This window comes from Bemisia tabaci, chromosome 8 (assembly GCF_918797505.1).
Source record: "Bemisia tabaci chromosome 8, PGI_BMITA_v3".
NCBI classification, from domain to species: Eukaryota; Metazoa; Arthropoda; class Insecta; order Hemiptera; family Aleyrodidae; genus Bemisia; species Bemisia tabaci.
Genome location: NC_092800.1, coordinates 33,640,355 through 33,712,443, shown reverse-complemented (window position 1 = coordinate 33,712,443; position 72,089 = coordinate 33,640,355). Strand labels below are relative to the sequence as shown.

Sequence of the window (72,089 nt, the reverse complement as noted above, 5' to 3'; positions counted from 1 at the left end):
CCCTCTCCCCCTAGTCATCATCCCCTTCTGACGCGACTCGCTCAGGTCTGCTTTCATTTCTTTCTGAAAGGGTGCAACCCGAAACCTCTCGCAACCCGTTCTGCCATGCTAAGGAAAAACGCCGTATGAACCTTCTTGTGTTGCCAAATTTATTTCGGTAAAATACGAATTTTCAGGAAAACTTGAAAAAGTTTTCCGTCGAATTTTTCAGACAATTTTCCTCGTGATGTAATCTAAACGAACAGATTTCAAGCAGAAATATTCATTAATCGTCTCAAAAATGAAAATTTTAGGAGAGGAAATTTGGCAACTCTCGGATGTTCATACGGCGTTTTTCCTTAGCACGGCAGCGTTCGAGTCGTCGTCAAAGTCGGGAAGAGATTCGAGCTTTTCAATTTTCATTGAAAAGCTCGCAATTTACGTGGAATCGTCTACTACTCGGGAATTTAATCTCGATTTCAAGCCAAAGGTGTTCTTAATAGAATTGCTCGCTTATTGGCCAGGAGATAAAATTACGCCTTCTCAGAATGATGAGTTTAATTCTTGAAAACATTAACCTGTATAATAAGAGATTAAACTTAAACTCAAATTTTGAATCTATCTAGAATGATTTTAAATCTCGTTATATTGGATTTTCGAGTTAAAAACTATGGGAATCTTTTTCAATTCATTTAATTGAAAAATGAGTCAAGAAAATGAACTCCTTCAATTGGTAAATAGCCAACTTACACAAAACTTTGCGTCCCTCAGAATGATGCGCCCTCAGGCTTTATACAATTGGACTGCATTTTGCAATTTGGACCTATAAATTCTGGCTCATCTGAAAAAACACTTATGTACATAGGGAAACTATTGGCGCATACGTTGTTTTTAAACCGGGCCGGAATTTACAGGTCCAAATTGCAAAATCCAGTCCAATTGATGGCTAAAAAGCGAGACCACGTATCTCCGTTTGAGACGTTGCGCAGACTTCCGGTCGTACTTTATTTTTTTCCTAAAAAAGTAGTTAAGGTAATTTCTTGGAAAGTTCCCTGATTTTTCTTCTCTGTTAGCAGAATATTCTGTATAAAGTTCAAGCTATAAAGTTGACTTATTTCTCTTCGAAAAAATAAACTAGGAGCGGATATTTTGAAACACCACAATGGGGCCAAGCCCATCAGAGAGGAACCAACCCACATCAAGTTGAAACTGAGAAAAAGAAGTTTGTTAAGTTGTTCTCCTGTATGAGGCTCAATGTAGAAAAAAAAAACTGTGATCCCTTTCTTCACAAAACTAATTTCTTTTTTGCGACTTTCAGTTTTTGGCAGGAGAAATTATACGGATAGTGGAACTCAAAACCTTTCTTAACTCAATTTTTATTCGAAAATAAGAGTTGGAAAAAAATTGTGATACTGTGCAACACCTCCGATGCGAAATAGTTGCTTGAGGCGCCGCCGCGCCGAGCGAGAAGCGCCTTGGTGCCTTCAAACCTAACAGGGATACTTCACGCATTGCGCAATGCGTGAAGTATCCCTGTTAGGTTTGCAGGCGCCACTACGCGCGTAGCGCTGGTCGTCCGGCGCGGCGCGGCGTGCCACGGCGATTCAAGAACTATTTCGCATCAGAGGTGTTGCACAGTAGCACACGAAATTGGAAGGGGAAGAATTTTTATTTTTCTTTTGCAAAAGTAAAACATTTCCCGAGATTTTTAAACTTTGTAATTGAGATACGTTTCTATCTACTAGAACCATCAAATATCCTCCCTTATTCTTTTGGTTCCTTTCTGATGAACTCGGTCCAATGGATGTAAGTGGTTTTGCACTTCACTGAAAAAAAATTCTCGACGTTTTTACCAAGGTCCGTTGATACCTTTACCATCTCACTTTTTTACCGATTATTGGTAATTTTACCAAGACAGACCGGTAAGCTTATCTAAAAACCGGTATTTTTACTGTTTTTTCCAGGTAAGAATACCACTTTTATTGGTAATCAATTCCCGGTAACTTTGCCATTTTATCCCGGTAATTCTACCACAGTCGATAAAAAATATTGACCTTTTTACCAAGGTCCTGTAAAATTACCGAGAAAGTTCAATAATTTTACGGAGATTTCTCGGTAAAATTAATAATTCCATAAATGGTAATTTTACCAAGAAAAAACTGGGATCAAATAGAACCCTGAATTCTTGGTAATTTTACCCTTTTCTTAGTAAATACACCGAGATTTTTTTTTCAGTGAATGGATTTGCGTGGTTTTGCACTTCAGTCATAGATATAGCCTATATAACCTAACTTTAAATCCGGCCCTGCACCTTCCCGCGGATCCTCATCGCTGCAGTTCCGTCACCGGTCAAATCCCGTTCGGCGATCATCACTCACTCCGGGCAACTCCGGACTCAGTGGCGCGAGACAAGTGCTAGACCAGCGATTAGCCCAGATTCAAGCTCGGCTCGTCTGCCGATTCGCGGGGGAATCCTCGACTTCCGATAATTTTTCCGAAGCTCCCGAGGCGAGGAAATCACGGCCTTGCAGCCTGCAACTTCGCTACAGGTCCTAGACTATCTTTCACCCGCCTCCGCAGCCGAGGTCCGAGCTTATCGACTGTCGAACCGCAGCCGCTTGAGTGATTGATTTCGCCCCTTTCAAAACGGCAACAACACTGTTTAATCCGCGGCGGCGATGGGATGATGCTCTCCACGCACAGTGGATCGGGATAGAGTCCCTTCATACTGAGAGTAAAGACGATGCCAATCCATTTCTGATTGGTTCCTGTATTTTAGGTCTTCACCGTGTCACAAACGGGAATATAGATCACAGTTTCACAAATTGCAAATATTATAAACTGGAATGGACCGGGGAATCGGGGGCACGGCAAGGAACAAACGGAATGAGAGAGGGAACGGGGAGAGGAATTCGGGAATGGGTTGATCAAAGATTACAAAAAACGTCCAATTTGTGTAATCTTTGTTCCCGTTTGTGACATCCATGAGACGCGTTGTCTTAACTCCCTCTATAAGAGGATTCTAGATCGGGTCAATAGGAGAGGTTGGACAAAATTTGAAGGGCTTGGAGGAGAAATCGCATAAGTGCAGTTTTTGCTCTTTGGAGAAAAACGTGTTTGAAGTTTCAAAATAACATGGATCCTTTTGGCGAAAAGAAAGTTCAAACTGACTTTTGGATGCTTAAAAACTGGAATTTGTGATGCCGCAATCACACGCTGAATATGGGAGCTGAATATGGCTTGAATGTGGAAGTCATCGGCCCGATGCCTGAATTTTGCGCAACAATTCTCAGCAACCATCGGACCAATTTTGAATTTGTTTGAACTATTCGAGTAGATTTGATACACATCTGGATGAAAATGACTCGAATTTGCTAAAGAGCCTCCCAAAAAAGAGGCTGATTTTGGCCCCTTTTTAGGTATTCGATTCGACCATCGGACCAAGGTTTAAATGGAAGCTTATAGTAACAGAAAACTCAGGAAAAAATTTCAAGATGAGTATAGGAACCGTTTTCGAGTTACGGGGGGGGGGGGGGGGGGCAAAGGAGTCGCAATCTGGCCTAATTTTTTGATGTTTTCTTGTAGAATTGATGTATCGGCGGGGTTCTCATCGTTGTTTACGCATGTGTAGCACATGGATTCCTACGTGTTTTTACACGTAGAATCTATTTTTAACGTTGCCGAATCGATATATTGATCAGTTAAATCGATTTTGAACGATTTTTTAAGGAAAATCGATGCTATTTCAGGATCGAAATTGTTTATTTTCGATTCATGAATGAATAAATGCACCTGAAATGACTGAAGCACATGTAACCCTGTGTATTTTGACACGGAAAATTGATTTTTAACATTGATGAGTCGATTTATCTACAGTTTGTATCGAATTTTTGCGACTTTTTACGAAAAATCGATGACTTAGCGGAATTAAAATCGGGTTTGCTCCATCCGAGATCGGAGATATGTACCCAACATGATTGGAGCACATCGACTCTTACGAATTTTTATACGTGGAATCGATATATATCCTCGATAAGTCGATATATCGATCAATTGTATTGAATTGATGCGATTTTTTACGGATATTCGATGGTTCTTTTGGATTGGCATTGGAAAAATCTAACAGACATGACTGGAGCACATCGATTCGTTTGTGATTATTCTCGCAAAATCAATTTTTGAAGTCCACGAGTCGATTTATTGACTGGTCATATTGACTTCATGTGATTGGAACCAAATCAATTGACACCGGAGTGAATGAGTGAATGAATGACTTCACTTAAAATGATTTAAGGAGATACGTACACGCATCTACCTTTTTATGGAACAGTATGAGAATTCCGGATCAGCATATTTGAAGGAAGATAAACTGTCCCTCGAGTTGGCCGAGTATGACCGCAATCGATAAATCGACTCGTCAACCTTAAAAATGATTCTACGTGTAAAAGTACGTGGACATGGCGTGCTCCGACCATGTTAGGTGCATATCTCCACCCTCGGACTGTAATTAACCAATTTCATTCCTGATCAAAAAATCGATTTTTCATAAAAATCACAAGAAGCAGTCAATACGTCCAGTCAATAAATCGACTCGTGGACTTCAAAAATTGATTTTGCGAGAATAATCACAAACAAATCGATGTGCTCCAGTCATGTCTGTTAGATTTTTCCAATGCCAATCCAAAAGAACCATCGAATATCCGTAAAAAATCGCAAGAGTTGTGTATGTCAGATCGATATATCGACGCGTCGACGTTTAAAATTGATTCTACGTGCAGAATTACGTAAGAATTTATGTGCTCCAATCATGAAGGGTACATTTCTCCGATCTTGGACGGAGAGACACCGATCTCAATCCCGATAAACCATCGATTTTCCGCAAAAAATCGCATCAATTCGGTTAATTGGTTAATTACAGTCCGAGGGTGGAGATATGCACCTAACATGGTCGGAGCACGCCATGTCCACGTACTTTTACACGTAGAATCATTTTTAAGGTTGACGAGTCGATTTATCGATTGCGGTCATACTCGGCCAACTCGAGGGACAGTTTATCTTCCTTCAAATATGCTGATCCGGAATTCTCATACTGTTCCATAAAAAGGTAGATGCGTGTACGTATCTCCTTAAATCATTTTAAGTGAAGTCATTCATTCACTCATTCACTCCGGTGTCAATGGATTTGGTTCCAATCACATGAAGTCAATATGACCAGTCAATAAATCGACTCGTGGACTTCAAAAATTGATTTTGCGAGAATAATCACAAACGAATCGATGTGCTCCAGTCATGTCTGTTAGATTTTTCCAATGCCAATCCAAAAGAACCATCGAATATCCGTAAAAAATCGCATCAATTCAATACAATTGATCGATATATCGACTTATCGAGGATATATATCGATTCCACGTATAAAAATTCGTAAGAGTCGATGTGCTCCAATCATGTTGGGTACATATCTCCGATCTCGGATGGAGCAAACCCGATTTTAATTTCGCTAAGTCATCGATTTTTCGTAAAAAGTCGCAAAAATTCGATACAAACTGTAGATAAATCGACTCATCAATGTTAAAAATCAATTTTCCGTGTCAAAATACACAGGGTTACATGTGCTTCAGTCATTTCAGGTGCATTTATTCATTCATGAATCGAAAATAAACAATTTCGATCCTGAAATAGCATCGATTTTCCTTAAAAAATCGTTCAAAATCGATTTAACTGATCAATATATCGATTCGGCAACGTTAAAAATAGATTCTACGTGTAAAAACACGTAGGAATCCATGTGCTACACATGCGTAAACAACGATGAGAACCCCGCCGATACATCAATTCTACAAGAAAACAGCAAAAAATTAGGCCAGATTGCGACTCCTTTGCCCCCCCCCCCCCCCCCCCCCCCCGTAACTCGAAAACGGTTCCTATACTCATCTTGAAATTTTTTCCTGAGTTTTCTGTTACTATAAGCTTCCATTTAAACCTTGGTCCGATGGTCGAATCGAATACCTAAAAAGGGGCCAAATTTTGGGAGGCTCTTTCAGCCGTTGGGCGATGACTGTTGACTTCCATATTCAGCTGCTAAATTCAGCGTGTGATTGCGGCATGAGCACATTTTTTACAGAATATGCATTCTGACTAGTTTTGCTTGAAATCATTACTGTTTCAAAATCATCAAGAACTGCACTTATGTGCCTTGCACCTTGTCCTCCGCGCTCCTCTTTGGAGACTTTAAAGGCTTTAATCGACGGTGAAACTGCAAAATTGCATATCTTGGTTGCGGCGTTTGGAAATCTCCACTACTATTTTGTTTTTTAAAAAGGCACCAAAGTAACGGCTCGGTTCAGAATTTCATCAGAATATTCTTCACGTAGAGAAGAAAAATCACCGAAATTTTCAAGAGATGATGATCAGCAGTCCTTCATGTAGAAAATAAGATATGACAGGAAGTCCACAACGTCGCAAACCGAGATACGCATTTCTGCAGTTTCATCATCGTTATAACTCCGTCTATGCACATTTTGAGGTTCTAAAAGTGGTTCCATTGGTTTCCTCGTGAAATTTTCTTCTAAAAGCAGTCCTTGCAATTTAAAATGTGACGAAATAAATATCAACATTTGCAGTTTTAGTCAGAGATTTCATATCCGACCTCTCTAATTGACTCGATCCACTGTGCGACGGAGAGGTTTATTTAACATCCGAAACGTTGACTTGAATGGGAGATCGCTTGCAGCCCCGGACCATGCAGAATGAAGTAAGCGCCTTAGTGTCGGGTCGATAGACCTGTTACTTACGGTAGATCACCCCCAACTCGACCAGCGATTTGTATTCTTAAAAAGTCTCAAGCGCCGAAAAATCGAAAATAATTGAGGACTTGAGTGCGAAAAGAGCTCTTCTCTGTCGAGCACAGTGTTTCAGAACCGCCACCAACGATTTCTTTTTCGTGAGGAAAATACTGGATCTGAGCTTGAGATTTGTGCTGAGGATATCGTTAAATTATAAAGGATATGTATTTCCGTAGTGTACTTAAGATATGTATTAAATTCCCATCTCTCTACTTTCCTTGGCCAAACCTAAGTCTTCAATTGAGCTATCGGAGATTTTCCACTTCTCAGGTATAGATGCAACTCCCTAGAAAGTAACGAGGAGAAAAACGAGTTTTTATAATAAAGAAATTACTTCCAATAAGAAGCTCAGATTAATTTTTTGTATTTTTTTCAGTTTAAATTTTAAGAATATTTCTAATTTAACTAAAATCCGATTTCAAATGCCTTCTTCTTATAAATTAATTAATTATAGCTCACTAAGATTTAACAGAAATCGATTAAAATAGTTTTTCTCAGTTCAGTTTACTTCTAATGCGAATCTCCGATTAATTTTCTCCTTCTATTTCACTTTAAATTTTAAGACAATTTCCAAAATAACAAAATCCTATTTTAATTGTCTTCTTTCTATAAATTGAATAATTTTACCTCTCTAGGTTTTAAAAGAAATCGATTAAAACAGTCCCTCTCGTATGTTCATTTCTAGCACTTGCCTTTTTTTGAGAATGACCAATTCAAACTTGATCGTCCATAAAAAAAGGATATTTCTCACAATCAGTCCCTACAGGAAAAATTTTCTGCAAAAACGATTTTTTTTAGTTGAATCGAACAATCGTTAGTTGAAATTTCCACACCAAACTTCTATTGAGTATTGTCTCGATGAATCAATTTCAAGCGGTTTCGTCCACAAACCGGTTCGCCTTCAATTTTTTCGCATAGGCAATAAACCTATCGGGAAGCGCGAGTAGTTACCTTCTCGGAAAACACCCATTGGCATAGCTCTATAAACTTAGATAGAACCAAATCGGCAATGCGTAAATCTATCGGCAAACATCGTCAATGTTTCGTCCTTGTTTCACTTCCACGTGAGGCTAATAGTTAATTAATACACAGACACAGAGAGCGAAGTTTGGAGCGACGCACTGCGCCCCTCTTTTGAACACAAAATCGCTACTATTTCGCCTTCAAATTTAGCGATGCAACCCAACGTCACACCGAAGTTCATTAAGTTGCATCCACCGATTGGCCATATTTTGAATGTTCCTAACTACGTGTCCTAAGGACCAGTTTCTTGTGAATTGATAGGAACCCACCGTTTGCGGTTTGTCATTGCACTTTTGCTCAAAAAAATTTACATCACATTTTCAAAAACTTTAAGAAGCAAGCTCTTCCAAATTTTTTCCACATTTTTCTTGTGTAGTTAAAAATAAGAAGAAGGTAATAACGACCAAACACAATTTTCCTGCGTAAAATGCCTGCTCTTCTTGCAAGTAGGAATACATGGGGCGAAAGACTTACAACCCACACGTTAGGGTTTCAGGATGTTTGTACATTCAAAACTTCTACAGCGACGCGCACTTGCAGTCTTCCAAGAATTTTGAAAGTAATGTCTAGATTTATTTTGTAGAGGATTCGAGGGACAGAGGGACACGTTCCTCAAATTCGCACTGCGCGCGTGCAAAATTTTGTGAGTAACTAGTATGTTCATTATAATATCAGAAAAATCACAGACATTTTTAAACTGTGACAGTGTGAAGTCTTTGGTTGTAAGACATAAAATCTAACTGTTTAAAATTCAAATCTGAGTTAATCAAGACGCAAAATGAACTATACTGGATCTGGTATGGCTTACAGTATCTGCTGAATGGAACCTTCTAAGGTCCAATAATGGCGGGCGCAGTAAGTAAAGTCGTGTTTTGTTCAAAACAACAAAATATTTCCGTTTATTTCTTATTTTTTACTACGCGATTCTGAACAACTAATGAGAGAGCGACTTCCAATTTCTGGTTAAAAAACAGCGTTGCTTTTTTGAACAACATCAAAACGACTTGCGTTGAGCACGATGCAGTTGTTGTACAACAATGTTGCTGTAGGGGTTCCCAAATTTTGCGCGCGAAAATAAGCCGGGCCCCCACAACACAAAACAACTTCGAACAAAATGCTTGTTGTTGCTTGTTTTTACAACATGTTGCGAATGTTGTTTTCGATAAAAATACAACTTAAATGTATGTACACATTGACTAAAATTAAAGCACCAGGTCACACTTTTTTCAGTCACAATCATGTCATCTCCAAAGAAAATAAACCCATCTGTAACTTCTGCAATTTATCACCTCTAACCGTTAAACACGTAATTATGGACTGCTCTGCCCTCAGATATCTCCGATCACAGATCTACTCCCCTACAATCAACAGAAATACAAACCCACTTACATGCAATGAACCCAATGTTACTACCAAAATTTTGAAACTCTTCACCTCTCTTAATTTAAAAATCTAAATTTTCGTAAATACTCCCATTTTCAAAATTCTCTGTAAATACGTTAATGGCTTGTGACGCTGAACGTCTTAAAATATATTAACTAACTAACTTTTCCTAGGAGCGGTCAAAAGCCGGCATTTCAAACGAAAATTCTCATTATTGACCACAACTCTGGCAACCTACTAACGGCGTGCTCGTAAAAAAAAAGACGGAAGGAGCATGATGATTTATTGTGATTGTGTGCTGTTGAAGTGGAAATCGAATAAATCAAATGCTTGTCTCTATTTTTCAAACGTAGCTCACATTATTATGCTCTCGGAGCATGGGAAGCAAGGCGTAACCACCGATTCAAACTTGCATTTTGACGAGACTTTTGATTCGTGCCATTTATCTGGACAGCGTTTTCGGCGGAAAAACACTCTTGCCGCTGGCTTACCTACCGGTACGCAGGCGGAAGGTCTAAAGGGTGGTTTCAGCATAACTGGAATAGTTTTTTCGCCGTAACAGACAACACATTTTTCGATCATATTTTTAGTAGAAATGATAATCACTCGAATTTTTTCGCATTAATCTTCTAAGGGTTACGTATTATAACGCTTTCTAGTGATGTATTGCTCTACTTCTCAATTAATATTATGTAAATTCCAAAAATGCGCACTGGAAAAAAAAACACATTGGATTTAGAGTTCAGACTCTTAAAAACATTGACAAGGAAAAATACTCTTGATTCAATCAGATTTAAGCTTAAATCAAGAACCAAGCCTCTTAATTTGAGCGGATTTCCTTTTGATTTAAGCTTAAGTCTGATTGAATCAAGAGTCTTTCTTCTTGTCAATGTTTTCAAGAGTCTGGACTTTAGATCCAATGTGTTTTTTTCCAGTGTGCTGTCTGTTACGCGGTAAAAAGTCAGCGTAACAGGCAACACATTTTCGGTCATTTATACATTAAAATTGAAAAGTAGAGCGCTAAATCTTTGAAAAGCGTTATAACATGTAACCTAGTATTACCTAGTATGTAACCTAGTAGTAGATTAATATTCATGTGAGGGGCTCGGAGGACAAGGCGCTTAAGTGCAGTTTTTGAAAAAAAAATGTGATACAGTGCAACACCTCTGATGCGAAATAGTTGTTTGAGGCGCCGCGCCGCGCCGGGCGATAAGCGCTTTAGTGCCTTCAAACCTAACAAGGATACTTCACGCATTGCGCAATGCGTGAAGTATCCCTGTTAGGTTTGCAGGCGCCACTACGCGCGTAGCGCTGGTCGCCCGGCGAGGCGAGGCGTGCCACGGCGCTTCAAGCAACTATTTCACATCAGAGGTGTTGCACAGTAGCACACGAAAATGGAAGGGCAAAACTTATTATTTTTCTTTTGCAAAAATAAAACATTTCCCGAGATTTCTAAACGTTGTAATTGAGATAAGTTTCTTTCTACTTGAACCACCAAATATCCTCCCTTAAGGACAGGGCGCATAAATGAAATTCTTGAAAAATTGAGATATTCATGAACTCAACTAAAACTAGTTTGAAAGTATATTCTGAGACAAATTCACAATTAAAATCCAACTTTAAAGCATCAAAAAGTGGATTCAAACTTCCTTTCTGCCATAAGGTTCTATGTAATTTTGAAACTTTAAACATGTATTTCTTAAATTAGCAAAAACTGCACTCATGCGCCTTGTCTTTCAAGCCCCTCATGTAACCTACATCTACACGTTGCCAAATTCTCTCGAAGAATTTTCGTACCACTTGGAAAATCAACGTTTTTTGTAAACATTACAGAAAATTATATTCACAATTTGATCTGGATAAACCATAGAAAAATAAATCAATTAATTACAGCTGATAAATATTTCAACTGCCAGAAACATCGACCAAACTGCCGAGCTGAGGATATAAGTATTAATATAATAAACAAATAAACATTCAAGAGTTGCTAAATTTCTTCCGATAAGATGTTCACTTTTGAGGAAAGTCATGCGTATTTTTCCTTAGACTTTTTAGCTATTCCAAATTAAATTGAAACCAAAACTATCAGAAAAATTAGAAGAAAAATATTATTTTTTTTCCGAGTAAATTCATTTTTTATCGAAGAAAATATGGCAAAGTCTCACAGCTCTTACGGCGTTTTTCCTTCTCGGCAGTTATTTTGATTTAACTTTACGATTAATGAGACCAAATTTTATTACTATGCAGGGGGGAGTGATACCACTATTCGACCTTCTGCAAGCTCGGTGTGCCTATTCGATTCATTGAAGGCGCTTTTGTTATCCATCGCTGGATGCTAAATTCCTACGAATTACTGTAATAACAATTTTCATTCTGTTTCTTTGTGAATGGCCTTTTTGAATAGGATGTCTAGTAAGATGAGACTTAGTGTGCATTAACCCCGGGGGCTTTTTCTCGATTTTGAACTTGAAAGAAAATTTCGAGATAATCAAATATTCCCACGTAGTTTAATGCGTGGAATCAACTAAGCGGAGTCTGGAAGCTCACCGCGGCTTTCTAAGCGGAGAAACGGGCCCTGTCTATATTCCTCAATTTTGGAAGGTGAAAAAAAATTCGAGATTAGTTTAAAAGCCTACGTACCTAGTGTTGAGGCGTGGAATTGACTGTACATCCGCATGGGCCCGCATCTCCTCACGGCTTCCTAAGCCGTGAAACAGATATTTTTAACAGATCACCCGCTTGCGTTTTTCGCTGATCGCGTGGTCCAGCGAACTCGTGGAGCTTTCCCGATCGGAAAATCGGACTCCCCGGGTCATTTCCATGGGGGTTACCTAAGTTTTAGCCCGACCGAAGAACTTTTTATTTCGACCCTAAAATTTTAAGTACTTTTTGTAAGTACCTGAGCCCTGTCGATTTTTCTCGATTTTTGATGAGAGGAAAAATTTCGAGATAATCGATCAATCCCACGTAGTTTGAGGCGTGGAGTGTGTGTATGGTCCTTAATCTCCCGAGGCTTCCTGAGCCAAGAAACGACTGTTTTTTATAATTTTCTGAGATGCATAAATCTTCCTGTCAGCACTTACCAAGTGTGGTGAGACAATTCAAAAGTTAAACCAGAAAACAAGTGTATCCATTACAAAGTGTCAAGAATCTTATACTTTTTTTAAGTCTGAAGATCATTTTCATTTCTTGGACCTTTTCCACCCTAACTTGAATTTCAAAACATTCCCAAAATTCCAAAAATTAAAGTTTACATTATTACATCTGTGCTGCATATCACCTTGATATTAAGCATAGAACTTGAAAGGTAACTTGATCAACAAGACAGAGAGAGCTAGTCTTTTTCATCCAATGATGTCCCTTGTTACATTTAATCAACTCTATCTGATATTACCTCTAACATTATCTTTATTTAATGCGGTCACTTGTAAAATGCTCCAATAATTTTATCTCTTGGTTCGTCTTGATATCTTTGACATATGTAGATGTGCAACACCATTCTTTACAGTAGGTGCTTGCATTAAAATTTTTAATATACACTTCAATTTCAGTGATGTTCAAACTACAAACCTCAAACTCTATATTCCGTTCAGTACAATCTTGCATTCTCTTTTTCTTTGAATTTTATATTCGCTTCAATATTCATATTAATTATGAAACTACGAAAATGCATACCTTCGTTACAGTAGACTGTAGACTTCCTGTCATGATTTAATTTAAAAAGTGGAAAATACCCAAAGTTATTTTTCAAAAACTTTCCCGATGTTTCCTTTCAGCAGGTGGAATATTATTTAAAATTACAAGCAATAATGTTCATTCATCCTCTTTTGGTCAAATAAAATGTCAGGAGTGACTCTGTAACACCATGAAACAGGTAGGTAGGTACTCAATCCTGCTGTCCTACTATTGATGTGTTTTAATATGCTTTCTCAACTTTTAGATAGCAAACGGTAGTTTACAATTCATTTCCCTGCACGAAGTTTTCATCATCGTTAAATTTACTCATCAGCCTCGAATTGTGTTCCAATAAGTACACTTCAGTCTCTTTAATTTAAAATTTAAGGAACATTAAAAATGCTTAATAACTCACATGTGACAACTTTCACAACTTTATATAGCAAAAAACGTTTTCTACAGGCAGTCGGTCAATGGTGCTTCCAATCACTTAAAACCTTTCTCAACTTTTAAATGAAATTGCAATACTTATGCAGAAATTTCACTCCCAATCCAAATAAAAACTCAGGGCTTAGAAGGAAAATAAAAAGACTAATTTTTAATGAAAAAATATATTCTTAAAATTTATGATCAACTCAAGGCAACAATGATCGTATCTTTTTGGATACATTAATGCATCAAATTATAAGGTAACAAAGTACTTTAGTGGATAAATGATTTTGTAAAGGCTAATTATCAAAACACTTCTTTGCAAAGGAGTAAAAAATACTGATTGATAACAGTGACATGAACTCTTCAATTCAGGCAATAACAAAGTGCAAAAGCTGTAATACATACCTCAAACAAGAAATTAGGAAACAAACTTATCTTTTTGGGGTAGTGCAATAAGTTCTAAGGACCTTTGTGCGATGATATATGCTGAAAAAGTGCACTGAATCACAGTGTGGACTGCATGAAGAGGAATCAACGACGGATGACTTCCAGCAGGTGAAGTAAATGCATGAACAAATTAATAATGTCAAGGTAGAGGTTGATTGTTGCAAGGATGTACTCTTCAGGAGACACTTTAGTCATCATCATCTGAAAGAAAAATAGAGAACAACATGAGTGAAGAGCAAAGCTGTGAAAATATAAAAAAGTTATACTTTTAGTTATGCACTTAAATGTTCACTACTCGATGTTATGGTCCATGTCAGTCTCTGAGCTTGCAGTTCTGTCTTGTGCAGTACCCAGCCTTAGGACTACTGTCATTCTACTTTTAGTGAATATAATTTATTCAACTAGTATTCCTAGCTTTGTTTCATTCTCCTTGAGATGTAGTGATTTTTCCCACCGTGTTAGTTTTCCGTAAGAATTTCCACCATTATTTTTTTTCTCTTCATTTTTTATTTGTTTACTTGTTTTCCTTACTTCCATTTCACTTCTTCTCTGAGAAAATCAAAAGGATGGCATTTAGTGAGAAAGAACTAGCGCGATTACAGAGTTTTCAAAATTGTTCGACTTCTTCTTTACTTTTAAAAATACTCAATGTACGTACAGTATTAAAATTTACTGAATTATTTTCCTTTAATATTAATAATTTTTTGGTGAGAAGCAAAAACTGTTTGCAATTTTGGGAGATTTTTTAGATAGTGATGAAGAAACAACATTATTACAAATTCGTAAGTGTGCTGGTTCCTTTTTGCTAAATGCGATCCAAATAAACTTTGTTTTACCAAATTTTCGCAGTATGATGGGAGAAAGAGACTTCACTTTGAGACAGAAAATCACTTATTATTTTCGAACATGAGATTGAACAAAAATAAACGATAGATATTCTAATTTAATGTTTTGCTAGATTTTAGGGGAGAAAAGATATGATCCAGAAGCACATTTCAGGGGTCTTTTCCACGATGTCTCTGTTGAAAAACCTAGATAAAAGCAAACATCATCCAGTTTATAAAATTGGAGCTTGCATGCTTTTTTTTCCTAGATGCGGTAAGAGCTTATTTAAACAAGCTCAATGGCTTAAGGTAAATGGGACTTATTTAGAAAAAGAAGTTAAAAATAACAAAACTCCGGGTCTGGCAAAAAAGAATAGAATTTGACGATCAGGACCGGCCTCCATGGGGCCTTTTAAAAAGAGTTTATATATTCAGTAGATTATTTTCGCTTAAATAGCAACAAAGGGTGGTGACAACAGGTTGAACAAGAAATAAAAGAGGTACGCAGGGAGAGCTTCTGCCTGATGTTGGTCGTAGAGAGGCTAGTTTTGCGGCTATTCTATGCTTAAGTCCTTGGACTTTGAAGACAAGCGGTAAAATTGCTGGGATGGTGGCCTTACATGGACAGGGCATCTTTCTTCCGCATTTTTAGAGAGGACTGTTTTACTAAGTGGTGTAGTAGCAGTAACTGCACTAAAGAAACTGGACTGACCCCCAAGAGGATTGAAGAACCTGGTTATTAAGTTGAAGATATTCACTGCCAAAACTATCATAATGACTATTTTTTCTTTAGTTGCTCCAGGTTGGAAAAGTCCTAGTGACTGGTCTATTCGCTTCAGACTGTCCACAGTTCATTTACACCACAAAGAAAAATCTTAATTTAGTGTGTTCAATCTATCCACGTTCAGGGACTCCACGAACACAAATTTTATGTTAAATAACTGAATAAATTTGGCATCATGCATATGTTTGCACAAGTTCCAAGTTTTTAAATGTTCAAGTTTGGAAGTTTAAAGTCTTGCTCAATAGTTGCAAATCATCATCAAAAGTCATGCGTAAGCACAGCTTTGAATAATTTTGTGTAAACTTGGTTCACAGGCTCCAGAAACTCCTTAAATCAATATTAGGTGTTCGTGGAGTCTATGAACCACGTTATCACAAATTATTCAAAGCTGTGCTTACGCATAACTTTTGATGAGGATTTGCAACTATTGAGCAAGACTTTAAACTTCCAAACTTGAACTTTTAAAAACTTGGAACTTGTGCAAACATATGCATGATGCCAAATTTATTCAGTTATTTAAAATAAAATTTGTGTTCGTGGAGTCCCTGAACATGGATAGATTGAACACACTAAATTAAGATTTTTGTTCGTGGTATCCATGAGCTGTGGACAGAATGAAGCATTACCATCTATTCAACAGCGCATTTTTAGCTTTTTGCTGTACAATGGAGAATATGTCTGCTAGTCTTTCAAGGAACTGACTATTGAGTACTAGTTACATACAAAACCAATTGAAAGAACTAAATTTGAATCATTGCGTTAATCTGGCATCAAAGCATTCAAATCTCACCGTTATTTGTCTGTTATTCTGCTTGTTAAGAACGATTTCACAAGAAGAGGTTGGCAGTGGATGCGTGAATGAATTCCTAAATGGCTTTTGCTGATTCTCCTTATTTTTGGCTCTTGTCTTTCTTGTTCTCAAATTTCGAATGTATCTCTACTGAATGAATGTTAAAAGACCTAAACTATTACACATGGGTCTTTCTTCAAACCACCTGATTTGGACAGGTCCTAGATGCTTAAATCACTGCAAATATGAGGACTTATCTGTAACAATAGTGGATGTGAAAAATTACCTTTTCAAAACACGCTTAAAAAACTGTTTTGTTCACACAAAACTTTAATATGTTTGGCTCTGGCATAATGTACAGAACTTGAAGATCACATCTCAAGTATTTTCTCAAAATTTTCTTGATGCCAAAACAGTTTTTTGAATGTGTTTCGAGAAGATAATTTTTCACATCCGCAATTGTTACAGATAAGTCCTCATATATAACTGGCTGATGTATAATACCTGAGTGTCATAAATGATGAATAGAGAAAATAGTAAAGCTCCTCCAGCAGCAATGAGGAATTCTAGGAACGTGCTGCCAAAAATTAGTTGTAGAAAGGAGGCGATAACCAGGATCAATAAAGCAGCAAATAATCTGAAAGACACAAAACATGATCAATAGAGCACAAATAAACAAGTGATGTTAATGAATAGACAAGATGAGACATGAAGTATTTTGTAACGTGGCCTCTCTTCAAATATTTACGTAAAAATGGTTTGCATGACCTTCTTAACACATAACTCTGATGTAAGATGTACCTGTTTAAACCTAAAATTAGTTGACAGGAGACAAGTTAATATTATTTGAAGGTTCACAGCTTGAGTTCAAATCCAAACATCGAGATTGTGCATGAAATTTGAATTCTGAACTTCTGCCTTGATAGCTTTGAATTGCAACGTTCTAGGTTCCCGATGAATTTTTTTTCATCCACCACACCAGGTGGATCTAGAGAATGTTACTGCACATATGTTACTGTCGGGGTGTGTGTGCATGTGTGTTGATGACTATAGAATTTCATGAATTCAACAGAGAAATCTAAGTATATGATTGATGAGACAGGAACAAGTAAAGCCTCCAGCTAGTTTCCAAATTGTGTAGAAAACTGATACGTGATGAAGGAGAGCTTAGATCATTTTCAGCCTTAACTCCAAGAAAATCATAGGAATTACCTATCACATGCCCTGCATTTTTCTTCAGGGAGACCAGTGTGATCTGAGAAATTCTTCTCCTAAAAAAGTTGGGTTCCAAGTTGTTGAAAATCATGAATCTTAGAGAACTTAGACTTCTCATCTGCAACGGTATTTCATGTGATTACTTTAATTTTTTATTGATATAATGTGTGATTTGAGGGAGACTCACCCAAGTCCAATGGCTGAAAAGTCTCTCTTGGTTTGGAATGTGAATGCCGTCAAACTCGTTACGACAACAAAAGTCAAAACCAGGGCTTGCAACACAACTTGCAGGTCATAAAACGTTATCACAACAGATAGAGTTGTAGCTTCAACAACAGTCTGATGACATAAAAAGAAGATCTCATAAATTATATGATAACAATAGCAAGGATTTATTTTTACAGATCCATTTCAAATGATGTGCAAAAGGAAATTTATATTTTTTAAATATTTCGATCCGTTTGAATGTTAAACAAGACTTGTAAAAGTTTAAGACCTCACATCTCAGTCAAGAACTCAGGTGAACTAAGCAAATTTCACACAGAGGTTTGAATAACCATTGCTCATTGCTTCTTATGAGAAAAGTAAATATATAGATTACAAAATCATTCATTAAGAAAAGGCATTCTTTATTCATAAAAAAAAGTAATATGTAAAAGTAAATTAACCGATCCACACAGGTAAGTCACTGCTCATTTTTATGGGATTAGCTCCCCTGCCTACCCGTGGCTTATAAGACCAATTCGCTCTTGCTGAGATGATTTAAAAAAAAATGCATGATATTTAAACCTCCTGTGCACAGGACCCTTTGCTTAACGTACAGTGATGTCTCAGGATTTATCCTCATTCATCACGACTGACTTGTAAAGATTGGTCTTGCAGGATTTCCATTAGCTCTTCATAATCAAATTCTATGAATTTTTGAACAAGCTTCCATTAAATTTTCTTCTAATACCTATAATATCTTTTGCTCAACTTTGAAGAGAACTTCTATTTCTAGAGATTCAAATATCTAAAATGGAGAGGCAACTTGGAGGGAATTGTACGGAACACAGTGCATTCTTCAAGTACGAAAATCTTGAATTTTTATGATGCAAATTGATTTATGTTTTACTTAGCTTCTAGTTTTGGATAAGCTAACTAACAACTAATTCAAGTTTAATTATCACGTACCATGAGCCATATCCACAGGGCGTAGCGCCTCCTTCTTTGAATTCGGTTTAAAAAATGGAATCAATTATGGAGTGCTCAAAAAAAGCGTAAAGAATTTAGTGAGCTCATTAGAGATCAGCAGACCAGTTTTCAACTAATGATTATAGTTTTAACAATCTTTTAGATTTGTCTTTTACACATTTTCTCTTCAAAATCTAATGTAGAAACCGATTCACACAACGAGAAGTTGGATAATCAACTCCTGAACGAGATATGAACAAGTATTTTTTGACACAGATCATATAGACGTTAGATTATACAAAAGAAGTTATTTATATTTTTGCCATATAACCAATGTTTATTGTGTAAATTTACATCTTGTTTAGGAATTGATATCCAGACTTCCCACTGTGTGATTATTTTTCCTTGAAAAATCGTGAAGAGAAAACATGTTGCAAATTGATCCAGTTCATATCATGTCTAGAAACCCATTCCATGATAATTAAAGATTAATGATACAAAAAACAGAATATAGAAAACTTACAAATGCTGCTAGAAGAATTAAATTCAAAGGATGAGACTTTCGATTGATGTGTAGAGCAATCAAAATAATAACGGCGAATAAAAATGTCAATGAGACCAACCAGTCACTAAAATGAAACAAAAATACGATAAGTAATTAGATATCATCCAAGGTTACACAAACACAAGGTGTGCGACTTAAAGTCTGCATGGATTTCAGAAAATTTAGGTGAATTATTGCATTAATAAAATTTACAATATCAAATTTTTTATTGGTGCAGCCTAGGGGTAAAACTTGGCACTTTTTGCGTTCAGAGGCATAGAAGGAGAGGATGGACACAATGTAATGGAACGCTGTAGAAAGTGTGTGGGGCATTGATTTTATCTCTGTCACAATACGAGGGGCGTTCTATAAGTAAGTATCCTCCCTCTCTAAAATCCATTAGAATAAACCAATTTTAAAAAACTTGGGCTCAAAATCTTCCTTAGGATATTTTGAGTTCAACAAAACAAACCGCAACAAAATCGGACTATGTGCGGCCGAACGCGAGCCGTTTGAACGCGCCGAGGTGCTCGACGCTCCCGCCGAATCCGCGGGGATTTGAAGTTCGCTACAGGAGAAGAGCTTCTCTGCCTAAGCCTCAGTCGTTCATCACTGACGAAAAATCAAAGAAAGTTTTGTAGAATAAGGGGCTTACCTCACTTCTCCACATAACCAGCTCGATCCAAGCAGGTCTGATACTGAGACCAAAAGAACAGCTTTTGGATGCCACGCGCGTGGAAGTCTTTCAGCTGACAGGGGATGAAAGAGTGGACGGCTTGTTTGACCTCTTCCACTGATTCAACATTAACTCCTCCGAATTCAGATTTCAGATACGATAATAATTGGCAAACCAGACCACCGTTTATTCCCGTTCCTGAAATCTGAACTCGGAGGAATTAATGTTGAATCAGTGGAAGAGGTCAAACAAGCCGTCCACTCTTTCATCCCCTGTCAGCTGAAAGACTTCCACGCGCATGGCATCCAAGAGCTGTTCTCTTGGTCTCAGTATCAGACCTGCTTGGATCAAGCTGGTTATGTGGAGAAGTGAGGTAAGCCCCTTATTCTACAAAAATTTCTTTGATTTTTCGTCAGTGATGAACGACTGAGGCTTAGGCAGAGAAGCTCTTCTCCTGTAGCGAACTTCAAATCCCCGCGGATTCGGCGGGAGCGTCGAGCACCTCGGCGCGTTCAAACGGCTCGCGTTCGGCCGCACATAGTCCGATTTTGTTGCGGTTTGTTTTGTTGAACTCAAAATATCCTAAGGAAGATTTTGAGCCCAAGTTTTTTAAAATTGGTTTATTCTAATGGATTTTAGAGAGGGGGGATACTTACTTATTGAACGCCCCTCGTACAATAGCCCGTATAACATGGTCCAGTATTCATTTCTTGATTCAAATAAGTTACAAGAACTTCTGCACGTGGGAAAATATTCATCTTGGTCTTGGTGTCATTAAAAACTTCCCTGGTTTCGCAGAAGTTTGCATGATTTTTTGATGGCCTCACAGGAGATTGGTCTTCGAATATGGATTGTGAGCACTTACTTGTTGTGGACATACAGTCTGATTTTTGCATTGAAGGTAAAGGCAACACCAACAGAAATTGTGGCTAAAAGCTGGATTAACAGCAAACTGTAGACTTTCCGTAAAAATCCTGAAACATCAAAAATAGTACTCTGGTCACTTAGAAGAAAAGCAGTGGATATAAAACTTCTGCAAAACTGGAATATTCTAATATTTTTTTTAAAAATATAAACAAATTTCAGCGAAAGTATTACACTCAGGGATTTAGAGCTGAGGTTTGAGGCAGAATCATAAACGGAGCAGCATCACCGTGCGAGGCAGGTATACAGTGCGGACTTCGATGCTGCATCGGACAATGCGCTGGGGGATCGCATTTGCCCGCTAGGCGGCTTAACCTGGCGAAGCCGACACCTAGCATGATGCCACATCAATTTTGATGCCGCGTATTCAGCATCAAAAGTAAGCGACCTCATTCAGACACGTCGGACACCAGCGCCCCGGGCCGGGCGGCTAATCGCACCAGGCTGTTTTTCAACCCTTATTCCTCGGCATCCTTTTCTTCGTACTTCCCGGCAAGGCGTGGGCCGCTGTGCCAATGGGAAATGTAGAAAAAGGGGTGCTCCGCAAATTCATCGCCAAGTCCAAGGGTCGCATACTTACCCCAGCAGTCTTCTGGGACAGCCCCGTCAGTAATGAGGCTGGGTCACGGGATCAAAAATTGATGTCGCATCAGACCGAGAGCCGAGGCTACAGCATCAAAAGGTGAAGCTAATTTGGGTCCCTTTCGTAGCATCAAATCACGGCATCAGCGCTTAATGCTGGCCCGGCTGCAACTTGTCAGCATTGGGCATCGATGCTCAAAGCCGGCACCGGAGGGTTGCGCGCATTATGCGTGGCGCCGCATGCCTGCTACCTGGGCATGATGCTGCGAGCCGATGTTGTAGGTTATAACCTTGTGAGGCGCTTCAAATCCCTAATTACACTATCAAACTTTTCATTACGACAAGTTGCATTCAAAAGTTGAATGACAAGTTGGATAGTGTAAATTGGGCTTAGTACCTAAAATAACAATTCCATATACCTGAGAGAACACCCTTTAATTATCACTTGATAAGGTGGGAATTCAACGAAATATATAAAAAATATGGGTGGCAAGGCGCAATGATGACTTAACCTCAAGATTGTGGCGATATTGAACGGAAAATTGGAGCGATGACGTAAGCTACAATAGAGATTATTTTGCAAACTATACTTCCTTAATTCAATAGATAAAATCTGTAGGAGTACAGCTGTGCGACTATTACGAAAGAATCAAGCTTCTAACTTACCGAGGCGGACGTTGACACTAGCATTGCTGACATTGTTCTTATAATAAAAATCATTTGTAATGGTGTCTTCACCGAGTTCAATATCTTCCTTGAGTAGAGAAACACCTGACATTTTGAGTAGTTGTCTGATCGGCAAAATCAAGAAAAGAAGAAACTTATGGTTATGGATGGAGAACTGATATCACATAAGGAGGGAACTGCACTACAGAATGGAGTCACTGAACCTTTGACTTTCTTGACATAAATAGAGGCGAGACAGATTTACACTTGGTGAAAAACTTTACTTGCTTGGTCGAGAAAACTGTTAAAGACTGAAGAAAGTAAATAATTATAGACTCACATGCTAAAACCCTAAACCACGACGCCACAAGTACAATTTTCTCCTTATCAGGTTATCTCCTCTCGATAAAAACAATAACAATGGCCATTTATCAGCTGTTAGTAATCAGCCAATCACAGCAAGTCTCTGGAACAGCGAGCCGAAAGCGCGAGTTCCAAATTGTCGGACTTTTTGAAGAAGGATCGCATTTGGCAAAAAGGAACCAGCGCGATTACAGTGTTGTAAAAATGTTGCCTTCTTCATAATTACCTAAAAAATCTCCCAGAATAGCAAATGGTTTTGGCTTCCCACCAAAAAATTGTTAATTTTCAAAGAATCTAATTGCGCAAATTTTAATCATTATATATTTTAAGTATTTTTAAAAGGAAAGGAGAAGTTACACGATTTTGAAAACACTGTCATCCGGCTGGTTTCTTTTTGCTAAATGTGATACAATTATTGTACTGTTTGATTTTTTTGAAATTGACGTTGGTTATCTTTTCATAATTTCCGACATTTTTGAGAAATTTGGTGTAGGCGGAATCTTAAGGTTCATGGTGATATTTAGTGACAGGTATTGGCGACAATACTTTAAGAAATATTGTCAGGCAGAGACTAACCTCCTCCTTTAATTAAAATATTTTTCTGCAAAAAGGCATTTTCTTTTTAACAACCTGGACAATTTGTATCCAAAAACTAGACCCATTAGCAAATTATTCTAGTTTCGGATCCTCCTTTTGAAAAATTTCTGATTTTAAGTGCAGCACCAAATGAAGCAGAATTGATGGAAAGAAAAATGGTGTTGAAAAATATGTTGAGTATATTGATATCTCATCACTTGAAAATGCAGTACAAAAGTAAAACTTGTAACAACCAGTAAAAACAACTCTTTGTAAAAACAAGTTAACTTGATTATGAAAGTAATGTAAAAGACAGATCTCAAGTTTTCTGACTTTTTGCATTCATATGAATTGAGGACATGCTGATACTTGGGGCTAACTTATGTTCATAGCCTTTGCCTACAAAGGTCCAAATATATTCCATCTTCAATCTAATAAAACTGCTCTGGTGTTCTTGATGGATGCATGGTGTAACATGACATTGGCTGACAACATTTGAGCCTGGCATATGCTAGCATATATAGGAAAGACATCTTGCATGTTTCGCACAAAATCGTATTTTCCTTTTCCTGTTGTCTCTTTCATTCTCCATTTCATGTCAACTATGAAAATGCATTAGACATGCGTTGTATTTAGACGCATCATAAATCAATATCATTTATGCATAAGACTTATAAAAAAAACTAACGTATAATTACACATTACTAAATGCTAAATGTTGCATTGCTTAAGATGCTGTTTTATGCCGGAAGATTTTTTGGGTGCGCATGTATCATGAACTTTCAGACTTCCCCACTGGGACTGACACTGGAAGTTTGGCATTGCCAAATACATGTATCTATATCTTAGGGAGAGAGGAAAAAAAAACCTCAACTCAAAACTTTATGAATCATACAATTGAGCCTCTTATCTTTGTCATTCAATTGATCAATATCTTTATTTTGTTTTTCAAAATCTTGGAAAAATTAACTTTGCTAGGCAAAAAAAAAGAGTAATGATTTGAATTTGAAAGACAGTTTTATTGAACTTTTTATAAGAATAAGTAAAATAGAAAGTATGAAAAGCACAGATTAATTATTTTAAAGTATGAATAAATTACAAGAATCATGTTGGCGCAATACTTAGACAAATGTAACAGTATCGAGACCTAGGAACAACTTCCCTTGGATTGTAAGTAATAATACTTAACCCAGTTTTCAAATCGGCTAATTCTATAATAGACCTGGTGATAATATAACTTCTGATTATAATAGATTAGGGAATAGTGAAAAAGGTTCAGTTTTTCACATCATTCAGCCATTTAAAAGTGCTAAAAATCATGAGCTTAGCATTAAAAAACGGAAAGATCAAAATACAAAGAAATATGGAACTGAACAAGGGTACTCCGTGCAACAATATGTCAACAAGAATATTTTATGATATACATGGAGTAGAGTGAGCGCAAACCAAGGTATGCAAAAGTATGTAAGCCTTTAATTAGAAAATCATTATTTTTACTGCCTAGTTGCTTTTAATTCCTAGCGGTGCTATAATTTTATACCAGAGTACAGAATTGATCAATCTCGGATTCAAGAATCTTAAATTATACTGTTGTTAAACAGTTAAATTAACAAGTTACTCACAGGGGTTAAACGCCTAAATATTAATGTTGAGTTCAAATCTAGGAAGTATGTCAATAAACTAAAAAAATACTTCTGATTCGATGTGTTTGAGAGACTGACCTAGATAGGAGCAAAAGAGATGTCACCTTCTCACATCATTATGGGTGGCTCACTGCTACCCCCCACACAGAAGACTGTCTAGTACGGCAAGAAAGGGAATAGAGCAGTGTAAGATGTGGCAGGATGCTACAGTGACATAAAGCTGCCTACAGCCGATCGTGAAACAATTCCTTTTCTGGCTATCCTTCAGTCCCTTTTATCAATCTACCCAAACTTGTTACTTTTTTTAGCCCCCTTCAAAGATTGGGAGCTAAATAAAATGTAAAACTTAAAAATAATTTCATACAAAAGAGGCTGGTGGCAAGGTCACGGAACCGTGTCCAGAGAGAGCTCCTGGCAAGTTCGCAAAGCCACCGATCCAGACTGAGCTTTGAGGACACCAGCTTTCAACGTTGCTCAAAGCGCACATACGAGTTGTTGTGACTCCACCAAGGATCAAAATTTGAGAGCCTAAAATATGAAACAAAGTGTTAGAGAACATCACAATAGCTTCAATCATTTCTGATCGGCCACTCGAGTTAGGCAGCCACATAAGAGACATAAAATTTCAAGAGAGTGATTATTTTTGTTGTTTTCTTTCCTTTCCTTTTCCTTCCTTTGGACATTGCATCACACGATGGCTACCCTTTAGTCTTTATAACTTGAAAGAATTATTGAAGGTAGACGACTTGTCTAAATAAAAAAAATTTACCCTGTAAAATAAAAAATGCTTCTTTTCACGGCTTAACAGTGAAGGGTGGAACTCAAACTTGACTAGTGTGCTCATCAAAATTTGATTGCATTTTGCAAAAAGGAACTAAGAGTATTCCAATGTTTCTAAGATTGTGTATCTTATATTTATTCAATAAAGTTACTGAAATCATGAAAAAATTAAGTTTACAAAGGTAATTTTCATCTTTAAGTTATAGTTTATTGAGAGTAAAGATAAAATTTTTTCAGATAATCTGTGTATACTTGCAAGGCAAACAAAATTGCACAATCTTAGCGACATTGGAATGCCCTTGGTTCCTTTTTGCAAAATGCAATCCAATTATTGAGTAATTTAATTTTATTTGAGAAACAACTCCACATCAGCAGTAGTAAGAGTTTAAAACTGCCCTACTTGAAAAAGTTCCTAGGGAAATAGTGTGTATCTCCATTGAAATTTCAAATTTTGAAAGCTATATGACAGAGAAAGGCACAACTCACCTAAATAACAAACTGAGTGTCCATGACGTGGAATAGCCATTTCAGTTTCAAGATACCATTCCTTCTTCAAATCATCCCAAGAGTCAATGGCACTGATACTGTAAGTTGTAGTCTCTTTTTCATTCTGACGTCCTGCACCACCGATGAAATAAAGAGAGTCGCCTTTGGGAAATAAAACGCCAAAACAGCGCGGAAAACGCAACGGGGAGCATTGGGTCCACCTGAAAAGATTTGAGATCACATCAAAATATACTGTGAAAAACATAAAATATTGGCCTAAAGCATCAGCAGATTTTGAAAAAAAACTTTCCTAACATGTTTTAAATTACATATATTCATTACGACCACCGTACATACAGCCGGAACGACATAAAATTTAAGGACTTTCTGGTCTCTTACATAATTTTTCAATGCTCTAAGATGGAAAATACAAGGACTATTACAGATTTTCCCAGGCTTTTCTTAGAGACAAGGGGAAAACAATTGTTCTGCATCATGCAGCATTGAACATACGCTGATACATTCATAGCATGGTCAAAATTTAATGAAGGTTAAGGTAACACCAAGAGGAATACCAACTGCCAAAAGATTATTAATACAAGGACAATAGAAGAAAAAAGGGGCATTGGCAATATACTAAAATTAAATTAAAATACTTTCTACGTTTGCGTGGCGATCATGTTGTTAATTTTAGAATTAGCCTTAAGAAATCTCAGTTTTCCTTTAGCCTGGTGAATTTCAGGTGAAAAGAATCATTATTTAAATAATTTTACAATGTAATATGTACTTTCTCAAAAGGTATGCTCTATACGCCAGAACAAGTAAATTTTTAATTTAAAGAAAAATTGAGGGAAATACAAAATTGCTGGGGCATTCATTGATAAAAGCCGTTTTCTGAAATAGGAATGTTAAAAGAGAGAGAATTAAACAAACTTGAAAAGTTTTACAATTTTAAAAAGATAGAAAGGCTTTGAGCTCAGACAATCATCAGTGATTATACATCTGATCTTTTTAAAGTTTTATACGTTGCAAGTGAGTTCTGTTGCCTTTTTTACACAATTGGTTCAAAAACATGTTCTGCATGCTTGCTCTTGATTGCATAAATATGCTCTTTCTCTGACTTTTCCAGACTATCTATCCCTGTAGACTACCATGATAATGTTCAAACAGTGAAAGTATGAAAACTTTTCATTATGAGAGGAACACAACCACAATAACAGTGTGTTTGAGAAAAATAAAATGTATAGCTTACATATTACTCTGAGTATCATAACAGTCAACTCGTTGGGATAAAATAGATTTTTTGGCACAGGTCATTCCGCCACAGACCCAGATACGATCTTTGTATTGAGCAGCAGCCACTCCCATTCGCCCAACTTCTAATGGAGCCATTTCTTCCCATACTCCGGTTTGAGGATCAAATCTTTCAACGTTTGATAATATTCTGCACAATTTTAAAAAAATGTTTTTGATAGTAGTGATATCACATAATGAGTCTAGGGCTGTGAGCTTTACTTGCTGTGACATTCACCAACAATTTTTCTGAGAGAATGCTAAAAGGTCTGTCATAACTTTGTTAAGAGACGTAAATTAGAAGTTCACATTCATGAAACTAAATATTGTTGATAATGGCCCATGAAGCATGGTGCCTATAAGTATATAGCATAAACTGCCAGAAAATTTCCATTAAATTTCAAATATTCAGGGGGATAATCATTTGATTGTAATCTGGTCAGGCAAACCAAGACTAGATTTTAGTATCTTTCCATTTGTCCGAACTTGACATTACTTAACCTATCAACTTGCAGACAAATAATTTCGATGGTTCTGAAACACATGTTTATTCACAGTATTTTGATGAAATTGTTCTGAACTTTATTGAAAGATTTGTGATTTTGAATGAACTAATGGAAGTCGGAAACTTTGAAAACATTTGTTTCTAGAGAAAATGAAATTTGTAATGTACATACCTACCTTTGATATTTGTCTTGACCACCAATCACAAAAAGTTTCCCGCTCATAGGCACTAGGCCAAAATTTTTTCTTGCTATTTTCATAGGGGTTTCTGTGAACCAAGCTAAAGTGACTGGTTCAAAACTCCAGACAGTTGAGACTATTTTAAACTTAGTTTTAGGGTCACACTCACGAGGATCTGCACCACCTGGAAAAATAAATTAAGACTGCCCACAGTTACAGGAACAAGGATGAATTTAATCAATCGCAGCACACTGATAAGTTGATACAGGCTGAAGATTTTCTTTACGAACCCGCATTTCAGAGGTAATAAAACTACAGGAATCATGTTATGTAGCTATATAGAGTACAAAGTTATGATGATTTAATTTTTGCTTTTGAACTGCCCAAAAAAGATTAGATTATGATAGCTCATCCTTTGTCCACACAAGTAAACTTTCGATGAACCGCTGCAAAAAACTTCTAATAAACCCGGGTCTGGTTAAAAACTTCCTCCTGTTTTTGGTTTTCACACTAAATTTGGACTGCCGTTAACAGAAAAATATGAAGTCGTGTTTTGAAAAAAAAAAAATTAGTTGGGAGCGATTTTTAGTTCAACTATAGTGGAAAATTTTCTCTCATTAAAAAATCAAAGATGAGGCAAAATATTTTGAAGGTAAAAATCGTCCTTAAAATTTGTCCTTTATACTGAGTTTTATGGAGGTGCATAATTACACAACTTCAAACCTCCTTTTTCCAGTTCAAACTTGGCGTATCTCAGTGAAATATGTTGCTGGCACCCAATTTATGAAATTTATTTTTTAAAAGCACAGAGTGAACTGAGCTTCTAGAAATTTTTTCGGATTTTTTAAGCCCTATATGGCAAAGAAATCCCGTTTTGAAAATGCCACAAATGGGACCAGTTTGAAACGATATTTTTGGAAGACTCTGATGATGAAGCCAGGCAAGGGAAGAGGGGTTTGCTGATTTGCTGACCTCAGTCTCGGGCTTTGCCTTGCTACGTTCACTTGAATGTTGGCTTTTGATTGGTTAGATTTTGATTAGCTTTATCTCCTTTTAGATATGATTTTTTGAACTTTTGAATTAATTTTTTGGTTATTTCACGGAAAGGAACTGTACAAAGAATAACTATACACTGTATACATAACTATGATAGAACGTCTTTAATGCCTTTCATAGTCTTATCAGTTTGATATTTGCAATGAAATGAAAATGTAAAGGTCATATTGCATGAATGAAAATGTAAGAAGGGTCCCTACTTATACACAAAATAATTACCTACAACGTAGATTCTTCCCTTTAAGAATGCAACGGAGTGGTGGTGCCTTGGTTCAGGTAATTCAGTTATGAACTCCCAAGTATTTTCACTTGGAACGTAGCGGAAGGCATTCTTGCCGGTATTCCGATCAATGCCGTACGGTCTGTGAGGGTCTATTCCACCAAAAACTAAAATGGCCTCTTGATGAGCAAAGAATAATGATCCTTCATCCGAATAACTTCGTTGATGCATCACTGGACTCTTATTCTTCAAATCATTTTGCTTGCTGGAAGAACAACAACAACAACATAAATACAATAGGTGAGAAAGAACAGTAGTTATAAAAAGCTTCCTACATCAGCGACCAACTAACGCAAAGATGAATTCATGCGCTCTTCCCCTTTCAAACTGGATCTCCATTCGACCGCTTCAGTTTGTGGATACAGCAAGTATTGGAGGGAGTTCTCAGACTGGGTTTTGGAGCACGAACTGGGAATGGACAACTTGAAATCTGGTACATTTTAAAGGTAAGGCATCTCAAATACAAAATGTAATGTAGCACTTTCAAAGGGTTTGGTAATGTCCGTTGCAGTTTCACTTCAAAAAAACAAGTCGTGAGTTTTGACTTACATATTAAAGACAGAGAGAGAGAGATTCTAGTCTCAAGTATGGGCCTAGGTCAGAGTGAGGGCACCTCACTTTCAGGATAAGCGACACTCCTTTTCTCATACCACTACGAAACAATTGGAGTCTAAAAATACTTACTGATTAAAATGAAGATCGATGAAGTTATTTTTCACAGCATCCGGTAAGATTTGACTCGAGGTAGGCAGTGTTTCAGAGGTAGCTTTCAAGTTTGACTCACCGGCATTTACTTGGTTTTTCATCCAAGACTTTTTGCCACGTTCTGTAATTGTTCCAATCTTTTTCCTATCTGAAGAGCCACACTTAGTAGCTATCAATTTTAGTCGCAACAATTTCACAAATTTCCGGGCTACATAACCACGGAAAACAGCTTGGATTTTTGTTGCAGCTTTGACTTTCCGTTCGAATTCTTTTTGAATTTTCGATACATCGTTCTGAGGAATGTTACAAGAATTATTGGTTTTCAGACCTTGAAAATTTAATGGATAGTTTTGTCTTCTTGGAAAATCAAAATTCAGAGAAGAGAAGGTGGAGCCATCTAAAATTGATCTGATATTTTCATCCGGAATTCTTGACGATATCTTAGAGAATATTTTGTCGGACATGGCCCCGGCTGTTGTTTGATTGGTTTGTTTCTGATATGATTCTGGTTCTAACCTTTTGTTTTGCTTGTCTAAGTTTTTAGATAATTCAACACTTGATAAACTTTCAGCTTTAATACTTATTTCATGAAATGCTGCATTGTCAATGTCTTTTTCTGCTGTGAGTAAAGAATATGTAGGTTTGAAATTATTCCTTGCATCATAGTTCTCAGAAGCGTTAGGGAGTTTTTTAAATGGCTCTTCTGCATCCACATCAATCTTTTTCATCATTTTACTGCTGCTTCCAGAATTTTCAGCCTTGACTTCCCTGACAGGTTTAAGTTCTGACTGGCCCATCAACTTCAATTTTCTTTTCTCAATGTTTTTCTTTAATTTCAAGAACTCAGCCTGCAAAAAATTAAAACCTTATAATTCTGATTTTACATTCTGAAATATACAAAATCTTCAACATTTAATGCAATTTTGACAATAACTAAGAGCAAAAAACCTTATGGATGAATTCACAGTTCTTGGTTTTTTTTTCATAAGAACAACGACAAGCTTCTATTCTGTTATGTTAAAAAACGTAAGTCTTATGACGCCATTTCTCGTTATTGCCAGTTTCAGCATTTTAATTTTTCTGATGCAGTCTCTGAGAGAATAGCAACTTAAATTCACCTGACTATTCCTGTTTAGTGTTTTGAGAGTGACACTGTGGTGCTTTGTCAGATTCTCTCAACAGAGAAAAGGCTGAAACATGTTGCCGAGACTGAGGACTTAAAATATCTCCTTCACATTTGGAGCCCCTATACCGGGTGGCAAAAGAGAATAGCACCAGCTGTATTGCTGAATAGAGAATTTGACTGACTGCAGTTATTGACTTGCCCAAAATTCTATGTTGCATCATCAATACGGCTTTCATTACGCAAGATTTTTTCTCAGCTTGAAAATTGAATTTGGACAAAATTAATGGTATTTTTGTGTTCACTATGGAATAATTGGCAATTGATGACATTCAAAATATCTTACATTTGAAAACACAACAATTTTTAAGCTGATTGAAAGAAAAAATAGAGGAAAGGGGAGCACAAGAGAGTAAAAGAAACACATGGAAATTAAAAGCGCAGACTAAAAACTTACACAAGAAATACTATAACCTGCGATACTAATTAAATATGCAACCAAAAAATCCACCAATCTTACAAAGTTGATCATGAATCAAAAGAACAAGTACATATACTAAACATCTCTAAAAAGAAAAATGCAGATGAAAATTTATAATACAATATCTTACTAGTTTGCAGCATGCTGACAGTTTGGATGAAGTTATGCTTCCCAAAGACTTCCAGTGCAGACATCAATCCAAGAAAGCGTAAGATAGAACTGAAAAACGGGACCGATAATCCACAATAATGCCTTGAAAAAAGATTTCCACGAACATTTTTGGATTATTCAGAGCACTCATGAGTTTGACCAACCATCAGACAACCCTAGAATTAAATTCATCATTAGGTTACAGTTGTTTTGAGCTGTAGATCAAGTTTGTCAATGCCTAGCTTGTCAATTATTGGTGCTTGGGTGTACACAAAACACGACGGAGGTTCTTGGATGATGCTCAGAATAGCAAATTCAATATTATTATTGACTGATAAAGCTAGAAATAGTTTCAAACTGAATCTAAAATGTAACAGCTCTTTTAATAGTGGCAAAATTATATGACGGAGGAATGCAAGAGATGTCTAATTTATCTTACTTTGGATTCAGGAGGAGGTTAAGAATGTTTCATTATAGAGATGTAGATGAACTGACAACTCTTGAGGGTAAATTACTCAATGAGGGGAGAATGAAGTCACTTACTTGACTGAGGCAGCGCCAGTTTGTTACACTTCTTAAAACAAGTTTGAACATCGTAAAAAGACCTTTTTCACCGATAGTGCTACGGTGAGGACTTCATGGAAAATATACTTTCCTGGAACTTTGAGGTACACCTCAGATATCCAAACTTAGAGTATTCACACACTGGATTATCCAAACTAATTTTTGAGAGAAGTTCCTTTTTTTCTCTTTTTTTAAATTTGTTTTTTATTTCTTTCTCAAAAACCCATTTCCATGACTCCTTTCTATTTCCAACTTGTTTGCAATCCCAATGCCAACGGTGAAACTGCATATCTTGGTTGCAGAGTTTCAAAACCTTCGTCCCTTTTTTATTTTTTCAAAGGAGACCCAACCAACATTATGGTTTGTAATTTTCACAGAATATTCATCGTATACAGAATAAGTTCGCCGAAATTTTCAGGAAATGATGTTTGGTAGTTTTCCACGTAGAAAATAAAGGAAGAAAGGAAGTCTGCAATGTCGCAAACCGAAGTATGCATTTCTGAAGTTTCACCATCGATATGTTGCTACAGAATGAAAAAGGCAGCGCAATTTGATCGCCACGAAACTGACAAGATTTGAATGTGAGATAAATTGAGTATTATTTATGGTAAGTCCAACCTAAGTGAGGCTGCATTGAAAATATCCTTGACTAGGTACATTGACGTTGCTTGTTTCACTCCATTCCCTTACACTTATTCAATGCATAAGTGGAACTCTGATTTAATTTTTTTTTTAAAGTTTTTTGGGGAGTTAATATTTCTCATGACATGGAGCCCTACATGATACAAGCAACAAGCTATCATCCACAGAAAAGAGAAATGATAAAACAGCATTTAAATAAAAACTATCAGAAGAAAGAAAAACAATAATAAATGAATGAAAAGGGAGTACTTTAATTTTTGGATTTTTCATTCAATCAACAACGAAAATAGAGTCTTTAATCCTAGTAAATCCATAAACTAGATTCAAATATGTCTGTTTGTACACTTCACTGTGGTGTATTTTTGAAACAGGGTGGCAAAAACTCTGAGTTACACCTTGAAACGGTTACTGTTGCAAAGAGCTATCCTCAAGAAATAATGTGCTCAAAATAAGCATCCTTAAAGATAAACTTGAAGAAATTCAAATTTTAAGGACATAAATGATCATACAATTACTGACCAATTGCACCAGTAGTTAGCTTCCAAGAGATGCTTTACAAGAGCCAGGAGGTAGAACCAAGCCGTATCATTATCATTTCATGAAACATGTAATTAGGGGTGCTAAAAATGCCTGATCTTGCGATCAGTGAATTACAGTGGGCATGAGGCAATTTTCAAGAGGGATGAATTTTTCCTCTTTCACTTTCATCCATTTTTTGTGAAAAAATGGAGCAAATAGTACATTTTGATAATAACTTGGTTATTTTTAGGTAAGCATTAGGTAAAGAGCTTGAAGAAAAAGCAAATACAGGACGGATAAGTTACAGAAAGAATCACTAAAAATGGTATTAACAGAATAGTACTAATGCATGCACTCAGGTTCATGATCAACTTACTAACTGGTGGGTAGATATCAAGGAAGATGGAAGCTTCGGTTTCAAAACTAAAATTGCAGGTGGGAAAGAAGCAAGAAACACAAAACGAATTGAGGCAAAGCTATGAACAGTAATTGTGACACTTCAGTGTAAAGTTTTTTTTTTGAAGTGTTATTAAGGTGTACTCATCAGCTGCATCTTGACGTTTGAAAAAGAGAGAAAGGACGGAAGTAGGGTTGAGCGGTAAATCATCGATGAACATACTTTTTGCGAGCACTTACTCCATTCCTGTGAGCAGCAAAGTATTCAGCGAGAGATGGTACTGGGGCATTTTTCCTTGGGATCCGTTTTCTCGCTGACAACAAACCAGAATTCACGGACGTTGAAGTGGCGTCAGACACAGAGCTGTCTTCTTCAGAAAAATCTCCGCTTGGCAAATTATCCTTCTTCTTTTGCGTAGAACTCGGTCGCCGATAGAGATCCAGATCATTCAAGAATTCACGGTACGATGAGAAACTCTGAGAAGAAAAAATTTGAATTTTAGGTTCCATTTGTTAGGTCAGCTGTACAAAAAGAGTGAGTAAATTTGACCGTTTCCACTGTTTGATCTTGTTCTTAGCTTTTGGATCTATCTCATTTGATAAAATTAAAACTTTAAACACACAGATCTTGAAAGTTCTTTAATTTCTTAAAACGTACACACTCTAATTAAAATGAGATTTAGGGATTATGAATATTACAGTCATGTCATGATCCTGTTTAACTCCACTAGTTCTTAATTGATTTTAGCATTTTTTAGGGTATACTATTAGCTCTCCAAAAATCGTGAATGAAGTCAACACGATGGCTGCAGCCGTGCCAATACTTGCAGTGGTTCCTCTGAGAGCCACCAAGGTACCAGTTGAATGAGTTAGACAGGGCTTAGCATGATCATTGTGCTGGAAAATTTTTAAGTTCTGCATTGGCTTAGGCTCAACCTGGCTCATGACAACCTGAATCCAAATATTATTTTGTTAAGTTAAGCCTGACAGTCATGTGCAACCAAATATCCATAAGATTTTACTACTTTTGTGGATTTTTATGAGAGGAAATAATGATTCATGAAAAGTTTTTCCTGTTTCAAAAATAGTATCGCCTGAGATTTTTGACAAGTCTAGAGACACAGCAAAAGAGTTGCACGACCAATCTTAAAAGTATTTCAGACTAAAAACATGTATCAATGGCTTCCATCACACAGGCAAATACTTTAAACATTACGAGAACAAGTGCATGTACATAATGTATAAAAAATAAAAATGGTGAGACCGACGGAACACTTACTTTGTCTGAGCCGATCCAATTTCTTTGAGAAGGCTCTGTGAGTCTTAATGAGTCAATCCAATGATAATAATCTCTTGATTCATGAACGTACCAATATTTAATAATGGCAAAACTGAAAATAAAACAAAAACCTGTTAGAGAAATGATAACTAATGGTAAATTCCAAACATAGCTATAATCAAAATGCAGGAAATTTACTTATTCATAGAAAAGCCCAGACATACATGTACGTGGTGTCACAATAAAAACTCAAATCATTGAGAAGAGAATTGTATAATCTTGATGTAAATCAACATTTACACTTACTAATTGATTATCAAAACCAGCGTTATTTAATCCACTTTTAGAAATTCATCTCTGAAAATATGAAATTTTAATTGCACTGAAACTGATTAGAGTTAATTTTGTAATCAAATTCTATTTTTTTTTTGCTTATTTATTTACTTTGGATTTTATTTCTCTGCAGAATAATATTAACTCAGCACTATTCTACCATCCTGTTAGGCACAGTATTCAAACCACACTTTTAGAGTTTTTTTTTGTGACATTTCGATTGATACCAAACGTTTCCCAAAAGAAGACTTTTCTCGAACGTGAATGAGGAAAATTGCTTCCACGTGTGAAATATTTCATGATCTGAAACTTTCAAAATCTCTGATTTTAAGTTCAATCCCAGGAAGAAATTAATGGCCTAAGTTGATCTTCAACAAAAAAGACAAAAGCGCAAGTACAAAATGTACTTAGAGAAAGTTTAATTGCTTGAATTTCTTATCTTGGTTGAAAACGAATTCATTTCAGAATCCAACACTTATTGCTAGTGCTTCCACAACATTAGAGAACTGGCTGTGATTAATTGTGTGAAAAAAACAACTTACGCTAAGCCATCCTCGACGAATTGCTGAACTACAGGATTTTTTGTGACTTCGATGAATTCAGGAGAATCAGAATTCCTTCTGATATCAACCAATTGCCAAGGTGCTATTAACCCAAACCTTACACATCCCATTACTTTCACTAAATAGGCAGCTCTTTTGGTCCAATCGTGCATTAACCATCGAACAGCAGACATAAATACTTCCATTTCACTGAAATTTATAAAATAATAATTTATTCAGTGTCAGGAGCATGCACAGCAATATTTACTAAGAATTAAACCATCATAGAGGATTGTAAGTGAAATTTTGTTAAATTTTGTATCAGCATTTGTTTTTTAACTTTCTGTAATTGTGACAATATGTTATGTACCTAGCAATATTATCGTTGTTTGAAGTGAATATTTTTGTACTTATTTTTTTCTAAATGAAATGTTCAGTTTGTGATTTACAGGAGCATAGTTGCATTGGATTCAAGGTGGCTGAAATGATGGGTTGACACCTTATATGACCTCTTAACCTTCAGGCTAATGAGACAAATTATTTTTATGGCTTCAACTTTAAGTCTCTTTATTTTAGTAGAAAAAGCAGTTTTGAAGTTTGTAAACCTAGGCGTTGTGTTCCTCCCTAAATTTTGCTGTAGAAACATCCATTTTCAAGACAATACCTAGATCTTGTGACATTTCAATTGTAAGTTGGTAAACCGAGAAATTGAAGAAAGCTAACAGAAATTTTAGAAAATAAAGGAAGGGATTAAGAACAAAATGTATGAGAGTTTACGCTATAGAAGACTAAAGATGGAAAATGAGTTCTTACCAATGAACAGATATGTAATTTGAGCTTAAAAACATGCAAACTTCTTCTATGGACAATTCTAACCAATCTTTGGAGCTAACAAGGGTGAGGAAAAATCTTTGGATTCGGGGCACCATCAAATCCATGACGGCAACATTATCGGATTTGCGAGCATCAAGGTAGAGTAAAAATGCAGTATCTTCGTTAAAAAGCTCTTCATTGCTTATGAATGCCCAACACTGCTCTTCTAATTCTGTTATATTATGATAGAACAAATTTAAATTTCATCTAAGAGGAATGGGAAGAGGAGGATGAAAAGACGTAACGATGGTATGGTGTCGGGAAAGAAAAAATCATTTTGATAGTAAAATTAAAACAAGAGAAAACATTTGTTGAAAAAAATATTTGTGCTTGAGAAATCGGTTATTGTCAAATTAGCACATGCCCTACACTCTAATAGAATATGACCAATTTTTAGCTGTGCAGGCAAACCATCTCTGTGACTGTTGGGGGACACATCATCGAAAATTCGGTGTAAATGTAGATTCTAACTAATCAGCTTCTGGATGCTATCAGGTTATGAGTCAAGTACGAGTTTTAAAAAATTAAAATTTTTATAATTTTGATTTTCATGAGAACTGATTGACTACTATTGCTTTTCAAATTTTTTCTTGGACATAACTAACTTATGACTTATGACTAAACTTGGTAACATGACTTCCGAGTCTTTGGACTGGTTGTGACAGAAAATGTGTATTTGATCTTAAGCCAGGATTTTGTCTTGCAAATGGATTCATCATAAACGAATTGATAGGACATATTGATGTATTAAAAGTAGATGTCAGAAAAGCAATCTATACATATGGTTTATCAAAGGGTCTTCAAACATTTTCCTCTCTCCTTACAGCTTTTACACTTTGGTCTCAAATAAATCAACTATGCGCATACTGGTCTGTAATATGCATATTTTCAATGAACTGATCTCTATAATTCGTTGCAGTCTAATAGGCCTGAGCTTACAATTCACAAGTCTCAGTATTCTAAGAGCCAGTTTTTTGTCCATTGAACTGACACCAAGGTTTTCATTTTTTGTTTTTACCTTTTTTCTCGATTAAATGATATTGGAAGAAAGCGACAAGTTCAAGTGATGCAAGTTACTGCCACATACCTTTTATGCCTAAATATTGGGCCGCCGAGAATATGCCTAGAATGTTATCCCTTCTTAAAAGATGATAGCTGTCTTGACTTAAATGAAGCATCCAATCATAAATACATGCAAAAGCTTCTTTTGATACCATATTCTGTACAAATATGAAAAACTGATTAGTACGCAGAGAATGTTAAGGATACAAGGATTAAAGAGGAAAACGTTATGTGAGGTTGAAATGTTAAAATTACATGAGGTATCTCAGATCATTGCAAAGTTATCAAAAATAACCTGCAAATCGAGACACAATTTATGGGTTTGATTTTCAAAATTAATTATCTTTTTCCAGAAACCCAAAGGTCGGTAGAATGGAATTTTAACCCTTGAGAGGGTTGAAAATCAAGTTTTAAAGTTTTCCTATTATTTTTAGAACCCAAAGCTGTAAATAAATTTTCTCCAGTTCAATTTTTTTTCCATGAACTAAAATGGGTTAAGGCACCACTCAGATTAGAGACAGATATCATGGCCGCTTGCCCAAGCCTTGGTGTGGTTTGAACAACGTTTCCAAACTTGGAAGCAGAGAGTTAGGACTCAGGAGGCTGTGATACACTGATGATGGGTCAAATTAGACTCAAAAGACAAATGTGGTTACCTCCCTGATCGATCGTCACTACTGTTGCTCTGAACAGAGTAACTCTGAAGGGGAAAATTTTGCTCAAATGAGATTTTCCCTCGATGATGAGCACAAAAACTGAGGGTTATGTGACGTTCGGCCAATATCTCTGTCTCTTTCTTCTTTACATAGGTCTGTTCTCAATATGATTAGAAATTCTCTCATTGAAAATTCCAAAAATCATTTTTTGAAGTTTGTTCAAGCTTGAAATTCTGTGAATCTAGTTGCACCAAAAGCATCTCAGTGGAAATTCTCAGAAATGGTTGAACATCTTTTCTTACGCATCTTCCATGTAAAGCCAACAAATTGTAAAAACAGTTTTGGTGAAAGAAAATAGTTGCTCAGTTACCTCTGGTAGTTCAATCTGCCTTGTTGACTTCTCATCAAAAAAAGAAGAGTAGGATTGTAAAACTAGCATGTGATAGCGGAATTCACTTGTTCCTATTCGAATTAAAACATCTGGATTACTGGAAAATAGGAAGACAAGAGAGTTACAGATTATAATCACAATAACTTTCACCATTAACTGTAGTGATAAATAATTGTTAGGCAGCAGCGAGGTAAATGAATCATAGCTATGACTCATAGTTTTAACGGTAAATCTGTAATGTAAATGGACTCTAAAGGTAATTGAATGTTGCTATTGCTGTTTTTCCTTTTAATGTTTGACAAATATTTTATTCTCAATAGTGATTTATAAGTGTTCTGTGCTCAAGCGCTTGACAAACAGGGCTGTGTCCCAGTTGTTAGTGGAGGAAGAAGAGAAGAGAAGATAGTTGGAACAAACATTTACAGAGATGAGAGGTTCATTGGGGCAAAATTTGCTTTCCCATTTCTCAGACTCTCAAAGTTTTTGATTTTGATTTTCTGTCTTCCTGACTTCCTCTGTTTCTCCTTGTTCTTTTCTTCCAAATAAAAATATATACAAAAATAAACATGGCTCAGCGCAAAATACCGCTACTGATCTGTGAAGGGTCAAATTTCCTCAGGTAAAATTCACTGTGAACTGAGAGTATTGCAGAGCTCAGTATTGATGTGTTACATATACATTATAAGAAAGATCAAGAACTTGCATTGCAGTTTGCGACTATCTTGGTGATGCATATTCTCATCTTAACTCTCCCTGTCTTTCCTGTTCACCATAAATCCTGTTCGGCTAATTTATGAAAGCCTCATGAAAGTCTCTGGATGTCACGTGGAAATAGCTTAATGAAGCTCATTGATTTGATTACCAGCAGATATACTATGATAGGTACTTGGAAATTTTACTTTTTCCATGTAACAGTAATTAATCGAATATATTTGGAAAGTCAACTTCCTCGCAGTTGTACACTCATAAAATACTGAGTGAAAAAAAATCGCAGCACACTTACATGCAATTAGTTATCCTAAAATGAATTTGTTTGTGGAGATCTGATTTAGGAGGCAGCTGTATCTTGTCCCAATCAATGGTGTCGCTTACAGAGTATCCCATCCTGTGAGGAGAATTTGATGCAGGAAATAGATTAACAAAAAATACTACCAGTCTATGAAAATAATATGCACAAGTGGATCAGTGAGTTTGAACACACACCAACTCGGAAAAAAAAATTGTTGAGGAAATACCTAAAACTGCGCAGCGGGCGAAGAAGTTAGTTTAAGAAAAACCTTTTTGGTGCCAAAGGACAAGTACTTGGAGACTTTGTTGAAAGCACCAAGTTGAAATCAAAACACCATGTTTGATGACAGAGAATTAAGCGTTTAAAAATTTTCGAGTTGGTGTGTTTTCGTTCTCACTGACATTTAGATACCGATTTTTCAGAGTCTGCCCTGAAAAATGTATATTTTTCAACCTGAATAACACTTGAATATTTATATAACTTTTTGGTACAAGGTATACTGATCCGAAAAAAGAAAACCGCAAAATCGGACGGTCACTTGTTTCCCTTGAAATGGCCAAAAATTGGTTTTTCCAATGAAATACCTACCCTACTTCGATTTTTCCCTTTTCCCGTCGCTGTTCCGAAATTTCCTTTTCCATAAGTGTCCCTAGGTCCCCATCCCTAGGTGTTACTAAACCATAAAAAAGTGAAAATAAAAAAAAAATCCGAGTTTGTGTGTTTTCGAACTCACTGATTCAAGTATAAATGAAATAAAGGAGTAGATGAATCTTGTATAAAGTTAGGTGGCTCAGATGACTTCACAGGGGAACAAATGGATGTTGAGATAATATTGTGGAATGTTAAAAATCGGCGCGATAACTTCAAATGTTGAAATGAAAGCTTTAATCATTACTTTATTATTCTCCCAATGGAAAATTAATAACTACACAGAGCATTAAGGCAAATATACTGAAAGTCATCTGGTATTAGCATTTTAATTTAGCTCAGCTCCGAGTTCGAAAGTAAAAAAATATTGGAGGATTTTTCTAAAAACAGGCTTATCTGAGGAAAATTCAAGTTTTTTGGAAATTGGTGCATGACAGAAATGAATGAAGGTCATTTACGGATTTGAACTATCAAATCCTCAGCGTTATGAAAACAAATTATTTTGAAAACCCCCAAAATCTGATTAAGAACTGATGGACTGATTGGTCCTTCTTCAGAGAGCTGTGCAAAAACTAAATTAGTAGATTTCTACGTTAGTAATATTTTCAAACCTCTGAAGATTGATTTCAGGAGAGAGTGAACTGAATAGGTGACTAGATTTCACAGGATCGTTACTACTTTCATCCTGACTAAGAAATGCTTCTGAATCACTTTGATCTCCACAAGCCCTTCGCCGTGATGTTTGCTTGATTGGCGTTAAATTAGAGAACTGAGAGTGTAGCCAGCTTGAGTCACCACCGCCTCGACTACAATTTTTAGCCGTAGATTCAGGTCCTATAAAATCATTGGTGATTTTTCCTCCACGAGAAGTCTGCAAAATATAATATTGTTATCAATCGTTATAAAATTTACATTATAATGCAACAAAATAATAAATTTATTCAACTTAGTTCATAGTTGAAATTAACTAAATAAAATACAAATGACACTATTACCAAAGCAATTCTTTAGAGATTAGCAATATTCAAAATTTGCTTTATTTTGGGGATACAAAGATGGGATAGAGTATTTGTTCAAAATTACCCAGTGAAACCACCTATACCTGCACTTATATTTTCTTCTTCTTTTTCATTGATGTCACTTGACATCGCTTGGCATTGTGGTATATTAGAGACATCTAGTGAAAAGTTAAAAACATCAATTGATAACATTGAAACAGCAATTTTCAATTCTACATTCAGCACACTAAACTGATACTTCTTTGTCTTCAGAATCTACAGGTGCTTAGCAGACCATGCTTACCTTTTTTGCACTAAGTTTAGGTGCTGGTGTGGGTAAACCTTGACTGAAGTTTTTCTTCATTTCTTTCCTTAGAGGAATTACAGCATTATCATTTGGAGCGTCAGAAGTTTTGCTACGTCTCCAAATAGTTTCTTTTTCTTTGGACCTGAAACAAATGCAATTGCTATGTTGTTCAACAGGATATTTTTGCAAAGAAAAGGGTTTAGGTTGGAGAAAAAATTTAAAAAATTAAAAATGGGTTTAGCCATGCTTAAATCCTATATCTTCCAATAAGAAAACACCCAGGGGACCGAAGACCTATCATCTCTTTTTTTAATCGCGGCTGAATACTCCTAAGTTTAATTTGAGGATATAAGTTTCTTCCAGATCTAAAATTATTCTAACTTATTGGGCCATATAGTGGTCAAGGGAATATGTTGGGTAATGAGGTGAATTCTGTATTGGGTAGAGTCGTCATCAAATAAGCGTACGCGTCTCAAGACTGACAAAAGATTGTCTTACGTGCATTCTACATGTAAAGTAAATGCAAGAAGCAAGATGGCGGATCTTCTTTTGCAGTCTAAAAACGTGTAAACTTATTTGGCATGAACATCATAAACATCATTTCTAAAAAGGGGAACTTCCCAAGCAGTCACCTCCGATTGGGCTGAAAAAATTCGTATGAACTCTTTGGATGAATCTATTAGTGTTTGGTTGTTTTTTCCGATGTGCCCTGGAAACGTCCCCAAAAATGCAGAAAAGTCCGGTTTTGAGCGCGCATAGACAGTGCACTCAAAACGGGACTTTTCAGAATTTTTGGGGATGTTTTCAGGGCGCATTGGAAAAAACAACCAAACACTAATGGATTCATCCAAAGAGTTCATGCAAATTTTTTTCAGCCTGATCGGAGCAGCAGCTCGGCAAGTTCCCCTCGTAGGTAAGTAGCCACAGCCACAACCAGCCGAACTATCCATTATTTCCAAACTATAGAATGCTGATCAAATCTTGATAAATATGACAGAGATCAAAGATATTCATTGAGTGATAATTCATTCTCAGTTTCATTTTGAAAGTGACTGAAAACCTAACCTCTGTCAGTTTGAAATCATCTTCCCTGAAGATATAGGACCATTACCGTTTTCATTAGAAGTTAAGTGAGTAACCCTTACTTGCTTAAAATCATCTCTAAAAATTAAATAAGGAAAGGCCTAAGCCTCTTGCTTGGTTAGAGGTAATCAAGATGGCTAGATGGCTTCACTGGATTTTCACCGTTAGTTGAGCAATAAACAAATCTGCGAGTCGTTGAATTCTTGGAAACCATTAGATTATGTTGATTTCATAAAAAAAAGATGAAAACAGAGCAAATGGTGAGATGATGAACAGACAGAGAGTTTGATGAATGAAGGCTTTCTTCGGTTTTTAAAACTTAACCTTCTTACCGATCCAAGATTGTTGCTGAGGGACAGGAGGAATTGAATAAATAACAACTGAGGGATGATCCGTGAATTAGAGCTACAATGAAGGAGTGAACAATCAAAACTATAAAATTCAAACAAGAAAGAAGATAATAACGTAAATACTTAAAGATTCTGAGGAAACATTGAATGATTCTCATTTTCATTCACTACGCATGCTGCTCGAACGTAAACAAACATCAAATCAAAATACTGATAAGAATCAGGGTGTTCATTTCCTAAACTCTCCATGGTACTAATGATTGCTTTAAAAGCTTCTTCTTTAATATCCATAATCCACCCGTATCAATAATTTATCATTAAAATTTATAAAACAGGTATTAATACAATGGATGAATGGACTGAGTTTACCTCTGAGAAAAACGATCGAGATATTTATCAATCTGCAGAAATGCCGTGCATTGTGCTTCGTACTGTGGTGTACATGATAGCCCGCGCTCTTTGGCTCAATTCAAATATTCAGGACAAGTTGCGCGATACCCCGACCTAAGGGGCTATAATTTCCGCGAGGGAAGACCTCAAAATGATTACAAGTTCAAGTTCATGAATTTCCGCGAAATTGGATGGCCATAATGTTACCAGTGACACATTTACATTGAAATTCTCAGATTTCCCGCCGAGCGCCTCCCATCAATGCAACTGCCAATCAGCGTTAAGGGCGGGAAAGTACGCGATTGGTAAATCTCTCGTCATGACCAGGAGGCGGGAAAGCACGGGATTGGTGAGAATCTCGTTGATCAGGAGGCGGGAAAACACGGGATAGGTGAAACTCTCGTTGATCAGGGGGCGGGAAAAATTGAAATTGTATTAAATATCTCACGACTTTTCACGTTCACGAAACACGAATGCTATGCTGTGCTGAGCATGAGTTGTAAAGAAAATTATCGTTCGTTAACTTTTAACAAAATCCGTAAGTACAGTTTACAAAATACAGCATTAAAACAAATTTTCGGTCTACGGTTGTGATTAAATGGGCGTGGCCTAGCCTTTCCCGTCAAATCGCCCGTAATTAAGTGTGATTTAATTTTCGTCAACAGTTTACAGTTTCGTAAACGTGTGCTCCGAACCATGTTATCGAACTGTTTTGACGTTTCTAGTTAGAGAGTGAAACCCATCAATAGTCCCGTAAACAGGCCACTGGGCTCTGATTGGTTGATGAAAATACCACCTTCGTTAACGCGCAGGACAACTGTTTACGGATTTCATTGAAAATTGACGAACGAAAATTTTCTTGCAGAGCAAATATTCGTGCCGAAGAGGTGCATTCGTGGTACACACGAAGAATTTAAGGCGTTCTGTCTTCATGGATCTTCCGGCGCGCCGGCGGTTAGTAATCTAACCGCCAGCGCTCCGTTGCGCCGTGGTTGAAGCGCTGAGCGCCTGGAGAGTCAAAACGCCTACAATTCCGCGCGTATGCATCACGGACATCCACGGAGTCCAAATAGTTGCATGCGTCCAGGCGTTACAGTAAAATTAGTCACACGTTCGTACTCCGTAGCATGCGCCACTAACTAAGGGTGTTTTTCTTGTTTATCTTCTTCACTTAATTCCCGCGTTGCCTATAGTACCTACACGGAGAAAAAAAGTTCGGGGATTTGCGCCGACCGGTTCGGTAGGCCCGACTTCGGCATGAGGAACTGAATATTCGGGGGCGTATGCGGGCGTGTTCGGCATAACACACCGTGGTCCCAAATTGGCCTTCGTCTGCTGATCTGAGCATTTTTCGTTCTCCGTCCCGAAGTTTTTCGTTTTGCCGACTGGGTATTCGTATCAAGCGACCGAAGATTTTAGCAGACAGGGAACGACGCTAGCGCTCTCTGTCTCTGAACGCAGGAATTTGATGACTCCGCAAATCAGTGCGCGAAGCGCGACGTGCATCGTTCCGTTCGGAACAAAACTACGTAGTGCGTACGATCCGAAGATTGCGAGATGTGAGTTTACGAATTCCTCTTATCGTACACTTTAAACACACACGAAAGCATAATTCTTATCCATTTCTAAATTTTGCAAGTAAAAGGCGTCCGCTTGAATGCCTTGATCCAGCTCGGCTGGACTTCAGAAAGTGCGTATCATTTGTTGTTTTCTCTCAATTGTAGAATTCAAAGTGACAATTGTTTCTCAAGTGACTCATTAATCATACAGTTAACTTCGAATATCGACTTAGAAATCAGCTCATAGCTTCTCTCAGTGCCGGAACTCGATTGTTTTTTCTCTTATCGACCTAACCTACAAAATCGTTTCGCTTATCCGCTTATAATCTAGGAAAGGAACTAAACCATCCAGATCAAATTGTAGAAGACAGGTTTGAAGTTTAATTACTTTACGAGACTTAGGTATGCCAGAGGGAAAGTTCATTGCCCATTTGCACATTTCAAAATGTTTATACTCAACTTTAAATTTCTGACCAGAGACGGTCATCTCTACTCTCATCTCATGTACCTTACTTTTGTCCAAAAATGACTCGGTTTTCTCTGTATAGCTTAGTCCTAGTCACCCTCAAGTATGTGGAAAAGTTCACAAAGTTGAATTTGTGTTTCCAATTTGCTGAAAGGTTATCATTGACCTTGATTTATTTTATTTTAACTTATTCTTTCGTCTCCTGCGAAACATCAAAGCCTGCATCGTTCATTATTATAGTTTCCAGCTCTTTACTGTAATTAAATTGCGAAACTATAATTTGATCATTAGCAGAATATCCTTCGATGTACACTTTCAACCCATAGAACTCGTAGCGCAGACTACGGAGCTACAGTGATTGGCACGGATGAGAAGTCTGTAAGTAAATTTATGCACTAACTTAACATGGCCCCATTATCAGTTGCAGTGTTAATATTATGTCTAGATTTCATGGAAACGGTTACAGAGTAGAGAATTGGAAGTCTGCGGGAGAATTGATCCATTTATTGCCAACATTATCAGTGCCTATAGCCAAGTTTTACATTTGTAGAGAATGATGCGGTGTGGGAAAGCTTGAGTCCTCCTTTCCTCTGATTTCTTTCAATTGTAGATATTATTTTAAATTTATTATATTTGTGTAAGGGAGTGTACATATTTTATTTATTGGTGATAACAAATGGTTCCTTATGCTGGGCACTTTCAATTTAATTATATACTTAGTAGACCTTTCGTACCTAATATTATCTATTTGCTATCTACCTAACTTATGTTCTTGTTTGTACCTTGCTAAGTGCAGTGATTGTTATGATTTAAAAAAATGCCTTGAAATTGAGCAAAAGATATTATCTGGTGTGAACTTTGGGAACTGATAACGGTATAATGTGCGTTTATAATTTGAGTATGTATTCTATCCTCGTTCCTTTCCTTGCTATCTGATCTGAGATTTTTTTTTTTAAATTTTCATCATTTTTTCATGTTCCATAGAGAGAGTAAAATGAAGTAAAATAATAGAATAAAATAAAATAACGAACAAATCCATGTAAAATAGATATATCCTGGTTGTCCACAGTTCAATTCGAAGATTAATGCAAGTTTTTCGCCGTTCCTCCCAAGCGTCCGGCATAGCTCAGTAGGTAGGGTCTTCGATTAGTGTTAGGTAGGTTCTAGGTTCGATCCCCGATGTAGGCAAAAATTTCTTCCCATCAAATCATTGTGCAGGCGTTGTAATACCCTTCTATTTTTTTTTTTTTTTTTTTTTTAAATTTATTTGTGGGGGGTTCGGTAAAAGGCCCCCTCCCCTGGCTAAGAGCAATAAGAGCCCCCCTGAATTTAATGCAACCTTGATAAGATCCACTAGACTTCGATTCATGCATCCAAGAATTTCGGTTAGGTGTACAGAAGCCTTCGGCACGATGAGCCGAAGTTCGGTTCCCCGGACCGAGAACTTCGTGCTGACAACCGAAAAATTTCGGCTCGTTCTACCGAAGAACTGGAGTTCAGTGAACTGCTATAATTGGTGTTCCATATGAACCAATCGTAGCGGCACAGGCAACCGAAGTTCGGTAGCTGACGCCGAACTTTTTTTCTCCGTGTACCGATTAAATAAATTTTTACTGATTTTCATCGCGGCACATTCAATTTTACGAAAAAGGCGTTGATTGTCTGAATGTATGACAATTACTTTGCCGGTCCTGGAAATTGCAAAAAATTAGTAATCTAAGGATGGTTTGTAGAATTTCCTTTAATCTACATTAACGGGTTGTCCATGGACCTTAAGGAATAATACTTTTGTCGTTTAAGTGCACAATTCTCAAAGAAAAATTCTGCTTAATCACACAGAATTTTTAATCACAGTATAAGGAGTGTACTTGCAAAATGTTAAGCCAAAATTCTGTTTGATTCTCTGGGGAAAAAATAAAAAATGAAAGAAAATTTAAGCGTTGAGTGCAGGAGGGGAATTTCTTGATCGCCGTATCTCAGAATCTCCGCTAACGTATCATCCATTATACGACTGAAGCAAATGCACGGAATTCGTTGAAACTTTCACTGAATTTTCTTAACGATTTTACAATGCTGAAAACGAAAAACTTCAGAAAATGCACCCAATAGTTTCCTCTTTAACATATAAGTTAACTGTGGCGATTCTGAAACACCGCAACCAAGAAATGCCCTTTTTGCACCCAACGCTTCAACTGGACCGCGTTTTAGCAGAAAGGAATCAAGCCACATCAGCTATTGCCAAAATTAATTTGGCAATTTCATTTTTTTACATAAAAACGGTCGTGAGGATTTTTGTGCAAATTTCAGTGAATTCTCTGTATAGTACGAAGCAAATTCCTTAACATTTTCAAAAAATCCGTTTAAACGTTCTCTTATAAAAAATGAAATTTCCCGGTTAATTGGCAATAGCTGATGTGGCTTGGTTCCTTCCTGCTAAACACGGTCTAATTAAGGTATAACACGTCCCCTTTATTAGATGCGTTATCAATATTCATCGTGAAAAATATTTTTAAGCTCCTATACTGCTGGACCTCTCCTCCTCTCTTCTCTCCCCTGACACTATGACAAACCGGCCTTTTATTTAAAAAGACTCGACTTTATGTATTGACTTTAACTCTTACCTCCGCATTGAAAAAATTGGTAATCCAGGATCGCGCGAAAGGTCTAAGAAAATATAAGGATTGCGCGAATAGAAACCTGAACATCTGTTTTGGAAACCTGAACACCTCAACAAAAGTTTGGCAAAACAAGAAACATTTGGAAAATAAACGCATTTTTATGTTAACGCTAGTTTAGGTTAGTTTGTTGACAAGTCATCGATGTCTTTCCTTCTGATGATAAATGAAGCGAAAAGGTTTGAATAATGATCGTGGGTATAACGAACTTTCCGAACTTTTTTCGAAAAAATAGTTAGTCGGGAGAAACGAGGCAACGTTGGAATGCTCACTTGGAATGCGTCGAAACACAAAATGGGCCTTTTAAGCTATATATTATTCGATGCCGCGATTATTCTAAAGCGAGTGCGAATAATCGCGCCAATACAGTGCGGCCAGCGTTAAAAATGTATTAGCGCCTGCAAGACTCTAGGACTACTTCACGTATTGCGCCAAACAGTAAAGTCGGCGTGAAGCCCATACATAAGCGCCTACAGGACTGCATGAATACTTCTCGCATTGCTCCAAACGCAGTGCAGTCGGTCAGTTGGCGTGAAAAGCATACTAGCGCCTACAAGACTGTAGGAATGCTGTGGGACTTCGTGTCATAATCTTGACTTTTTGACTTGAAATTCCTTAACATTTTCAAAAAATCCGTTTAAACGTTCTCTTGTAAAAAATTAAATTATCTAGTTAAATTTGGCAATAGCTGATATGGCTTGGTCCATTTCTGCCAAACACGATCCAAATGCCCTTTCTGCAACCAAGCAACGTCTGATGAAGTTAGGCTGACTCTGCTTAAATCCGTCTGAATACGGTCTTGAAAGTCCCATCATGATCATCTCGAGAAATGCACGATTCACGTAAGAATATTAAGTCGTTGGATTGACTGTTGCGCGGCTGCACGGTTGCGCTCAACTCGAAATTCGTTGCGAGGATTTCGAGGGGGATGACGTCTGAATTCCCTTTGATGTCGTCCCCGTGAAATTATTATCGGTCCCCAGACAGCGTGAGAGTACTTCATCGATAGCATGACGTCACAGCTGCCCTCATTTCGAGGTTTTACCACTCGGAGTGTGGAGAAGGGGCCCCTCCCAAACCACTCTTGAAACCGCCTCCTTGCGCTGCACTCGAAGCAACGTTATGCATTAAATTATCCCAATTAAGATGATTTGTGAAAGTTGGCAACGGTGTTTCTCTTCCATTTAAATGCATGTAAAACAATCGATTCTGAGCTAATCAGGGTGGCTTACCTAAAATCGATATTTATAATGGATTTATATGCAGGAAAAATAGTATTGCCAACTTGTAAATTCGTCACTGGTGATTTGAAAACAGACCACGTTGAGTAGAAAGGAACCAAGTGACACCATCCATTGTCATATTTAGCCGGGCAATTTAATTTGTTTATACAAAAAAACGGTTGTGTAGATATTTGTGCAAATGTCAGTGAATTTTCAGCATAGTACGAAGCAAATTCTTTAAAATTTTCAAAGGAATCGGCATAAACGTTCTCTCGTAAAAAATAAGATTTCCCAGCTAAATTTGGCAATAGATGATGTGGCTCAGTTCCTTTCTGCTTAAAAATATTCAAAAAGTTTAATTCAAAATATTTTAGAAATATCTGGTCATTGTTTGCGCAAACTCTTAAAGGCGCAATATTAGTCGTTTAGGGTCGATCAACAGTTATTTTCGGCGTTTTGGCCGATTTTTATAGCTCCTCTCCCCTCTTCCCTTGTAGGACACCCGAAAGGTGCTTTACGGTTCTTCTGACTGGTACAGCAAGCACAGTTTAAAGTAATCATATATTATCCCCATTTTGACGGTAAATCGAGTCAATTGACTCGAAAATCGAATTACACGAGACTCCAAATCAGAGGCAATTAGCATCAGTTAAGAGTTATTTCAGAGTCATTTAGAGTCAAAATCTTAGTTAAATGAATTGGAATTTAGCTAAATGTGGCTCTGGAATAGAGTCAAAGTTGACACGGTGGTGAAATAGTGCGAATTCCACACTATTTTGAGTGGAAAACGAGGCCAAAAAGTCAGAAACTTTCAATTAGAGTAAAACATTTTCAACTCTAATTAATACTAGTACAAGACTGAACGGAGAGTGTGCTCAGCTTAGGCGGCGGTTTTACCATCTTGTTACATGCCTTATGGGCTATGTTTTTTAGCGTTTCTTTCTCGTTTGTCGAAGTTGACTTGGTCTCATGTCCAGAAAAGGGATACAATATACTATCATCTTGAGCGGTGAGTAAGGTGAATCCAAGGTGAAATCCTCCTAAAATTCGAGTAAACTAGATCCAAACTCACAAATTTGCGTAATTAAATCGACGAGCTTTTTTGCGCGAGTATCGGTCCGTTCTTGCTGATTGACATCGAACGAAGCGGAGGATAGAATATCGGATGCACCCCCTCCCTTCCAGTGAATATGCACTTGTCCGGGGGCGCAAAATGCATCCGCATCCTTGCTCTATGGGAGCTAAAATGTCAAAGGGTGATTTTGCCTCCCTCCGGATCCGCCCCCTAGCCCCCCTCGCCCCCCGACGGGGAGTTGCTGACGTCATTGCCGGAGGCAGTCGGGCGAAGCGCTAAACGCTTCCCCTTCCTCACTCTGGAGCCGCGGTTCCCCAAATAACGCGCGATGTGAATCGAGTTCGCGACACTCTTGGATTTAGTGTAAGGAAGGCTTTTGAGGGGATTTGTCTGGGGTTCAAGGTGTGGTCGAAAAGCTTACAAGATCTCCAGGGAATTTTGCAACGCTCGAGTGCTTTTTCTTAACGCTTCAGTGATGAAATCTGAGAATAGGACGATGATATCGGTAATAACGCCTTCAATGCAACTATTCGTGCTCTATGAACACGCGTGTTGCATACCAAATATTGAAGGCGCTCCGGTCTTTCCAGCCCATGCAGCTGTGATTGCAGCCACACGCTGTCACGATTCGGTGTGGCGCTGGAATACAATATTCTGTAATATATGGATTTAGGGGCTTGGAGAACAAGGCGCATTGTTCGTGATATTCCGAGAAATGTGAGTTTAAGGTTTCGTGATTCAATGTATCCTTATGGCGGAAAGAAAGTTTAAACTGACTTTTTGATACTTGTTGGATTTTGGAGCGAATTTTTCACAAACAATGCATTTAGACTAGTTTGACTTAAAAGCATTAATATCTTAATATTTTTTAAAAAAAACTTCACTCATGCGCCTTGTCCTCGAAGCCCCTCAGTTCTATATCTCGATGGTGAAACTATCAGACTACGCGTACACATTTTGCGACTTTGCAGTCTTCCTGTAATACTTTATTATTTAAATGGAAAACTACTCAAGGTGAATTCTTGATAACTTCCGTGATTTTTCCTCTCTGTGCGAAGAAAACTCTGTGGAAATCAAGGAATAATATTGCTTTGGTTTCCCAAAGAGAGAAAGAAAGAAAGAAAGAAAAAAATTGAAGCGGAGACTTTTAACTAACGCAAATCGAGATACGTAGTCTGCAAGTTTCACTGTCGATGAAATTGTGAAAATGGCGCAAAAAATTTGATTCATGTCCTTTTGCCTTAAGTAGATAGAGATATAACGAGATATATATGTGTTTTTAAGCTGTTAAAAATAGCTGGCAATTCTGTGTGACCACTTCCTTTCAGAGGGATGTACTTGTACAATTTCATGAACAAAATTTTACAAGAAGCTAAAGTCCACCCACTTCTTCTTGCTTGAAACTCCTCTGCTGAGGTTGATATTGTTCTGGTAGCGTAAGTATACGCTTTAGGAACATCCTCTTGAGTGAGAATTGTTGTTGGGGAACAATGGACATAGTTCATAGATTCATCTGCCTCTGTCTGTATCAGAGAATTTTCTTTCGAGATTTTTTTTTTTTTCTTTTCTTCTTTTTGCGAATTTTAAGCCTTATTTTTAATATCCGACTCTTTTAAATGAATTGTTCGAAAAATCGATAAAATCGGATTCCCGAGGAAACTTTTTTTGATAAAATCCCCAACACTACTTGGGAGGGAACACTGGAAAAAAAACACATTGGATCTACAGTCCAGACCCTTGAAAACATTGACAAGAAAAAATACTCATGATTCAATCGGATTTTTGCTTGAATCAAAGCGAAATCCGCTTAAATAAGAGGCTTGGTTCTTGATTTAAGCTAGATTCTGATTGAAGCAAGAGTACTTTTTCTTGTCGATGTTTTTAAGAGTCTGGACTCTATATCCAATGTTTTTTTTCCAGTGAATCGCGCGGACAACTTGCGGCGTCGCGAGCCGCCTGTGGGAGCGTGGCTCAAACTTCCCCTCACTCGCAGCCCCGACGGGTCCACCCGTGTACCCCAGTTTTGAATTACCATTCCCGGTGGCACGAGCGCAACCAAATCGCACCCCCCCCTCCGCAGATCCCGGCCCCTCCTCCTTTCAAGTTCCTGTTCCCATTCAGGCGACGAACGTATCGTGGCCGAGAACGCGCCAAATTCGAAACACATTTCTGCTTGATGAGCGTGCTCGGTCCGGCTGCGCTGTATCAACCCAGCTGAAATAGGTCAATTCGGCTGTTGCAATAAATTAGTCTGTTGCTAACTTTTACTGGAATGGCTGGATCGCATTTAGCCTAGAGTCCCTTTATACTGAGAGTTAAGACAATGCGAATCCATTTCTGATTGGTTCCCGTATTTTGGGCCTCCTCAGTGTCACAAACGGGAATGAAGATTACATTTTCACCAATTGCAAAGGTTATAATCTGGAATGGACCGGGGAATTACGGGTTCGGCAAGGAACAAACGGAATGAGAGAAGGAACGGAGAGAGGAATTTGAGAATGGGCCGATCAAAGATTACAAAAAACTTTCAATTTGTGTGATCTTTATTCCCGTTTGTGACACCATGAGGGGGGTTGTCTTAACTCTCAGTATAAAGGGACTCTAATTTAGCGGAAAGAAACCAGCGCGATTACAGCGTTTTCAAAATCGTGCGACTTCTCCTTTCCTTTTTAAAAAACCTAATATATGCACACTTTTAAAATTCACACAATTATTTTGGTTTCAAATTACCAATTTTTGGTGGGAAGCCAAAGCTTTTTGCTATGCTGGGAGATTTGTTTGATAATTATGAAGAAGCAACATCTTTACAAAACTGTATTCGCGCTGGTTCCTGTTTGCTAAACGCGATCCAGTTATTCCTTGCGTAGAGGTGCAACCTGTTAGTGATAGAGTTGATTTTGCTTTGATTTTTTTTTTTTTTTTTTTGATAGATTTTGCGAGCAATCTTGCGAAAGGATTTACTCATATCGATGTCTAAAGGGCAAAACCACGTATCTTCATTGCGGTTTATCAAAATCTCTGGTTCCTAGTTTATTTTTTCGAGGAGAAACAAGTCAATTATATAGCTTGAAATTCCAACGGAATATTTTGCTTGTGGAGAAGAAATAAGGATGTTTTTAAGAAATTAAGTTGACCTTTTTTTTTCCAAGAAAAAATACAGTATGAACGGAAATTTGCAACGTTGCATTGAGATAAGTGGTATTGCACTATAATGATCGAAACATCGCCCGTGAAGTAAATTTCTGCTTAGTATTGGGAATGATGAAACATCCTTGGTCCTCGAGGATGAGGACGCTGGTTAAGAGGTCAGGGCGAGACCAGAGGTCGCATAGGCAACTATTCGCGCTCTGCGGTAAGTTTGTGGTATCAAACTAAATTGAAGGCGGTTTATCAGAGTCCATATATTCTTGGCGCAACTGGGAGATCAGGTACCTTCTCTCCGGCCGACCATGTAACATTGAAGCAGGCATTTGTTTGACAAAGTGATTTATTGACTGGTACTGAGTTTTATTTTGATTTTCCCCCCAAGTTACCATATTCGCCGCTGATTGTTCGACTACAGAACATTTTCAAATCATTAAAAACTATCAACACTGATTAGTTTTTTTCCTTTCTTAACTTTTTTTTCCGCTATTCGCACTTTTTCCCCCCACAATTGGGTCATTTTTGCACTGTGCGATTCAACTTTTTTTAAATATCAGGAATGAAAAAACGTTGTTAGTTTGAAGGGCTGAAGACGCTACTTAAAAGGCTACCGTGGGACATAAATAAAACAAGTGACTATTCGCGCTCTGAGGTAAATTTAAGGTAGGTATCTGACAAAATTGAACACGATTCATTAGAGTCTATGGATCCTCGGAGATCAAGTATTTTTTTTACGGCCGACTATGAATTGGATTATATTTTGCAGTATGAAACACAATTCCAATATGGACATTTCAAATATTTAGCAGAAATTTGCTTTAAATGCGGTATTAGAAAATTCCCTTGCAAGATTAAAAGGTCGTTCTCTCGTTAAAGGACAAGACGAGATCAGGATTCATATAGGCAACTATTCGAACTCTGCGGTAAGTTTGTAGTATCAAGCGAAATTGAAGGAGGTTTATCTGAGTTCATGTACATATGAACAGTGTGAAATTCGAACAGCATTCATCTCCTCTTCGGTATTCAAAATATAACCCGGCATTTTTCCGATATATACTAGAGAAGCTTGAATCTACATGATAATGACTTAAATTTAAAATTTGTATCCAATTTGCAGATAATAGCGCGAAAGCCCTCACGAATATTTTAATTTCATTGAAAACTATCGGTGTTGAACGGTTTTACTGGATGAGAATGGGGCCACGAAAGGATTTCATTGTCATCCCTTTAATCCTTCATGGAGCTGGTAGAAACTAAAATATTGCACTGTATTAAACTGTACTCACATGATCTTGTTCTGTGGTGCGCCAATGTGTCTCAGGTTCTGTTAAAATGGTTTAGTGACGAAACGAAATGTACCATGAGAGAGAGCCAGATAGTAGCACGATTTTAGTGAAGCTGTTTTTCGGCGCAATGACATGCTCTGCGTGTCGGTTTCCAGTCGTATTTTTGGAACGATGCACTCATCAAAACAATTCCCACGCACTAGATAATAAGAACTTACATTTACCGAATGAAAAATTTTGAGAAGGATTCAGCAATAATAAAAAATGCACCTGAATTTCGTATTATGATTTAAATAATCTATACGAACTGCTCAAAAATACCATTGTTTGTTTTTTTTGCAGCTCTCAACGCGGCTCTCCAAAAATGTAGATGACAAAGTCAGTCAGCTGATGAGCTTTGCTTTTTCATCTTTTTGTGATTTGATAAATACAAGGAAGAGAAGTTTTATTGCGTGAGTAAATAATTTAACAACGAGTGAGCCGTAGCGTTTCTGAGTGCAACTGTCTTCAAAAATAAGTTTAACAGCAATAATATCTAGGGAGTATAACCTTTCGGGAGAAAATAAGAATTTAACTCTTTTATTTTACGTTGCCAAACTTAAAATAAAAAGATAAAGAGCCATATAATTGAAAAATTAGCTTGTTTCGCAAACCGTGCTGAAAACAGTGCAGCGTGGCGAGGAGCAAGTCGCCTCCGGTAGAAAATATTATTTTTTTTTCGGTATTAAACTTGGTGCTTTTTACATAATTTTGCAGTAGAGTGACTCGGAAAAAGGGACAATTTTAGTGGTCGAAACATTTAAAATCGTTTTTCGGCAATTCTCCCTTGCGGGCTGATTATTGAAATTGATAGACAACGCAGTAGACAAAGAATACAAAAGGAAAATGAAGCGATCCTATTGGTTAAAGCTGGTGGTTGTTATAGACTAAGGGTGAAAATGATCGACCAGCTATAGGGTATTTCGTCGGTTGCCGTTAGTTTCCCTATCACTTGCTTCCTTTATTCGCTGCAACCACCCGTACCTCCGCCAATAAGATCGCCTTCCTCATTATCATCTTTGTCTATTACTATATCTATCGATTCAAATAACCAGTCCCCTGTTTTCCCTGTTTCGATGAAAATAAAGTTATGCTTCTTTTGCCATTTTTACAGATTTATAAATAGGTTCATAAGTATTAAGTTATTCGTGTGAACGAAGTATCGCAGGCGGAAATGTCATAAAAGTACGACTTAAGAGGACGAAAATGAATCGAACTCCTCCCTTTGATGTAAGACACTCATCGAACGCCACCGTCAAGCGCAGGCCGCGGATCCCTCACCCCCCTCCCTTTTCCCTTTTGAAAGAAAGCCGCGGAAATTTTCAGGGGAGGGAAGGAAAAAAGAAAGGGAGCAAATGAAGAGAGTGGAGAGTGAAGCTTGAGCGGCGTTCTTACGACAGGGAGGACGGGTCAAAATGGGGATGAAGTTGCCGGATAATGCGGCAAAAAACCACCCCACTCTCGCTGAAAAAAGCTCTGGCTCTGAACGCCACGATAATTATGGGCTATAAAGACATGTCGGCCGTTCCAGGTTTAGAGGCCAGAGGTTCTGGTGGTAGAAGCGGTGAAGAAATCGATGTGGATATTATATTTTGCTCGTCTTTTTCTTAGAAATCAAAACTTAAACGAAAACAAATTGGAGACTTATCAAACTTGAGGGATAAATTAAACGTCACGATAACTTCAATTTTACTTAACTTTGAACCATAGAGAAAAAAAGGAGGTGTTTGCATTTCGGGCATCTTGGAATTTTTTTGATGACGTAGGTCGGTACGGCGATTTTTATCATCGATTTTCTTGGAAATGGTGTAGTTTTTGGGGAAAATGCAGACTACATAATGTGTTTTAAAAATCGGACGTTATGGTCCGTTTTTCATATTTCGAATTACGGATTTTGCTGACCAGGTTGTACCGACTTACGTCACAGGGAACACAATCCTCAAGATGCAAACACCTCCTTTTTTTTCTCCATGACTTTGAACACCGAAATAAAAGTGGAGTTGATTTAACATTCTTGATGTACAAAAGTGTGCAAGAGCTTACAAAATGTTGAATTACCCGCCACATCAGTTAGTATTACATTTCACATTGCTAAAATAACTGCTGTATCGGGTATTTCAGCATTTGATAAGTTCTCGCACAGTTTTTTTACATCCAGAATGTTGAATAAACTCCAATTGAGAGGGATTCTCAGGGAGCTTTACAGAAAGGATTTGTAAGGCAAGCTCTAGCTCCCTCCTTCACCGGCTGAAATACGACTAGAACGACCCCTAAAAGCTATAAAAATTACAGTTTGTAACGCACGCTTTGGCACAAGCGAGAAAGAGGAGGATGCCACGCTCCCTGAACCGCCCGCCTGGTTTCCGCTGGAGCGTCGCACAGTGCGGCATCCTTATGGACAAAGTGGACAAAAATCGGTACAAGACACTTAACTCTAAATTATGAAGATAGTAGCACCGACGTAGGAAAACCCTTTGGCACTATCAAAGTAAAACACTCTAAGAATAAGAAAATGTTATAGCTCAAGATTTTTTGCGTATTTTTCGAGAAAAGTTCATTTGAAATTGGCACCCTCGAATACGCCCTAGGTTAACAATGTAAAAGCAACGTGGAACATACAAATTTTAACTTCAGATATCTCTGATAATGCAAAAATTTGCAAAATCTTTTTGGTAGAATTGAAGTTGGGTATCTGAGGATTAAGAAAATGTCAACCGCCTGGAGCATTTTGCGTTTCAATAAGCGAGAAATCTTCATTCGAAGTTGACGTCTTTTTCCCGTGTATTTCTCATGGACCAGCGGACTGATTATTGAAAGTGATGGACAAAGCTATAGACAAAGAAGACATAGGGAGTATGGAGCGATCCTATTGGTTGAAATGGGTGGTTCCTATAGACAAAGGGAGAAAATGATAGACTAACTGTCGGGTCTCTCGTGGGTTGCCGTTAGTAGGTCTATGACCTACCTCCTTTGTCCATTGCAACCATCCACTTCCACCAATAAGATCTCTCCATATCTCTTTTGTCTCCTTTGTCTATAGCTTTGTCTATCAATTTCAATAATCGGCCCGCAGTGAGTCTCGACCCGATTCCCGGTCACTTTCTACCCAGATTTGAACTAATTTTGAGCGGAAAAGGATGTGCCCCATTAAGGAAGGTATTTTGGCCCCAACTTTGGTCAAAAATTGAAACAGCTTAGAATATAATGTCATGTATGGTCAAATCGACTCGTAATCAGCTACCCTGAGAGAACGTGTCCTTATTTGAGGTGTTTTTGAAAGGTTGTTGCCTGATTTACCAACGCAAAGTATAGTGAAGTTTTGCAGTTTTCTCCAATAATTGCTCATTTCCGGTCCTAAATTTGAGTGTTTATGTATGAGCACAAGCGACTACCACTTTCATATTCGAATATGTTAATCTTTCGTACACCCATTACAACATATTTAAAGCAGAAAGTAGTAGTCGCTTGTGCTCTTACATAAACACACTAATTTAGAACCGAAAATGATCAATTATTCGTGAAAACTGCAAAACTTCACTACTTCCCGCTGGTAAATCAGGCGAAAACCTTTCAAAAACACCTTAAATAAGGACAAGTTCTCATAGGGTACATAATCAAGAGTCGATTTGATCATACATGACATTATTCTAAGCTGTTTCAATTTTTGACCAAAGTTGGGGCCAAAATACCCTCCTTAATGGAACACATCCTTTCAAAATGGACCATCACTGCGAGTCAAAAATATCTGTAAGATGAAAACTTCCAAAAAAAAATATTCGGATGTCCAGTTGTGAATTTTTCATTTTTGTCTACACTGTAATTTTTTTCCATTTCTGGCCGCACTGTGCGTCGCGGCGTCCGCACAGGGGCGCCTCGCCAGGGTGGGTGGGGGCGGGGGGCGGGGGCGGGAAGTGGGGAGGGGCGCCTTGCTTCGCGCCCCGCGGCGTGGTCCTGGTCCTGGCTCTGCTGAGCTGGTGACCTATATTCCTTCCAGGTACGCGCTCGCCACGCCGCGTGCGGTAATTACACTCCTCCAAATGTTCCTATTCCCATTCCTCTCCCACCGCTCCTCCCCCCTCTCAACGTGACCTCTGACCTATGTTGCCGTACTAAGATATCTAAGGACAGGCGATGGGGGTTGGGGGAGCGGTGATTGGTTCCGTGTGCTTGATGTGGGCTTCATTCAGCGAGGAAAGGTGAAGTTTTCGATTACGGAAATGCTGGATTTGGTAGTTGGAGTGCCTTTAAGGGTGTATGCCGACCAAAAACTGGCAAAAAAAGAAAGAAGAAGGACCCCCCCCCCTTCTTTTGGCAGCTAATGAACTGCAGATTAACAACTTGTATCATTTTTCAGAAATGTTCCGATAGATAACTTAATGGATCAGGGGACCCAAGAGAAAAACTGTTTTTCAAGCGGGTTTACCGTGGTCATCGAAGGGGATGAATCCGAAAAAATTGATTTTGCGATTTGGTCCCAATCATCCAATTAATTTTTTAAAAAAAATGCTCAGAATGATCTCTAGGCAATCAAGGATGCGTCTTGTTTAATTCCTTTCTGAGTTCTTTTTATCAGACTTTTGAGTAAAAAAAAAATAAAGAGATGAAAAGAAAAATTCAGAAAAGGTTCTTAAAAATTTGAAAGTTGAAAATGAAGCAAAAATAACTCTTGGCTGTCCAAAGGGATGTTGTCCAAACGGCTGATTAGGGACGAAGAAAAATTTTACCAAGGAAAGATTCATTTTTTCGGTCTTTCAGGGTTCGGGCATGCAACCAGCTGCAGATGGAAGTCTGAAAACACTCAAAGTTTCAGCTTCTCAGGTACTTAAAAAAAACAAAAATTAAAATTTGCTCATTAAGTATACCCTTTTAAACGGAGAGTATGGTTCATGAAGGATCCATTCCTACGAGGCTGATTATTGAAAATGATAGACAAATAAGACGAAGGGAAAATAGAGCTATCCTATTGGTTAGTGCCGGTGGTTATATCACAGACTAAAGGGAGAGATATGATATGATGGACTAACCATACGGTCTCTCGTGGGTTGCCGTTAGTGTTAGTCTAATACTTTACCTCCTTTGTCCATTGCAACCATTTGCATTCGCCAATAGAATTCCTCCATACATCTTCGTCTCTCTTGCCTAAAGCGTTGTCTTTCAATTTCAATAATCAACCAGCTGATTGACTTGGCCATTTTAGACTTCATTGAGCTTTTAAAATGACAGACGTTGCACACAGATGCCTTGAGCGTGCGAAAAATGAGGTTTCAATTTGGACTCGAACAGGGCCGGATTTTCCTACTTGCCGCCCTCTTCTCATTCATTTTGAAACATCAATGAAAACCATCAAGTGAACGTGCCAGAGGGGGAGGGGTGCATAAGACGCATTTACTCGTGTTGAACACATTTTTTGGGAAAGCCCTGTCGACACTACTAGCAAAAGTTCACGGAACTTTGCGCGAAAGTTAAGTTTCGTAAACCTATCTTTGTGTGGACAAGGCCTTCCACTCATAAGAAATGAACGAAAAAATTATGAAAGAACAAACACAAAATGTGGATTAATGATTTTAACTTCCGCGGCCGCGCCTCGCAGACCGCACTGTGTTTGACGCAATGCGTGAAGTATTCACGCAGTCTTGTAGGCGCTATGCGTCTCACGCTGATCGCACTGTGTTTGCCGCAATGCGTGAGGTATTCATGCATTCTTGTAGGCGCTATCCGTTTCACGCTGTCCGCAATGACTGCACTGTGTTTGATGCAATGCGTGAAGTATTCGTGCAGTCTTGTAGGCGCTAATATGTGTTACATGCCAATCGCCGCGCCGCGGGCTTCTCCTTTTCATCTCAAGTCCTCGTCATCATTTCTCTCTAGGTAAGTCGCGAGGCCAAATTGCGTGTTTGGTTTCTCTCTTAACTCGACTGATTAAATGTGCTGCCTCTCATATCACTGAAAGACGACAAAAGTAGAAATTACTATACTCTCAGAAAATTAGAGATTTTGTCGCCTTTTCTCGTTTATAATTTTTTTTTCTAAATCCGAATTTTTTGTATACCTACATTTAAAAAAATTGCTAAATTTGCCGCCCCCTATAGATTTGCCGCCATGGGCCGCGGCCCATGTGGCCACCCCCTTAATCCGGCCCTGGACTTGAATTCCACAGAAACGTACCAAGTTGCATTTAAGTATGAGTTTGGAGTGGTTTTGACCTAAACTAGTGATCGCAATTTGTTTTTCGTTTGGGGTCTTATGGGTCCAATATAAACAAAACCTACCTAAGACAATGTGAATCTGGACGGAAAAACCAAATGGACGTTGGCGAGATATACATTTTAAAACTCGGCACAAGAAACGAAAAATTGAAAAACTTAAGGGAAACATTTCGTAGGAGTGAAATTACAGTGAACTTTTGACTCTAATCGACATTTTTGGCTTTGTTTATCCTGCAAAATGGTGTGGATCCAGCATCATTTCCTACCTTGTTTATTGATTACTCTTCTGCGTTTGAGAGCACTACAATTTCTTTAAGGTGATTTTTTCCTGATATTCCGAATATTATCGGAGTATAAATTTTGGCACTAGCCTGTTGCCGAAATCCGCAGGAATCGTAGGCCAATCAGAGGCGACCTCTTTCCTGCCGCTGAAAGTAGAAAGTATGACGCAACCTGCATGGCAAATTACCGCTCTTGTTTTCTCTTTAGACGCAAGGCTCATTTTGAAATAAGATTACGCCCTTTCGTCAACGAGGCGACAATTTTTGCGTCTTATCTCTACAAATTATGAAATGAAAAATATTTGTGTAAATGTTTTTTAGGTGCTGAAGAACGTGTGATTTTTGAAAAATTAGTTTACCAGAAAATTGTTGTGCGAGGGTAGAAAACCACGGCCATTTTCGTCTTCAGCGATGAAAAATAGATATTAAGCCACTCGACCACTGAGAAAGGTAATTTTCGCGTCCTCCAGATGAAAAACCAACGAATCGGTTTTGCATGGGACGGATTAAGCCATTTGACAGGAAAATCTCGTCATCAGATACAGCAGGGAATTTTTTTTCGAAATGCTACCTGAGCACTCCTCTTTAATTTATAGGCTGCTGAATTCAAAATTACCTTGATTGCCTTTGTCATGCATTTCCTGCAATTTCCTAGGAAATCTAATTTTCCTCGGAAAAGCCTGCTCCATGGAAAAATCACAATTTTCCATAAAAATTGGTGGGTATACGGAAACAACTGAGGCATTTTTCGACTCAGCGCTAAAAAGTACTTCAGAGTTGCATCGACCATCAAAGCCCGAACGTTTTTTAGGTGCAGATGTTTCTTCTGATTGATTGTTACTAATATGATGGCGACGCATTGTAGAGCGAAGTCACAGCGAAGTAATAGAGAAAAGGACTAAATTGAATGCAAAACTCAGCAAATATTCGTTCGTTACGGTACTCTTTTTTGCCTAACTCCCAGGTTGAAGGCACTTTTCCCCAACCATTTCTCAGCCTGCGAATCAAGTTTATACCTCCAACCAAACTTGTCGCACCATTCGTAGCCAGTCGACATTTTCCTTCACTGTAATTTTACTCCTATGCAAAATTTATCATTTTTTTTTGGGGGGGGGGGGGGCGTAAGATCCCAATTAAAAAAAAATTACGATTATTAGTTGAACTCAAAAACCACTTTAAGGAAGCTCCATTCCGCGGGAAAAAACTGTTGATATCCGAGCTCAACTTTTGCCTCGCCCGATTCATCGCTTAGTGCGGGATCTCTAAATGCAACCATTGGTTTATTTTGATAAGTTTTTCTTCCCTCCCAGCTACTTTTTTCACACTTCGAACAATGTTTGCCGTGATTTCGTGCTTCCCTAAGATCTGGGTCAAACAAATCCCCTAAGCTACACCCTTTCATCAACAAAACGGAGAAACTTGGGGAGCGATCGAGGATGAAGCGCGAATGACGCATAAAGCGAAAAAAATCTGCTCGAGCAATTACCGGAAAGTTGAGCGGGAATTTCCGCGCAAAAGTTTCGACGCCTCCCCACCCCCCGCCCTTTTGCACCTAACCATCCCTAAAGGCTTTTCGAGTCGGTTTTCGCCATCCCTGTCGCTCACACCGGGGAGCGCCTCGCACAGCGTCCGGGGCCGGGGCTGAAACATCGTTAGGGGAAACTAGTTCAGGATGATAAATAAGGGTAGACAATGACGTCACGGAGGATGGTTGTTGTCGGGCGTCGCCATGGCAACGGTTATTCGTGACGTCACGGTGACGTCAAGACGCTGAGCTCGGCGGCGGGATCTGTGTTGGGCCGCGGCTCGGCTCCTGTCAGTTGTGAATCGAGCCATCGCCTCAGCCGTTCGTTGTGTCACGCAGTTGTTTTCCCGGTCCAATTCTCGCGCCGATTTTTTTCCCCTCCTGTTTTTTCTCACTTTTCTCGTTTTTTTAAAACCGCCCACCCTGTTTTTTCCCTTGATTTTCAGTTTTTCTATTTTTATACTTTTTTACTTGTTCGTTCCGGGTACTAACTCGCCGACGTTGGTTCCCTTGTGATTCCTACCCGTTTGTTTTCGTTTCGTTGACATTCTCGTGATTTGTTTCTCCTCGCACGAGAAAGTGCGGAAATCCTCCACCCTTTGCATCTGCACAGAGAGAGGTGAGTACTTGTTTCCGCACCATTTTCAGTTTCCTTGACTTTTTATGGTGAAACTATGAAAATGCGTATAGGCGGAATCAGAGGGGATGCCTACCCCTCAGTTATCAACTTGGTACCCTCACTGGGAAAAAACACATTGGATCTGGAGTCCAGACTCTTGAAAACATCGACAAGAAAAAGGACTCTTGATTCAATCAGATTTAAGCTTAAATCAAAAGGAAATCCGCTCAAATTAAGAGGCTTGGTTCTTGATTTAAGCTTAAATCTGATTGAATCAAGAGTATTTTTTCTTGTCGATGTTTTTAAGAGTCTGGACTCTAGATACAATGTGTTTTTTTCCAGTGCTCTAAAAAATGTGAGGATTAAGGAGAGATGTGATTTTGTAGAATAAATGCGTGACATCTCTGTCATCTTTGACATTTTATGTCAATCAATTTCTCAAGACTAATGGCCTCAAACTGGCCCTATTGTATCTCCATTTTCTCATTTTTTCTGGGAAGGTCCCTCGAACCCTTTAAGGTGTCTGGGGAGTACCGGAGTACCCCCAGAGCCCCTTAGTGGGGTACCTCTCTGTGCCCCCTGGAGCATCTTGTTGGGGGGTGCCGTCTTGTTTCCTAGCCCCACAAGCTAGTTTTGCCCACTTATAGAAAAAATAATCGTTCCTTTTTAATGCTCATCGTCGATTCCAAGTCCTACCTACTGTCCTGGTCGTGATTATTACATTACTTTTATGGTATCAAGATTTTTCCGGTCTCGATAACAATGAAGAATAGTTAACAGGACCAAAATATTTGTTATGAAAAATGTTACATGGTAACTTCAGCAAGGAAACTAGGTGCAACCTGGAATCCACTATGAGCATTTTAAAGCAAAGATTCTTTTTTTTTCTCAGTCGGCGTCTTTCTATACCCTCGAATCATTATTAATTGGGGGGTCTCTGTATACATGCCGCCACACATAAGTTGCACCCATAATTTCAAATAAAGCGTTCCAAAATGTTCGCTATTCTTTTAAATTCTTCTATATTGTACGGTTTGTGCGAGATTTCTACGGCATATTCTTGAGAGGACTAAGATAAATCGGACCAAATTTTTGGCAAGACGGTGATCATTCACACTTCAAAAAAATTAAATGTGACAGGGAAACTGAGACATCTAAAACTGGAATACGTTATATTCTAGTGTGACCATCAAAGTAGAATTCTCATCACCCATTGAGAATTTGCACGAAAAAATGCTATTGATTCATTTAGAAATGCTTGATGAATTGAGTTTACAGATATTTTTACAATATTATTCCAAATTTAGGAAATTTGAAAACAATGTATAATGGAGTGAGAAAATGTGCCGCCTTGTGACACCAGGGTGGCATTGCGCATTTAATCATATGCGTTTTATCAGATCACATCACACTGTCATAACCCTTTTTATAATTAATGTTAGATTTTAAAATTGAAAATGTTCTTCTACTTGCAATTGGTTTTCTCATTGTCAGTACCTAATTTTTGTTCATAAATGACATTTTTAAGGTTTTTTTTTCGTATATAAATACGCATGACGTCAAACTTTACTTTTTCGCTATAGCGGAGTAAAAGACGGATAGTTTTCATGAATTTGATGATGTTTTTGATGATGGTCTCTGGTGTTGCCAAAAAAGGAGACGGGGAGGTCAATGGATGAACAGAAAATTTTCTCCATAAAAGGTCATTTTTTGGGGATGAAAAAACTCTATCCACGCTAATGATGATTGCAGTGCGTTTGAATCCGAAAAAAGTCGCGAAAAAGTTATGGAGCATACCATGTAGTGTTCCAACGCAAGTTCGTGGAATGGAACGGAAACACATTCTGACTATACGTGTACATGCAAAAGAATTGTTCCGTGTTTTGCCTATCAAGGAGAAAAGTTTGAAGGTCTGTAGTTATCATCAACGATGACAACTTAATCCGAGGGAGGTGGATATTAATTGAAGTGTGTAACAAATGATACCGTGTTCATGAAGCATACCTTGGGAGAATTAGTGATGATTTAAACGATTCTGTGTTTGACATTGCAGCGATCGGTTCCCACAGTGAGAGCCATGAAATTACGAGAGTTTCAAAAGGTCTGTTTATGGATTCACAGGAAGTAATTAACCTTGCCTACTCTAGAAAAAGTGTTACAAATTGCTTCACCTAGCGAAAAAAAGTACGAGCCAAAGTCAAGGAAAATTTTTCAGGTACGGCTATGCGTCTCTCTCTCTATGACAAAATCTAACATTAAAAATAAGCGAGGAAAAAGTGGGCCAGGGCCTAGCTTCCAGGATTCAACTTGGCTTTTCATCGATTTTGTAAGGAATTTTACGAATAACTACGGTACATTTCTGTCATCCTTGAAGTTTTATTTTAATACATTTTTCTGCCAGGTAAAAGCTGCTCCAAAGACCTTCAATTTTCAGAAACTTATCAAGGAAGGTCCCATTGATCCCTTTTTTTACCAGGCAAATTCCCCCGTCCTGTGACCTTCCTTGAAGGGAGACCTTTTTAAGCCTCCCAGAGATCCTTAACAAGGGGTGAACTTCCTGAGAGAGGAGTGAAATCAGGCCTCAAACTGAGAAAAAAAAACTTCGATTACAGGGATTAAACTTCAGCTCATATTGTACACCAAAGTTTTTCGGTTCAGGTAATCGAAATTATCAGTTACATGAACCGAGCTTTTTTCTTCGCGTCTATGGAGTGGATTGGATTAATCTACGCTAAACTTGTAGCCAAAAGGAGAGGGTGGGTCTGTGGCAGAGGTGGATCCAGCAATTTGGCAACACCAGATTTCCTCCATTTAAACGTATGTTAAATAATCGATTCTTGTTGGAGCTCCTGACCCCTCCAAAAATCGATACATTTCCACGGGTTATAATGGATGAAATCCGGTGTTGCCAAATTTCTGGATCCGCCAATGGTCTGTGGGTGGAAATTTCCTATTGGAGGTTCAAAGATAAATAAAATCCAAAAAATCTTAACTTGGGGGGGGGGGGGTTTACAATTAAGAGGGAGATGTGGGGGTTGGATAGCTCCTGGATCCTCCTTGGTCACGCCCCCGCCTAGCATTGACATAGTTCGAGGAGAGCGCGCGCGGACTGAAAACCGTGAGGAATGAAGAGTAAGCATGAACGATGGCGCTGGGCAGGAATCATGGGTGCGAATAAATTCATGGAAATTCAAGTTAATTCGGTTACGATCTGTGAACACAGGCCGTCACCGCCCGACATTCCCGCCATAGACGTCAGATCATAGCGACTCTGGGAAACTCTCTGAATTTTCTAGACCCCTTCCAATCAGAGTCGCTTCACAGATATATTTAAGGTGGATCCTAACCTTTGTTGTGCACTCTACGGGGAGATTCAGAAGTCCCGCGCCATCTCTGTAACCCCTAGGGCTCTTGGCCCTTTTTAGGGTGATCCTCTCAAAATTTTTACGGAAAAAATAGGTGAGGGCTGTTGGATGGTACGGGCATTTCCAATTAATTGTGATAGTACCTCAATTAATTGGACTGCGTTTTGCAATTTGGAACTATAAATTCTAGCCCGGTTTAAAAACGAGGTATGTGCCATTAATTTCCCTATGCACATAAGTGTTTTTCCAGAAGAGCCAGAATTTATAGTTTCAAATTGCAGAATGCAGTCCAATTGTGGTAGTGATCCAATAAATCAGGTCACAAACTCAAATGTTGCGGTACTACCCCAGCTTGAGTTGCTGTACCATTAAAATTAATTGGAAATGCCCATAGCATCAAAAAAATTAAGATAGTATATACCACCATGTCAGGGTATGACCCCTAATACTTTTCCCGGTGTGTGTGTGGTGGGGGGGGGGGGGCGTGTCCAAAAATCTGTTTACTTTTACTCGTAACACGTATAACTACAACGGATAACTACCCTACGATAACACGTTAAACATGCTCATCATGATTTTCATTGATCACTTACCGATGGCAAAAATTGCGGAAATAATCGCCCAAACTGGCAAAGGAGGACTTCTCTAGCAGACAGGACACGATGTGATAATTGAAGGTTAACGAAGAGACGGTGAAAGCCGCAGCCGACGATTGTCAACCGCTGTAAACGCGAATTTATATCCTCCAGCCATGGATGCAAAACGCATCGTTGGCTCATCTAAAAGTCTGGTAAAAATGGCCATCGAGGGGGAAGAGAGTCCTGGACTACGTCACTAATGGAACTTAAAGCTGTCATATGCGGGTGAAACCCCTAATCCAATTGATCAACTCTCTACTCTGCTGGCTATACACGGAGAAAAAAAACTCGTGCGTGGGACCCGAAGTTTAGGTCATATGGATCTCTGAAGTTTTTAGATTGAGCATCTGAACACTTCAGGTCTAGCTGCCGAAGTTCGGATCATACATCTGAAACTTCAGTTCTTACATCTGAAGTACTTCGGTTCTCACATCCGAAGTACTTCGGCTCTCACATCCGAAGTACTTCGGTTCTCACATCTGAAGTACTTCAGATGTAAGAACTGAAGTTTCAGATGTATGATCCGAACTTCGGCAGCTAGACCTAAAGTGTTCAGATGCTCAATCTGAAAACTTCAGAGATCCATATGACCTAAACTTCGGGTCCCACGCACGAGTTTTTTTTCTCCGTGTAGAATCCAGAGGAATAAAGTAATAATGGAGTAATAATGGTATTAATGGTGTATGATTAGTAATATGATGGTAAAACTGCAAAAAAGGCGTATCGCGTTCGCGGCGTTTCAAAAGCTTCGCTCTTATTTTATTTTTTTAAAGGAGGACATTCGGTTCTTACGACCGAACTTTTTTCTCAGTGAACACTATTAAAATTCGAAGAGTGAAATGCGGTGCCGAGGTCTACATAGCATCCAAAAACCTCCAATGAAATGAGTACGACGTGAAATTAGCACCATTAAAGCGTATGACACTACCCAAAAAGAGTAGATTTCGACTCGTAATAGTGTAAGTCACTCCGTAAGGAGAATACACTGGAAAAAAAAAACACATTGGATCTATAGTCCAGACTCTTGAAAACATTGACAAGAAAAAATACTCATGATTCAATCAGAATTAAGCTTAAATCGAAAAGAAATCCGCTCAAATTAAAAGGCTTGGTTCTTGATTTAAGCAAAAATCCGATTGAATCAAGAGTATTTTTTCTTGTCGATGTTTTTTTTTTTAAGAGTCTAGACTCGTATTTTTTTCCACTGTAGGTTCCGCTCCGCATTCATATCATTTGGGGGTTTTTGGGCGTTATACAATCTCCGGCATAGAATTCCGTACTCCAAAATGTTTAACTTTATATTAAGGTAATAAATTCAATAATTTGGTTACATATTGCCGCAACATTGCCTAGATATTTTCATCCTGACGAGAAGCGCATAAAAATGCCTCGTACATTGTCACCCTCCGGCCAAAGTATCGCAAGCGTCATGTTACGTTTAAAAATTTCCGCCATTTTTTTGTTTTTTTACAGAGAAAATTTTCAACAAAGCTGTCCGAAAATTTCACTGAATTTCCTTCGTGCTACCGATAAAATTCAGCGAACTTTTCAAACAGACCCAACGAACAATTTTTCTGTAAATAATAAAATGGCAGCGGAAATTTTGAAACGTCGCATGGCGCTAATATTTTGGTCGGATGGTGGCGATATCGCCATTTCAGCTGAATTAAGCATTCCGAGTGCAGGAAAATCCGTGATTTTTAGCTTGATTTGGCAACAGCACGGTTGTAGGGGGTCAGTAATTAATCGGAAGCTCAAGTGTGTAGGTAGTTATCAGCTAACGCACAGCTTTCAGGCGTCGCCGCCTCCTCTTTTTGCGTCACGAGTTGTTACGGACGATATGACTCTGTAATTCGGCAGAATCTCTCCTACGTTAGCAGGTTTATAGCGTTGACGGTCGTTAGGATCGGAATGACTAGAAATTAGAGTCCCTTTTATCCTTTATATTAAGAGTTCGGTCATGTAGAATCCATTTCAAATCAAAATTTTTTGGGAAAGCCCTGTCAACACTACTAGCAAAAGGTCACGGAACTTTGCGCGAAAGTCAAGTTTCGTAAACCTATCTCTAATGGACAAGGCCTTCCATTCACAAGAAATGAACGAAAAAATTATGAAAAAACAAACACAAAATTTGGTTTAATGATTTTAACTTCCGCCGCGGCGCCGACCGCACCGTGCTCGGCGCAATGCGGGAAGTATTCACGCAGTCTTGTAGGCGCTGTGCGTTTCACGCTGACCGCACTGTGGTTGGCGCAATGCGTGAAGTATTCATGCATTCTTGTAGGCGCTATCCGTTTCATGCTGACCACCATAACCGCACTGTGTTTGATGCAATGCGTGAAGTATTCGTGCAGTCTTGTAGGCGCTAATATGTGTTACATGCTGATTGCCGCGCCGAGAGCTTCTCCTTTTACCATACTCATATCACCGAGATTATGGTCAAATCTACCATATTTTTTTCTCAGTGTAGGGGCGTTGGAAATGTGTCGCCCCTGGCAACACTGCTATTTTTCACCTGATAAGTTCCAAAATTTCGGTCGCACTGACGTAAACGCACATTGTGTGGTAAAGGAGTAAGTAGACTGCTGCGTCATGCTGCCGTTGCAAAGATCGTCCGTTGATTTGGTTCCGCGAGTTGATTAATTAATGTGCCCGGGTGTAACTGGAGATGCTTCATCCAAGCTCGACGGCTCTTCGAGAGCTCTCTGTCTCATTAAAAAAACAAGACCCTGGAAAAAAAAGCTCGGGGAAATTGAACTCGTCCGCGACACATCCCAACGGTCGCGCTCGTCTGATACTTCCTACTTTTTCCGGGAATAACTTCGCGCGCTTCCTTTAATACCTCCGCTCTTTTAGAATGCAATCCTGCTTTCGATTGTCTATTTTTTCACCGGTCATCAAATATTTACCCATCCGTTTCGTGATGAACTATTCGTGCAAAAAAGTTTTGGAGATACATGACCGGTGCAATCATATTTAATCTTTTTTCGTTCCTGGCGCCATGCAGTATGCACATGGAGAAAAAAACCTCGTGCGTGGGACCCGAAGTTTAGGTAATATGGATCTCTGAAGTTTTCGAATTGAGCATCTGAACACTTTAGGTCTAGCTGTCGAGGTTTGGATCACACATCTGAGACTTCAGTTCTTACATCTGAAGTACTTCAGATGTGAGAATATATGTTCCTTTCGCCGGGCTTTACACTTCATCGCCTGACTGTTGCTTTTTCGCCATCGATTATAAAAAACTATAAGAAATTCGTGTGCTTTGGAAATCATTAAGTTTGATACGGAACCACCTTAATATTTACAAAACTCACATTAAATTTTTTTTTAATACATATTTTTTTTCATCAATTAAAATGAGAATAATCTATACAGGATGTGCAAACATTCCAAAATCATGAGTTGAATAACGCTAACTCCGCCAGATTAAATATTAGAGCCTAACACAAAGCGGAGCGGCGACGCACTGGCGCCTACAAACCTAACAGGGCGATACTTCACGCATTGCGCAACGCGTGAAGTATCCTTGTTAGGTTTGTGGGCGCCAATGCGTGTTTCGCGCTGGCTGCCCGCCTGCCACGGCGCTTGAAGCAACTATTTCACACCAGAGGTATTGCACAGTATCATACGAAACTGAAGGCGCTCTAATATATTAGTAAATGGCAGGCATCCATCAAAAGCACGGAGCTTTCTTCGCAAAATAAATCAAGATACTACGGTTCAAAAAGAGAGCAGTATTCCAAAAACTCACTAAGTCCTAGCATCCGTAATTAGTAACGTTTAGCATACACTTTATCACCTGGCTGTTGCTTAGTCGCCATCGGCTATAAAAGGCTATAAGAAATTGTGTAGCCGGCTATAGAAGCTATTGGAAATCTTACAGCCGGCTGTAGGTCTATGGTATTTTGGAACACAGATTCCACTGCCAATTTTTACCAGGGATGTTTGTGGAACATTTTTTCCCTCCACACTGGAAAAAAAACACATTGGATCTATAGTCCAGACTCTTGAAAACATTGACAAGAAAAAATACTCTTGATTCAATCGGATTTTTGCTTGAATCAAAACGAAATCCGCTTAAATTAAGAGGCTTGGTTCTTGATTTAAGCTAGATTCTGATTGAATCAAGAGTACTTTTTCTCGTCGATGTTTTCAAGAGTCTGGACTCTAGATCCAATGTGTTTTTTTTTCCAGTGCGAGTAAATTTACACAGGCTAAATTAAAACGGATTGACAAGCACAGCTTCATGAAATTTCATTTTTTTCATCGTGACGGAGAGTCCCAAAAATAATCGATGTGAAGTTCCCGGCAATTGCCCGAGGTCTAGTTAAGTCGCGGTCGTGGTTGAAGCCTGTTTATCATGT

General features: G+C 38.1%; 2 protein-coding genes across 5 annotated transcripts; both read right to left on the bottom strand.

Moving 5' to 3' along the window:
* Positions 1 to 13,497: 13,497 nt before the first annotated feature.
* Positions 13,498 to 22,359, bottom strand: LOC109030300 (protein lifeguard 4). The gene is made up of 6 exons (XM_019041193.2): positions 21,960 to 22,359; positions 20,653 to 20,761; positions 19,091 to 19,196; positions 17,582 to 17,733; positions 16,684 to 16,816; positions 13,498 to 13,982 (listed from the first exon to the last, which is right to left on the bottom strand). The coding sequence occupies exons 1-6, from the start codon at positions 22,069 to 22,071 to the stop codon at positions 13,866 to 13,868; spliced, it is 729 nt and encodes a 242-aa protein (XP_018896738.2). The 5' UTR covers positions 22,072 to 22,359; the 3' UTR covers positions 13,498 to 13,865.
* A 1,537-nt stretch (positions 22,360 to 23,896) lies between these two features.
* Positions 23,897 to 55,373, bottom strand: LOC109030294 (uncharacterized). Of its 4 annotated transcripts, none has more exons than XM_019041181.2 (16): positions 55,050 to 55,373; positions 41,796 to 41,940; positions 41,105 to 41,364; positions 39,840 to 39,941; positions 38,816 to 38,933; positions 37,815 to 37,947; positions 36,668 to 36,899; positions 35,855 to 36,064; positions 34,980 to 35,091; positions 33,941 to 34,177; positions 29,805 to 30,673; positions 29,060 to 29,325; positions 27,782 to 27,968; positions 27,060 to 27,251; positions 25,808 to 26,028; positions 23,897 to 25,069 (listed from the first exon to the last, which is right to left on the bottom strand). In XM_019041181.2, coding segments are annotated over exons 1-16 (3,456 nt in total). In that variant the 5' UTR covers positions 55,052 to 55,373; the 3' UTR covers positions 23,897 to 24,899. The 4 variants fall into 4 exon arrangements, with proteins under 4 accessions (XP_018896726.2, XP_018896725.2, XP_018896727.2 ...); XM_019041180.2 differs by lacking the exon at positions 55,050 to 55,373 and adding an exon at positions 43,214 to 43,428; XM_019041182.2 differs by lacking the exons at positions 23,897 to 25,069; positions 25,808 to 26,028; positions 55,050 to 55,373 and adding an exon at positions 43,214 to 43,435 and having other exon boundaries at positions 27,113 to 27,251; positions 27,778 to 27,968.
* Between the last annotated feature and the right edge of the window lie 16,716 nt (positions 55,374 to 72,089).

Coding starts and splice junctions, on each gene's coding strand:
- LOC109030300 (XM_019041193.2), bottom strand. CDS start 22,071: ATGTCAGGTGTTTCTCTACTCAAGGAAGATATTGAACTCGGTGAAGAC. Junction 20,762..21,959: donor TAGTGTCAACGTCCGCCTCG/GTAAGTTAGAAG, acceptor TTGATGTTTCAG/GATTTTTACGGAAAGTCTAC. Junction 19,197..20,652: donor AGACTGTATGTCCACAACAA/GTAAGTGCTCAC, acceptor GTTTCATTTTAG/TGACTGGTTGGTCTCATTGA.
- LOC109030294 (XM_019041180.2), bottom strand. CDS start 43,395: ATGAAAATGAGAATCATTCAATGTTTCCTCAGAATCTTTAAGTATTTA. Junction 38,934..39,839: donor TTTAGGATAACTAATTGCAT/GTAAGTGTGCTG, acceptor CCTATTTTCCAG/TAATCCAGATGTTTTAATTC. Junction 34,178..34,979: donor ATTGGATCGGCTCAGACAAA/GTAAGTGTTCCG, acceptor TTTTCTTCTCAG/AGTTTCTCATCGTACCGTGA.